A 63,735-nucleotide genomic window follows, 5' to 3' on the forward strand; every position below is an offset into this window, starting at 1 on the left:
AGCCTACACGCCGGAAAGTCCAGCGCCACGTGTGGATATAGTGATCAAGGAAGGTACATATAATGGCGAGGTTTATAACCCTTATATAAATATTATAAAAATAATATTCCCTTAATTCAATTTTCCCAAATATTTATTCATAGTATAAAAAATAAACTCTCAAGCATATATTCTATAAAGACCCAAAAATAATTCAAATAGTAATCAAAACTTGTTTACACTTAATTTTCATATTAATTTTCATAAAATACTATATTCCACAATTAAAATAATAGACTTTTGTAAATAACCAGATATCACCCAATCCATATACTTCAATAGTAATCATAATAATATAAAATAATAATAAATAATAACCCTTAGAGATCTCATACCTCATTAACCCATATTAAGTCAATTTTCAATCAAACTTCATTATGCAAGAAATTCCATATTAGAAGAACGAAGTATACTTAAAAACAAACATCCACTCCCTTCCTAATAATCATAGCCGAGACCCAAGGCTCACTTTCACAACTCATCAATCAAGTATCCCAAGCTCATCCATTCCATAACTTCAATTATCAAACTAATATCCAAGAATTCCATAAGATACTATAAAGCAATCTCATAACCCCAACATAATTAACATAACTCAAATAATAGTCAAGACTCGTTATTAAGATCATTCTAGTACTCCTCGAAGGGTGAAACTACATCGGAAGACCCACAGTTAGGGGTTGGCATCTTAAACCGAAATATCGAAACCGTACCCTAACCATACCGTACTATACCGATTTCATACCGTTTCATTTGGTATGGGGAGATATTCGGTACCGAACCGTACCGTACCAATAGAGTATGGTATGGTAGCGGTATCAAGATTTTGGTACCGGTCAATACCATATCTTACCGAATAGTACTAAAATATAATTTTTGATTCATTTGATAATTAAAAGCAATTTCATGTATATGGTTTCTTTCATTGAATGTATTAACATAAATTTCCATGTATGCATCATAAAAACTGACTGAGCTTTGTTATTAGGTATGGAGCTGCATAGGACTCGAAAATTCTCCTTCACCATTTGGATTTTAATTATTTTGGTTTGTAAGCCATAAGGCATAAGTTTTAACTATTTGGATTTGATGAATATGTTGATGGATAAATACCGATTTGGTTGATTTGGATATATTGAATATGTTGATGGATATTGAATATGTTGATTAGGATTTGGATATTGAATATGTTGAATCTTTGAATTTGTAACTTAGGCATCACTTATTTTGGTGAATGAATATGTTGAATATTGAATTGGTTCATTTTTTAGTTGTGTCATTTTGGTACCGAAATGGTACCAATACCTTACCGATACCGATTTGGCACGGTACCAAGTTTGGCAAACCATAATCCCATACAGTACCATACTGATTTAAATTTCTAGTATCGGTAGCGGTACGGACTTAATACCGTACCATACCGTGCCCACCCCTACCCACAGTCAACCGAGGGGTAAAACTGCCCAAACTTGGTCAACCGGGCCCGCGGGGTTTAAGACCCCTGATTTCCGATCCAAAAGTTTCTATGGGTTCAACCAAATTTATTATACATGTTCTGCAAGTTTGGTCCGAATAGAATGGTCGAATTGCTCGCGATCGCATGATTGGACGGTTACCGTTAACTTAATCTTTGAATCATTGAATCGAAGCATCTAGGACTTCGATTCACGATCCGCGAATTCCTACACAATCCTAGAGATGCCTAGATCAACATAATTGAAATTGGAGTTGATCCAATGGTATGAACATATTGAACCCGGATAACGCCTAATATGCATAATCCGATCTACAGTCAAACGATAACCAAATTCAAATCCGAGCATACCATCATGCTCGGGATGACATAACGAACATTTTAGGACCAAAAGGGTCACCCAAACAGTGCCCATGTGTTGCCACCGCGTGGGTGCCCAGAGAAATTCCGGTGACCAGAAAAATCTCCCAACCGCCGGTCAAGACATATACCTGTGTGACCAGGACAATGAGTGGAGCAACTTTTGTTCTTGGACCATAGCCAAAAAGTGATTGGAACTTGATCAATGCATAATTATGTATCATTTTGTTGCACTTTATCCTATTGTTTGGTTATGTTTTAAAGTAAAACATGTGCTTTTAATCTATTTTGTGTTTGTTATTCAGTTCATTGAGCTCTAAGTACCACTTGAGGCATTTGAAGCAAAATGGTGCAAAAACATGTAAAAACTGGAGACTAAGTTAGAAAACCATTTCAAACTTATCTTCTTCATCTGAACTTGGATTGGGCTAAATCACACGTGGTTGGAAAAGAGACATTCAGAACTTCAAGATGAACAGCTCAAAGTTATCAATTGATTAAGGCAAGCACAATTTGTGAGCCTATGAGTCATGCTGATCTATGGATGACCTAATTGATGCTTGGTCATGATGAGCTATGCATGAGCTATTATTTCTTGTGGGAAGTGCAGTAGCCAAGAAATTGATTTTCAATTGCAAGTGTTGTAGGCATTAGCTATATTCAATTCAGATTTCTCACTTCCCTCTTCCTATAAATACCACTTCCATTCCACATTCAAGGTGTGCACATCCTGGGATTCACAATCCGACAAATCACTCCATCCATCCTTAAAACACTCCCATCATTGCCCATACACTCTAGAAATCAAACCAACACTATAAACAACCTCAAATCACCAAAACAGTTCCAAAAAGCCTTCCTTCCATTTCCCTACGAATTTCCTCTTGCTATGCCATCATAACTCACCCATACTTATCCCAAATCACCTCCTTAGCTGTCATACATCCTTCTAGATGTGGAGAAGCTCTTGGAGAAGCATTAGACGTGGAAAGCCTGGGACACCACAAGAACTTCAGAAAATGGGTTTTTCTACTCTTATTGCATTCATTATGTTTTCTCATTTCTGTCTAAGGTTCTTTCCCATTATGAGCAGCTAAATCCATAGCTAGGGTTTCAATGTAACCTGACAAGACAGTTTCATGTTTTCAAGTTAAATGTTACCCTTTGTTGATTACTTCTAATTTTCTGGTCTCATTCACTTATTCTTAGTTGAATCTTTGTGCATGTTTAAATAACTGGCCACTATTAACACCTGCATGTTGGCTATCTAGTTCAAGTTTACATAAACACCATATGACTCTTGAACTGATTAGTGAATGAGTGGGTAATGCATTTACGACAAACACCATGTTTAAATGTTTACTTGGTTCCTTAGTGTTCTTCTTAAGCTTAATGGATTCAGATTCATAGTTTAGACTAAACACCATAGCTAAGTTATGTATTTTGAGTACTTGATTAAAACCAAACTCCATCTAGATAATCATACATAAGAAAGAATGAACTCCAGAAATTGAATTAATGAACTTAGGTGATTGTTAACTTGTACCTTGAAATTGGATTGTCATGATGAAGTTGACCCCTAATGCTTGTTTTCATTGTCTCAAAATTTTCTAAACATCTACTTGCTGGTCACTTGCTATTTTTGCAATCCCTTTTAGTAGTTTTCAGTCACTTGCTATTTTGCAATCCTTTTTAGTAGTTTTCACTCCAAACAAACTCAAACTCAACCTCATTTAAATTCTGTTTAGTCTTAGGTTACTTGTGAGTCTAAGTAGTAGTATTAAGTGTCTTTCATCCAAGTCTCTGTGGAATGACCTTGTTCTTGCATTTCTATACTATAATTGGTTCGTGCACTTACAAGAAATAGATAGAGTACAATCTGTCCAACAAGTAAATGGCGCTGCTGTCGGGGAATTGATTAAGAGTCTTGTTACTATTGCTTACTTTCTTTAGTTTTTCTTTGTTTTCAGGTATTGCATGTCGAGCAAACCATTTCTTGAACAAGTTGTATCAGTGGTTTAGAAACACGCTTAATCCCCATTTGCACCTTAGCTTCTGTCATTGTCGTGCCACCTGGACCCGTGGCCTCTCTTGCTCCTAACGACATTGCTCTCTCATCGATCGCCTTATCTTCTTCGTGGCCTCTTATTGACCCGGTGCTCTTACAGGTTGTTGGCTTTCAAAATTCATAGTTAATTTGGGATTGTCTTCATCACACTTCCTCACAACAATCCATTTCTCATGCTACCCAATTGAAATTCTGACTTCTCTTTGTTCAAAAAGGCGCATACGATTCCCTAGTACCTCTCCCTTGTCAAAAGTTTGTCTAATCAACTTGCTGCAGTCAAAGAAACCGACTCTCCTTTAGATCTTGTCACTTATACTCTTCGTGGGTTGGGACCTAACTACATGATGTTGGTCACCTCCATCCTTCAACCGCACCTTTTATCATTAGCCCATGTACTCCCCCATCATCCGGACTCTTGGGACCTCCTCTATCCTCTCCTCCTCCTCCTCGGTGTTGGAATTATCTACAATTTGGCCATATTGCCAGTATGCATTCTATGTACACCTCCGACCCTAATTAGTATTTGGATTTGGGAGCCACCCATCACATGACAAATGATGCACGCTCTCTAGCACCCACCGTTGGCTTTACTCCATCAGATGGTGTTGTTTTTGGTAATGGTGACTCACTTCCTATCGCTCACTCTGGTAATCTTTCCTTTTCTTCCGGTTCCTTTGTGTTTTGTCTTTTTCATGTTCATCGTGTTCCTTCTTTACACAAAAATCTATTATCTGTGGCTCAATTTACTCGTGATCATCTTGTGAGTATTACATTCTTTCCATGTGGTTCATGATTTGAAATCTAACGATATTCTTTTCAAGACCGATGTAATAACAGTCTTTATCCAATTCTTCCCGCAAGGAGGTGCAGTTGCACCTCCCCTCGCCGGAAAAACCATTGTTAGTGCTTCAAATTGCCCCTTTGCTCAACTGGTGTACAGATTACCTTATTACCTTATTTCCATTTACTTTGTCCCTTTACTTTTACTTTTATTTATTTTTATATTACTCCATTTACTTAAGTTTTTATATTACTCCATTTACAATGTAAATAAGGAAGTACCTCCCATTTGGATTCAAATAAAAATACTAGAAAATCAAATTCCCACCAAATCAAAACATGAAAATCCGATTTTAGTGCAAAATACGATTTAGGCTATAAATGATGGCTCATTAAGTCAATATATATTTCATAATAAAATCCCATAAAATCAAGTTTTCTTATTTGATGTGTAAGGAATAAAAGCCGCCAAAAATTATCTTGAGAAAATGATTTTTCCGAAAAACCATTTTTCATACTTAGTCAATATTGCACCTCCGCTAAAAAATTTATGCGTCCATTTGTGCAAACAACTCTTGCTTCAGTGTTCAAGTCATCCTCTCTTTGGCATCGTTACTCGGGCATCCATCCAATAAAGTGCTTAGCACCTTAGCTTCTCGTTCCTTATTAGGGTCCACTTTTGTTTATCAATTAATAATTATAAACATTATGCATCGACTAAATCTGTTCGTCTTTCTTCTTCTAATCATGAACCTTGTTCCCTTATACCTTTTAATTCAAGAAGATTCACTATTAGGAGCCCAGATTATAACAAATAAAATAAAATAAAAATAAAAATAAAAAAGGAGATTCAACCCAATATAGGAGCCCAAATTATTTATTTATTTATTTTTTATTTTAAAACCTATATGAAATGGACTTTAGAAATACATCCAAAACCCATTTACAATATAACACAAAGACCTTTAACTTCTTTTAAATTACAAAACTGACATTAATTTCTTTAAAAAACCCACCCCCACTTCATAAAAAAGCCCAAAACACTCAATAAGACATCAAAGTAATTTAATAATCAAAATTAAATTCAATAGGGCCAGCTATCATTTTTTGGGTTTGTTTATAGAAATTAAATGGTGTAGGGTTTATCCATATTATTAGTGCTAAGAATGGGTACATGACTAAATATCTCTTTAATTTAATACACTCTAATATTTGGATGTCACCTATTTAATACACTCCAAATATACAAAAATCAAATATGAAACTCATTTCAAAATACACTCTCCATACACATGCTCAAGAAACCTCAACCTGGAAATAAATCCAAACATATACCCATATACATATTGAAGGAAACATTTCGCATCTCATGGCTTGGAATGAATTTAGCCACAACATATAATACATAGGCACCTTCTATAGTGCACCAAGCACACCCATGTGCCACTTGTCCTTTATGATTCCCCAATATTTTAAAAAAAAAAATTGGTTACCGGTTATCTGGTTGTCAAGTTTCCACTTTTTGTTAATATTTAACGCAAATGCAATTGCGTAAGGGTCATGCAAATATGTCCTTCCTGTTTGGCAATTGACATACAATTTGACATGTTATTTTTCAATTGAGTTCTTTTTGACTCACAATGACATGCTTATAAATTTCGCTAGGGATATTCATTGAAATGTCAATGGACTTATACCTTAGTTTAAATTTGCCACTTGAAAAAAAAATTTAAGTGAAATGTCACTTGAATTTTTCAAAATCCATGATTTGTCACCTGAGTTTAACATCATCCAATTTTCCAACTATTTTCAAGGGTATTTTAGTCTTTTTATTTTCAAGAGTATTTTAAAAATGGAAAAATCATTATAAAAAAATTATGAAAAGACCCTTGAAAATTATAAAAATGATATATATTTTCACATTTAACCCCTAGCCATTTTTACATTTAAGCTTTATTTTTTTAATAATAATTTTTTCCAATTTTAAAATATCCTTGAAAATGAAAAGACCAAAATACCCTTGAAAATAGATGGAAAATTGGATGATGTTAAAGTCAGGTGACTAATCATGGATTTTGAAAAATTCAAGTGACATTTCACTTAAATTTTTTTTTCAGGTGACAAATTGAAACTAAGGTATAAGTTCAGGTGACATTTCTACAAATATCCCATTTCGCTATGGTATTTGTTTACTTTTATAAATCTAAAATTACCGTTTTAGATTCTTTTTTTATGAGACTTTTTTTTTTCTTATGATTTCAATATGTCACCTTATTGTAGCTTTACTCAAGTTCATTATGAGTTGCTAGTTTTATTTATATGAATTATGATGGCTAGTTGTGGCTAATTCCTCCGTATTTTATGCCTAGTTTTTAAAAATCAATTAAGGTTGATAGTTTTAATTTTTTTGTTTCTTTTGTTTCATAGAATTGGTGAACGCGCATCAACATTTATTTGAGAGTTTGAAAGGTCTTTATCCATCAAATTTTTTCACCTCGAGTTTTCTCTATGTAATGGGTTGAAATCAATTTCTAAAATAAGAACTATATTACTCGTTGAACTCTATGTTACATGGTTGTACTTTTGTAGACATCCACGAAATATTATAATTTTATATTCTTTTCCTACCATGAACATGGATTTTATAGTACATTGTTAAGATTAAAAGTCAAGAAAAACAAGTGTAAAAGTAGAAAGTTTACAAGTTTTTTTCGTAGATTACAAGATTTTCAATTGTGTTATAATGACATAATTTTACTCCTCAAAGTCCATTCTTACCTTGGTACTATGTGTCATTTTCTTTGTAAATTAGGGTATTACAGTGTTATGGATTAGGATGGACCATAATGTTGTTACAATTACTTCACAACATTTGTAGATTTTTCATGATTCATGAGTTAGGGGTCCCTTTATATAACTTGTGACCAGAATCAATAAAACTTGGGTAACTTTATATAAATCCAATTGGCCAAACAGAAATTGTTTTTTAACTTGTAACCAAAAACAATTTTTGAACATCTAAACTATTCTTTTTATTTTTTTATATTTTTTATTTCTTAAATGTAAATAAATTACTATAAGGAACTAAAATACGACTACATAGTATAACTCGTTACGTGTTTAATATCAATCAATTATAAAATGTTCAACTTTTAAGGCATAATGTCAATATGTAATAACCTGAACCTAAATTAATATTTAATTATTAATTTATTAAAGTAAAAGACAATTTTACCCCAGAATATTTTAATGGTTTAAAAGTTGACTTTTTATTCTAGAAGGAATTTAGGGATTTCAGTTGTTCCCTTGCATAGAATACGTCAAGATGAGTTCGTAGACACGTAGTGGACTCAACATGGGAGTTGTAACTAGGAAGCTACGATAAAAAAAATTAATCTAGTGGAAAAATCATAATTATTTCAAAAAGGGCTTTTAAAAACCCAGAAAACTCTTTCTTGCTCGTGAAAACAGCCCCCCTTCCTTCCTTTTGTCGCAAGCGACAACAAATTCTCCAGGCCACTGTAGCCACCACATGCCGCCATCGGGGCAGCATCGGTCCCAAAAGGACCACCACACTTCCATCTCCTAGCCCCAGCCCTCTGCCTCCTTGATATGCTGTCGTGGTTGCCGGAATCACCACGAAAGCAGACGATTTTGACAGCTTTTATAAAATTTTTGGAGTTCGTACCAGCGTACCAGCAGGTATCATCCTCGGCCTGTGGTATTTTGGAGAAATTTATGCGTTTTGGGGGTTAAATAAGAGATAGAGGTTTTGGCACTTTCGGCCTTTTCGTTGATCCAAGTATGCTTTCTCATCCTCTTGAGGTGTTCTAGCTGTTGGCTGTGGTATTTTGGAGAAATTTATGCGTTTTGGGGGTTAAATAAGAGATAGAGGTTTTGGCTACTTTCGGCCTCCGATTCTAGATTAACGGCCACTTCCATTGACTTTTTGGAGTTGCTCCAAGAACAAAAGTTGCTCCACTCAAGGTGCTGTAAAACACCCTATCATATAGGTGGCCGGAATATTCGGCTAAACTTGATCCAAGATCGAGTTATCTACGCTAGGAAATCCTTAGGGCTCGAGAAATAGGGTGGATTGGTGGCCGATCACAAAAACTGTGAACCGCCTGTTTCGCGGCTGTTTCCGGCGCTATGGCGGCAGATAGAGGCGGAGAAGGGCTGAAGTTGGAAGAGGGATGTTTGGTGGTTCGTCTGGCACGTCTTGCCTGAATCGGAGGTCGGAGCTGAGAGAAAACAGCTCCCAAAGTCGGCTGGTCCTCCCGAAAACCAGAAAATCTGGGTTTATAAAATCTGAACTTCGAAATATTTACGGTTATGCCACTCGAACTTCTTTTGTGATCTGCTAAAATGATCCTCATCGCGTTGTATAACTAAAATCCCCAAATTCCTTCCTGGTCAAAAAGTCAACTTTTAAACTAATAAAATATTCTAGGGGTATTTTTGGCTTTTTCTCAAATAAATTAATAATTAAATATTAATTTTGGGTTTGGGTTATTACATGCTCGGATTCCAATTTGGTTATTGTTTGATCGTCGATTGGATATCACATTTTAGGCGTTATCCTTATTCGATATGTTCGGACCGTTGGATAGACTTCATTTAAATTTATGTTGATCTGGGCATCCCTAGGATTGTGTAGAAATTCGCGGATTATGTATAGGAACCCCAGATATTCCGATTCAATAATTTTAAGTTTGAATTAAACGATAACCGTCCGATCGTACGATGTATCCTAAATCTGCAGTACGTGTATCCTAGACCAAACCTGCAGAATGTGTATCCTAAGTCTTGTGAAACCTATAGGAACTTACAGATCAGGAATTTGAGATCTTGGGCCTTGCATGCCTGGTTGACCAAGTTTGGACAGTTTGACCTTTCGGTTGACCGTGAGTCTTCCAAGGTAGTGTCACCTTTCAAGAAGTACTAGAATGACCTTGTAAATGAGTCTTAACCATTAGTTGAGTTATTCTTAATATGTTGGGATTTAGGAGATTGATTTATAGTATCTTATGGAAATTCTTGGATATTATATTGATAATTGAAGTTATTGGAATGGCGAGCTTGGAATATCGGATTGGTGGGTTGTGAAAGTGAGCCTTGAACTCGGCTATGATTGTTAGTAAATCAGTGACATTTGTTATTAAGAGTACGTAGTGCTCTTAGTATGGAATTTCTTGCCTAATGAGTTCATATTGGAAATTGATTCAATATGGGATTTTCTTTAAAGGTTATTACTTTTCATTGATCAAATTACCATGCAATCTACTATGGATTTATATGATTATGGAAGGAAAATATATATATATATATATAGATAATTAATTGTGAGTATTTCTATTATTTCGATAATTGAGTTTATATTATAGTATTTTATGGTATTGCTACATGTTATTTCTAATATTTGAATATTTATGCATTATTTGAAGTGATGAAATCTCTAGAGGTAGTGGTTAATTAATTAATTAATTATTTATTTATTTATTTATTTAGTTATCTGTTACTATTAAGATTATTATTATAGTATCAAAAATAAATAGTTGGTTAATTGGATTTCGACGTGATTAATAAATTAACTAAATATCTAACTATGCGTCTATATTTAATGTATATACGCAGTGGTTTGAAAATGATGAATTATGGACTCTTATTCTCAACAATATGTGGTGTCAATTCTTAAGTTGTTGAGAACCGATTTTAGAAAGTTGAGAAAGGATTTGAAATATGGATTTGTGGAATATAGGAAATTTTATGATAAGTTTCGGAATATGGTTTCAAACCCTCCACAAAAGTACCCCCTCATTTGCCTTGAAACAGTTTTGCCATTTATAATAATATCCCATGAATTTCGGGGACACCTGAACCATGCAGTGCGAGGATATGCATTCTCGGGCGAACTACATGTCCCCGAGTTCTGCAAGGAATGTAGCTTAGGCTAACTAATGGTCCCCTAAGGCCTGTGAGGAATGCAGCTCAGGTCGACTTTGTATTCTAGAGGCCAGCGAGGAATGTGACTCGGATTGATTTTGTGTTACCGAGGCCTGCAAGGATATGTCATATTATGTGACACAAGGAATTGACGGTATATTGTGGAATTAAATAAAAAATCATGGAATTGACGGAATCTTATAGGAATTGACGACATATTAAAGGAATTGACGGATATAAATGGGGGTACACCTAGGTGGAGAATAATTGGGTTTTAAGAGGTTCAAACTAAAATTGAGGATTTTATCTTGATATTTTTGGGCAAGAGTTTTAATACCTTTTTTTTTTCCGGATATTGATGGGTCAAGGAATGAATGATTTTGTTCTTCATTTGTGTACATGAGCTTTATGTGAGTTTGAAGGAAGAATTAAAAGTACTTTATGTGTTTGTTTGTTTGTTTGTTTTTACATATGATTTATGCAAGTAAAACATAAATTAGTTCATGGATTTGAGGAAATTCTTTGAGTAGCCTACTTACATGCAAATATAATAAACAAAAGAACTATGTGTTGCTTGATCCCTAATTAAGGGTACTTAGGCAACCTAGAGTTACTCGGTGTAGCCACGAGACCAAATGACTGAAAAGCTGTTCAGTTAAGTTATTTTAGAATCAGTTATTGTACTGATGTTGTTCTAAAAATTGAGGTCAAACTCAGTTGCAGAATGATTTATTTGATTTAAAGAGGCCTGAGGCCAAAATGATGTGATGTTTGGTTGCATGAACTCTATTATTGTGCATGTTGAACATTTGGGATTATAAAATCATGTTTTATACAAGTAAAATTTTTGGAAAACGAGCAAATTACAGGGGAGACTCTGCCGAATTTTCGGTAGAAGTCAAACTTGAAGAAAAGAATTTGAAACTTGGAAGGGCGTTTTGGTCAAGAGTGCTCGACAGCTGCCAGGTGTCGGATATGCATAGAGATCGGCTCAGATTCCAAAGTAGAATTTGGGTCGGGTCCTATCAAATAAATATCCACTTATATTATAATAAATATTATATGACCATACTCTGAAGCCACACTATAATTACTTCTCATGATGACATATTATTATATAATATATATATATATATATATATATTCGTGCTTATTTAAAAAATAACTTTAAACAAATGTCTTATAACAAAAGATGACTCATAGCATCTTCCAACAAAAATTTTCCATATGATCCTTCTCTGTTTTTTGGTTCATATCTTCGTAATATAATTGGTTCATGGTCCTATCAATAAAAAAAACAATGTTAAATAAGAATATATAATGATATAATACTTAAATAATATATATTCCACTTTATAATCAATGTATAATACATAAATATGATATTTACCTAAAATATATATATTCAATTAAAATACTCGAAATTTTATATAAGTATGTAACATAACAAAATACTTAATGAGGAAATGAAGGGGAACAAAGTCATTGAGTTACCATCTCATTCGCTTCTTATGTAAGAAATTTTAGAATTCAAGCTAATTCTAAAATAATTTGAGAGGAATGTCTTAAAAATAAAACTATATATTATTTCTTGAATATACTCGTAGCATATTCAAAATATGCTTTTACAAACTTATTTCTATGCCTAAATAAATAATTTAATACATTTTCATCATCATTTTCATCTTCCCACAAAAATCTCCCTTATGATTCTTCCCTGATTTTTGGTTTATATCCTTGTTGAAACGAACCCAAATTCTACTTTGAAATCCGGGCGAATTGGTTTTAAATTGACACTGTAATCATGGATCGTGAAAATACCAAAACAATAACATAAACCCTGAGCCCTAACTCGTGGCTGCGCCTAAACAATAGGCTGCCTACGCACTTTATCGAGGAATCAAGCCACACGTAGTTCTTTCCTCTGTTGACACTGTGGTTTGTTTTTTAAACCCCACTCTAGGGCTGACATTTCTGGAGTCTCGGGACTCCGTTTACGATCCGTCAAATACGATACGATCTGGGAAAGTCTAGATTAACATACTTGGAATTAACTACGATCCAACGGTTCAAACATAGTGAAAAATGAGGCAAGATCCGTTCCGGGGTGCAAAGCGATATCCGAATTAAGATCCGCGAAATCCTCGCTCGTGAGGACTAGGAGATCATTCTAGGACTGACTGTGGTCCCCATCTTAACAGCGCAGGCGTGATCCCTAAAGCGATAACGCATGGAAAAACTCAACATCTAGGCTCAAGACTCCTATCCTAGGTATAACACCCCATTTAGAGCCACTTTTGTTCTTGGACCTACCCCAAAAAGTGGCCGGAAATGGCCGGAATAGTAGCCCGAAAATCTGTCAAAACCTAGGTTTCCAAATCGTTCTCCTACACGTGAAATCAACCAATTCCTATCCAACAGGCAGCTAGAGCTCAAGAAATAGGTGAGAAACCATACCTCACTCATCGGAAATGGTGGCCGGATGACGGAGAACGAGCGCCAAGTTTCTCCCGAAACCGATCGGTTTGCAAAAAAGGCTTGGGAAGGAGGAGGAATTTTCTTTTCGATCCGGTCCCAAGGCCGGAGGTGGGGTGCGGCGGTGGCTTGGAGAAGAGAAGGGTAATCAGAGAGAGAGAGAGAAACTGAGGGTTTTAAAATCTAATTTTCCAAAATTACCTTTTTGCCCTTGAGTGTATTTTGACCGTACTTTCTTCGTTATAATTCCGATTCAGTCCACTACGTGTCTACGGACTCGTTTTCGCGCTCTATGCAACTATAATTGAAATCCCCAATTTCCTTCTTGGTCAAAAAGTCAACCTTTGACCTAATAAAAATTCTAAGGGCATTATAGTCTTTTCTTCTAATAAATTAATAATTAAATAATAATTTTTGGTTTGGGTTATTACACTTGTTATATAGGTTTCCCCTTTCCCATCCATAAAACAATTGTTTTACAAGAATATCCACTCATAAAGATTGTATTTACATATAGTATGTATAATTTCAACTAAAATACTAAATTTTTTATATATGTATTGTAACATAATAAAATACTAAATGGGCTAATGAAGGAAAAGAAAGTTTCCAATCCCCTAGCTTCCTATGTAAATCCCCATTTTATAAGGACATAGATCAACATTACAAGGAATTTGCAACTCCTGACTTTGAAGATGTAAATTGGGTTCTTATTCTAATAAAATGAGGGTTTAAAAGGTTAAGGGCCGATTTTACAATTTTGGGATATAAGGGTACTATAACGTTGTAAAGAGGATCCATAAACATGTAGGTTACATAGTTTGGGTAGTGATTTACAGATTTTGCACCACGATTACAACATTAGGGTTCTCATAATCCTTAATGTTGTAAATCCTTATTTTACAAGGATATGGATCCACATTACAAAGAAGTGGCAAGTCTAAACCATGACGATGTAAATTGGGGTCCTTATTCTAGTAAAATGAGGGTTTACAAGATTAAGAGCCGATTTTACAATTTGGGATACGATAGTACCAAAACGTTGTAAAATGGATCCATAAACATGTAAGTTACAACGATTTAGGTAGTGATTTATAGGTTTTTTTTCACCACGATTACAACATTAGGATTCTCATAGTCCTTAACGTTGTAAATCCTTATTTTAGAAGGATATGAATCCAAATTACAAGGAATTGGTAAGTCCGGACCATAAGGATGTAAATTATGGTCCTTATTCTAGTAAAATGAGGGTTTATAAGATTAAGGGCCGATTTTACAATTTTGGGATACGAGGGTACCATAACGTTGTAAGGAGGTTCCAAAAAATGGTAAGTTACACGTTTTTTGTAACAATTTACAGTTTTTGTACCACGATTACAACACTAAGGTTCTCATAATCCTTAATGTTGTAAATCATATGTTTACAAGGATATGGATCCATATTACAAGGAATTGGTAATGGTGGGTTTTAGCGATGTAAAATGGGTCATTATTCTAGTAAAAAATGTTTTACAAGATTAAGGACTGAGGGTACCATAATGTCGTAAAGAGAATCCCTAAACTCGTAACTTACAGGTTTTTGTAACAATGTACAAGGTTTTGCTCCTGGATTACAACGTTAGGATTCACCAAATCCATAATGTTGTAAATCATATATTTACAATGATATGGATCCATATTACAAAGGATTGGTAATAGTGGACATTAGGGATGTAAATTGGATTCTTATTCTAGTAAACAATGGTTTACAAGATTAAGGACCGAGGGTACCATGACGTCGTAAAGAGAATCCTTAAACTCATAACTTACAAGTTTTTGGTAACAATTTATAGGGTTTTGCACCTGGATTACAACATTAGGGTTCACTCAATTTATAATGTTGTAAATCAGCCTTTTACAAAGATATAGATCTACATTACAAGGAATTGGTAATGGTGGGCCTTTGGGATGTAAAATGGGTCCTTATTCTAATAAACAATGGTTTACAAGATTAAGGACTGAGGGTACCTTAACATCGTAAATTGGGTGACAACGTTAGGGTTCACCAAATTGGGTGACAGTAATTGCCAAATCGGGGGACTGTAATTTATTGTTTATGGATTCCAATTGCATTACAATGTGCAATTACAGCCTCCTGTTTAGCAATTATAAGATTAGGCCGAAATCTTACGAGGACATAAAGCTTAGTGCCCTTATTTTGCTACATCAAAGCCATGCCATGTTGACATTTGACAAATAGTACCTATGTATTTGTAATTCAAATGTGCGAAATCCTACTGCATGTTTGGTAATTGGTAAATGACAGTGTGCAATTACTGCCTCCTGTTCGATATTTCTCCCTTTCCATGATTGAAGTATCTAAAAGTAAAAACAATGGATTTTAGTGCACTTCACCATTCTAATCACACAAAACCTAAGGTAAATATTTTTGTTTACTTTATATTTAAATATTAACATAAAAATGACCAAATCGCATTATGTAAAACCCAAGTATTGTAATTTACAAATGTAAGGATATCGTTTACAAATTTATGGAATGCCTATGTCCATAATAGTGTAATGTTGGTGCTTATTGTTGTAAATATTTGTTTTTACAAGGACAAGGACCCAATTTACTCCTCCAAGATTCATTCTTACCTTAACATTGTATTGGTGGTCATTTTCGTTGTAAATTATGGTATTACGAGATTAATTATGGCTTTAACAATGTTATAGAATGAGTATGTCTATTTTAGTATAATACGAATCCTTACTGTTGTAACCACCACATTCCTTTTATAAATTTATGGAACCCTCTGTCCATAACAATATAACGGAAGTCCTAGATGTTATAAACATCCTGTGTTTACAAGCACAAGGAGCAAATTTATTCTTCCAATGTCCACGCTTACCCTATTCTTATTCAAGAGTTCTTTGTTGTTGTAAATTATGGTATTATGAGATTAAGGATTGCTTTTACAATGTAATGGAACGAGTATGTCCATTTTAGTATAATAAGAATTTTTAATGTTGTAACCACCACCTTATTTACAGAGATAATGACTCAATTTACCCCTCCAAGGTTCATTCTTACCTTAACATTGTAATGGGGGTCATTCCGTTGTGAATTATGCTATTACAGGTTTAGGGATCCCTTTTATACATTTATGGAACCCTTGTGTCCATAACAATATAAAGGAAGTCCTATATGTTGTAAACCCCCCCTGTTTACAAGCGCAAGGACCAAATTTATTCCACCAACGTTCACGCTTACTTATTATTATACAAGGGTTCCTTATTGTTGTAAATTACGGTATTACGAGATTAATGATGACTTTTACCATGTAATGGAACATGTATGCCCATCTTCATGTAATACCAATCCTTAATGTTGTAACCACCACCTTGTTTACAAGGATAAGGATTCAATTTACTCGTCCAAGGTTCATTCTTACCTTAACATTGTATTTTCTTTGTACTAGATGTCCTTATCTTTGTAAATTATGATATTACAAGATTAAGGATGGATTTTACAATCTTATGGAACATAAATGTTCAAAATAGAGTAATACCAGACTTTAATATTGTAAACGTTTGTGTTTACAAGTATAAGAACCTAATTTACTTTCCTAATATCCCTAATTACCTTAATATTGTACTAGATGTCCCTTGTAAATTACGATATTACAATATTAAGGATGGGTTTTACAATCTTATGGAACACAGTTGTCCAACATAGAGTAATACAAGACCTTAATATTGTAAACATTTGTATTTACAAGTATAAGGACCCAATTTACTTTCCTAATGCCCCAAGTTTCCTTAATATTGTACTAGATGTCTTTATCTTTGTAAATTATGATATTACAAGATTAAGGATGGGTTTTACAATCTAATGGAACATAGTTGTCCAACATAGAGTAATACGAGACAATAATATTGTAAACATCGGTGTTTACAAGTATAAGGACAAAATTTACTTTCCTAATGTCCCAAGTTACCTTAATATTGTACTAAATGTCTTTATCTTTATAAATTAATATATTACAAGATTAAGGATGAGTTTTACAATCTTATGGAATACAACTGTCCAATATAGAGTAATATGAGACCTTAATATTGTAAACATTTGTGTTTACAAGTATAAGGACCCAATTTACCTTCCGAATGTTCCACTTTCCCTTAATATTGTACTAGATGTCCTTATGTTTGTAAATTACGATATTACACGATTAAGGATTGATTTTACAATATAATGGAACACAACTGTCTAATATAGAGTAATAGGAGACCTTAATATTGTAAACATTCATGTTTATAAGTATAAGGACCCAATTTGCCTTTCGAATGTTCCACTTTACCATGAGAAGGGAACGTAAAGCGCAAGGAGGGAGGATGGCTTCACTTTTCCCCCTACTTTCCCATTTGCCAGGAAATGATTTCTCATGCCTGACTTACCAAACATGGGAAATCAATTGATTTCTCATCCCCAACCTTCCTTTTCCATAAACCAAACGGGGCTTAAGAATGTAATTACAAGATACTAAATTGTAATTAACCCATTAATTAAAACATCTAAAGAACTTTGGAGAATTGTCAGACTGGCTCAAACATATCCTCCTTTTTCCTTGATTTTCTTCCATCATTGGCTTGGCTTGACCCTGTGTTGCATTTCGTTCATGTGCTGCTGATGAATAAGAATTAATTCTTTTTTCTGCATTTCTTCTCTCTATCTTTTCCTAGAAGCTCTCACTAGGAGAAGAAGAAAATTAGAAAATTGAAAAGAGAGGAGAGAAGTAATTTGGTAAAAAAATTCGACAATGAATTCTCCTTTGGTGCAGCGGCTGCAAGGTGAATTTTCTTCTCTTTCTAACTCTTCTTCTCCTTCTACTCAATCAAAAACCTAGGAAAATGAAAATGCTAGCCCCTTTTTCCAACCTCACAAACCAGGAAGGAGAAGATAGAGAAGAGAATTACTAAAATACCCTGCCCAAAATCAACAAGTCATAAGGTCAACGAATACTGGCCCGATTTTGAATTATCCGGTGCTAATTAGTTTGCAACTATGATCTCGTGTTCAAGTTCATAAATTTTTGTGCTCTAGTAATTTGAACCATGATTGCTTGTAGTTGTATAGAATATATTTTGGAATTGCTTGAAATTTATGATGCTTTCTACAATTTTCTTTTCTTGAGCATTCCAGGATTGAATTGTGATGAGGGTGGGTAGGTTTTAGTTTACATTTACTAACTCATATGATGCTTTTTTGTATAAAATATTTGGTATTTTCTATACCCATTTTCAAGAATGTGCCATTGTTACATATCTCAAATTTGAAGTTCTGAATTTGTTGTAAGGAAAAGCTTTGGTTGGACTTTGTTCTGCCTGCCTGAAAGCTTCACCTGAAAAATTATTTATGATGTTCTATTGTTTTGTGAAATTTAGTCATGTATGAGTCCCTGCTTTTGACATTTTTGGCTTTCATTGACTTATTAAACTCTGCTCATTGTATAAAGCTTGCAAAACAAGTGCGACAAAGATTGCCTTCTGATCACGATAGATATTTGATAGATTTTGGATAATTCAAGCAAAAAGTCTTATCTATTGAAGAAGTGGGGGAAAGTTCCATTGTTTTCTTATCACTAATCTGTGTTTTTCTGTCATTGAAATAGTGGTTAGTTGTAAATTGCAATGTTTGAAAGGCGAGGCATTGATACGAGGCGTTTTAGTCGCCTTATGTAAGGCTTTTGACTAGGACGTTCGAATCTTGGTGTAGGGCTTTTGAACATTAATTTATTTTAATAAGAAAAAGTTATGAATAATATTATACCCTTTTGTGCTCTTTGATGCATACAAACATACTTTGTTGGCAATACAACTTAAACTTCCATATCTCGCTGTTTGTACAACCTCCTACCACTTTTGACATGAATGCATATCCAATGTCCATTCGGGCAGCTTTTGTCCATCACTTCATTATGAGTGATGAGCAAATTTCCATAACATCCTCCCACTTCATCACATAAAACAAATGGCAACATGGGATGCCTTCACTTTCATATTTCTAACAATTGCACTCTATTCAAACATCTTTCCCACCAAGGTACACATAACTCCAATTATTTTTCGATTCACCATATTTCGTTAAAATATACAATTGTCCTCCGAAATTATGAATTATTTTTTCATGAATTTTTCATGAATGAGTGCTTGTGAAGCATTGATCTTGTTGACGAGAAAATGGTTCGCACTTTCCCGCGCATATAACTTAGAGATGTTGGGCTCGTGCATGCTCAGGCCTCGGTAGGGCATTCGATCCGCAAGATAACAAATGCCCGGTAAGACCTAGGGCACCGGTGTAATCTTGGCGAAGGCCTCCGATGCTTAAGTAAATGCACGGAGTTAATAAGTTTGAACTATGTATCACCAGGCGATGCCGTAAGTTCCCACGATTGATTACCCCAAGCCGGGATAGTTGTCCTCTTTATAGGCCTTGGGAGGTGTGCAATTTGTTTAGAGTTCGATGTGGGATTGTGGACATCAATTGTGGGACTGCCACGTGTCCTGTGGGGTGAGTTGCTCTCGAGCGATCGGTAGCTATGATACTGAGCTAAGTTGGCGCCAAGGCTCCCATAGCTCTAGTTTGGTCCACGTGTCCGATGTTCATTGGCTGTTTCATTTTGGTATAAACAGAGTCCCCAAGTCCTCTTGCGAGAGTTCTCAAGGGATTTGAGGTTGTCTCAAAGGAAATGTTGCCCTACCGCTCGATAATCCACCGTGGAGGGGCTCAACTTTGGGACTTCCGTTTTATTCATCTGCAGGTGGCCGACGCCGAAGTGAAGGTCGTCTTACGAGTGGACGGGTGAAGGGACATCCGAGCACTTCGCCTTCCATGCCTCAGTGCAGCCGGCCACCCTCATAGGATGAGCGACACATGGTGAGAGTAATGATGGTGTGCGCGACACGCGCGTGTCGCTTGGTTTTTCTCGAGGTATACCGTAATCCTCTCCCTATAAATAGGAGATTACCCCGAGGCGAAATCACTTTGCATTTTTGGAGAAGCAGAGCTGCTGGGCTGATTTCGGCGAGCCCTTCCGGCATTCAAGGCGATTTCCGACAAGGGCTAATGGTAATCAAGCGATTTACGGCGCTAACGGCAAGAAAAGCGATTTTCGCCAAGACAACTGAGCGCAATTCGTGTTTCTTATCCAGAATTTGATTTAAGGTGCCGTTCGGTAACTCAACTTACTCTCTTATTTATCTTAAGAGTTACGTCCTTCCTTGGTTTGAACTAGACGGACCATAGGGTTCCATACGGTAGTCTAGTCGCCATAGGAAGGAATGTAGGACGGTAGGATAGCATCGGCATGAGCCTTAGTTTCCTTATTCCCTGTTTTTGTAGATGTCTAACAGTTGAGTCATTCTTCGAGCGTAGAGCCCAATGTGTTCGATGAGGAGTCATCAGGACGTGTCTCTTTGACTGGCGATGGTGAAGCGGCGTATCCGGCGCCGGACGGAAGTGATATCGATGTTGAGATACTGTGAAGAGCCCACTCCGTTCCTACACGATCGAGAAAGGGTTGATGACCGCCTGATCGCTGTTCATTGTTTCAGCCACAATCGCCACTTTAGTCAAGCCCGCTCTGGGAGACGAGCGCTAGTTGCCAATCGAGACCTTCACTTCAGCCGTGGAGAGTCAACGGGTCGAACCATCCTTCGGCCGAGGGTTCTGATAGTCTTTCCAAGAATCCTGTGGTGCGATGAAATCCAAAGGAGATCGCTTTGGCGTAGACTATTTGGAGCCCAATAGGATTACCAAGTATTTCATACCCGGTTATTCGTAGGATGAGGATCCTAAATCCTACCAATCTCCGAGCAGTTAAGAAGCGGCGAGAACGGTCGCCTTTTCACCGACGATTCGCAAGGAGTAAGGTTCTCCTCGCAGCCCGCCATTCGAGAGAATCCTTGGCAGATAGGCTATGCTCCGTGCCGCAGTTCAACCCAACTCTTACAGGTAGCGCTAATGGTGTGGGTTACAGCCTGACCTTCTGCATGGGTGGCAGGGAGAGAGCCTTCGCACGTCACGAATAGTTCTCCTATTTGTCTGCTAAGTCGGTTTGTCGACCACAGAGGTTGGGTTCGGGCCGTGCGGCCAAAACTACGGCGTGGCCATTTTGTCGGCGCCGTGCGACCTTTAAGACGAGGAAACGGCAGTGCTCTCTCCGTGATTGGAAGTCGCCCTTCGGACATCCGTCGTTCGCATTCCCACAACCTTCCAAATTACCGTAGGCCATCGTGCCGTTCGGTGAGCCTCTAGATTGTGTCGTCCTTCAAAAATGTTAATTCCGCTGCCCCTTTTGTGCAGTAAATTGAAGCAGCCGAACGTTACACAGCGGAGATCCAGATTGAGAGGGTGAGGTGAAGGTCCCTGAGGAGAGAATTTCACCCGGTTTCTCTTCACCACCAATCTCATCAAAGCTCAACTTGTCCACCCTACCGAGAGTAAGTGTATTTGATCATTTCGACACATTTAAAGCCATAATGGAAAACTGACCGATCTTTGCTTTGTAGTGACCAGAAGAGAGAAGAACGCCAAGGCGAGAGGATGAACCAGATCCTCCAAGCAAAGGCCTCATGCTCGGCATGTGCGGGAAGAAAGAGGGCGGCAGCACCGAACGGGCACCAATACGGAGAGGTTGACTCAGGGACCTAACCCTCAGCGGCGCCGTTGTCGTCGGATGAATGCGAATCGGCTCAATGCCCGGAATGATGCGGTCGTCTCCCACCGAGGGTACTTCCTCCAAACTGCCGCAAAGGCCACTCACGGTCGATCTAGAGGCCGATCCGGCCTCCAAAGTGCAAGGCGGCGGTCGAGACTTCTACCGCCATCTTTGCCTTTGAGACGACGGCGCCCCGGTTGTCACCCGCCTGCGGCATCCTTCAAAATGGTCCAATTTGTGAACCATATGATCCTCGGTTCACAAATGGAGCTGTCCGAGATTGAGGAACTGCGAATAAGCTCCTTCTGGGAGGAGGCTGGCCGCGCCTCCGCCTCCTCTTTCAAGCACGGTAAGTACTTAACCATTCGACTTTTCCTACAATCTGCTTCCATCCTTGTCCGACATTTCCTTTGCTCTTGTGCTTCAATGGACATGTGGCTGTGGCCAGCGTCAGCGAGCCATTAATGTCGCCAAAAGGCGAAGAAGGCTTCGAATCTGGCAGGTGGTTGCCGAGGATGGCAAGGCCATCCAAGCACAGTGCGAACCTGGCGAAGGACATGCATTGTGGAGCCGTCGAACGCAAGTTAAGGTTTATCAAACCAAGCTCGTGAGATGTCGGCAGCCTCGAGTCGACGCAATGAAGCGCAAAGAAGGCCTGGAGTTGAAGGAGGCGATCCAGTGGCCTTTAAGGAGTCGGAGCGATCAGGGCTTGGAGATCGAGGCCGCCATCCAGAGGAGATACGAGGTACCGCCGGTCCACAAAGTTTTCTACCTTGCTTGACAAGGAAGTGGAGCTTGAAATGGCGGATCTGCTCTACCGCTTCAAGCTGTACAATCCCAGGAAAGCTCAATCTCAACTTCATTGTCGATCCTCCCTCTTCAGGCATAACCAAGAAATGATCAAGGAGTCGAGGGAGGATGCCACAAAAGAGGCTCCTCGCGCCGATGCGAGGGGGAGATCGCCAAGGCGATGGGGTTCTTTTGCTGAGCCGAGGAGGCCAGCCACCTTTGACGAAGTCAGACGCTCGTAATGATAATCTTCTCCAAAAGCTTCTTTCTCATTTTCAACTAAAGCCGCTGAGCTCTTGGAGATGATAGAAGATTACGAAGCGGAGGATGTCCCGGAAGAGCCCGTTGCCCCTGATGCCGAGAAGGAGACTGCCGCTTGAGCTTTGTTTAAGTTTTTATTAAATGTAATCTGTCATGAGGCAATATGTTCTGAACACTTTGATGCCGAAGGCATCCTTTAATTCAAGCACTTTAATTTTCATGATTAATCAAGTAGCTTTACTTTCGGTATGATTAACTTAACTCTGTAGGCTAGTGCAAGCTAACTTCCGAGGTTCAAAACTAATCATAAATGCTTTGCCAAGGCGTATGATTGGCTTAAGCTGCAATAGGCTAGTATAAGTTCAAATTTCAAGTGAACCCTGAGTCGGTAAGCAACTTAGGGCTTAACACTTTACTTCCGAGGGTTAGTAATAGTGATTCTGAAATTAACCTTTCAAGTGCCGATAGCTAAATAAGGTGATCTTAAAGTCTTTTAACAAGCTCAGTAAAAAAACAAGTTAAACCTCTGTTGGTAGGAAAGGATACTGTGGTACCTCAATTGCCAAAGGCAATAAAAGGATTTTAAAATGTAGTATGTACACCGATGGTCTCTACCTCATCTTTTTTTGGAAAATGAACACACCGAAGGTTGCTGAATATAAAGCGCCAAAGCCTTTTCATTAATAGTTGCCAAGGCAAAGATACATTTGGAGTTCGTTTTACAATTGAAAACCTGCCGTAGGCTAGGGAACTCTACACGCCGTAGGTCTGTGAGCGCAGAAATAAGCCGAAGGCTTTAGCAATGTTTTCTTGCACCAACGTAAGCTAAGTGACTTCATTTGAAGTAGTATTTGGATGCTCTACGTTCCAAGGATGACCGGTCTTTCCGTTGGAGTCCCGAGTCGGTAAGTCCCCGATCCATTGGATGCCAATGATCGTAAGGTCCTTCCCGGAAGGTTCGAGGGTTCCTTCACCCGGGTCCTTAGTTGCCAGAGAGACTTTTCGCATGACCCAATCTCCGACTCGGAAGAGCGGATCGACCTCGAGTCATAGTACCGAGAGATGGGCTGCAGGCCGCTCAAGGTTGGCTTATGCTCGCGCCTTGATCAGTCGAGGCTCAAGCGGCGCCTCCTCATTCGCTTTGGTGCAAAGCTTCCGTTCTGTAGGAGGGCTCTCCGATTTCCACTAGGACTACCGCCTAAGCCAAAAGCCACGAGAACGGTGTTTCCTGCCGATTGCTGCTCAGTAGGATGTCCGGATGGCCCACGCCTCGAATCTTCTCCGCGGGCTGCCTTTAGCTTTGCCTGCCGTTTCAATAGCTTTGACAATTTTGTTCATCGCCTGACCGACCGCTCGATTGGGGGGTGTGAAGCGGTTAAGAATAGGTTGATCTTGAGGCAGTGCAGAATTTCCTAAAGGCTTCCAATCGAATTGCTCTGCCGTTATCGGTGATAATTGCGTGAGGATTCTATCGATAAAGACAAATGTTCGTCCGGATGAAATCTTCCATTTTGGATGCCGTTATTGTAGCCAAAGGTTCGGTCTCTACCCACTTGGTGAAGTAATCTACACGACAACAAAGATATTTGACTGGCCCTTTCCTTGTGGCATTGGGCCAATCAAGTCCAGCCCCACCGCGAAGGGCCATGGGCTTACGATCGGTGAGAGAGGCTCCGCAATGTTTGAAAGGCGAGGCATTGATACGAGGCGTTTTAGTCGCCTTATGTAAGGCTTTTGACTAGGACGTTCGAATGTTGGTGTAGGGTCGGCCAGAAATACCCTTGCCGGAAGACTTTGTGCACTAGCGATCGGGACCCTGAATGGTCACTGCAGACCCCACTATGGACTTCCGGAAGGACGTAGTCCGCCTGCTCCTTAGTGAGGCATTTCAGATACGGCGTGGTGTAGCCTCGCTTGTACAGGAACATCGTCAATGACGTATATCTTGCCGATCGATAACGGCTTCACGAGCTTGAGACTTATCGATCGGCGGGTTCGATCATCAAGAATGTAAATTGGAGACATCCACGTGTCCTTGTACCGTATGGTACCCCTCCCCGTTTCGTGCTTGGTGGGATAATATTTCCACCGGCACTTTTTTTCGATCTTATCGTTGATTCCGAAGCTAACGCGAGAGTCCATCGGTGTGGTTGCTCGACTGAGGATCGCCAAATCTCGTAAGCCGGAACTTTGTAGGAGTTCGTGGGCTGCCGATAGGTCGGCGGACATGGAGCATCCTTTGCTGCGAAGTCCACCATTATTTGATTCACTATGAGTGAGTCACCGTGAATGCTGATTTTTTGGCGCTCATGCTCTTAGCTAGCCGTAGGCGACCAAGAGGGCCTCATACTCGCCTCGTTGTTAGAGGTTACGAAGTTGAATCGAGGTCATATTCAACTTTGCACCTATCGTAGTTAACACCAAACCGCGACGCATCCTTGTTTGTTTGCCAAGCCGTCAACGTGCAGGACCCATAAAGGTATCGAAGGATCAAAGCGATCGGCATCCATGTTTCTGGTTCAGTAATGTGTAACAGCTGCTCGAGAGGGTGCTTCCGGGTGCGGGTGTGAGCTCGGAGATAAAATCGGCGATGGCTTGACCTTTCTCTGCAGGCCTTGGTTTGAATGTATGTCAAATTCTCCGAGCTCGATCGCCCATTTGACCAACTGCGAAGTTTCGCTTTTGAAGTACTTGCCGAGGGCTGATTGGTCGAACGTGATCTGTGCTCGAAGTATGGGCGAGCTTCTTGGCGAGACAACAAGGGCAAGGGCCAACTACTCCAAGGGCGGGTACCGAAGCTCCGAGCTTTGAAGAGCCTTGCTGACATAAAAAATTGGTAGTTTTGCCTTCTCCGGCCTCCGTACCAAATCCGAGTTAACGGCAATGCTTGATACCAAAAGGTAGAGGAGGAGAACTTCCCCGAGAAGCGGTTTTGACAACAATGGTGCCCTGCTCATGTAGTCCTTCAAGTCTTGAAATGCTTGGTGGCATTCGGGAGTCCATGCGATATGTTGTTTGCCCCCTTTCAAGGCTTTGAAGAACGGTACGCACTTATCGGTAGCCTTGGAGATGAAGCGTCAGGCGGTGACACGTCTGGTAAGGCTTTGAATGTCCTTCTGCGTCTTTGGCGTTTCCATGTCTATGGCTTTGATTTTCTCGGGATTGGCCTCGATTCCTCTTTGGCTTATCATGAATTCCATGTCGACTATGGCTTTGATTTTCTGGGATTGGCCTCGATTCCTCTTTGGCTGATCATGAATCCGAGAAATTTACCGGAAGATACACCAAAGGCGCACTTTGTTCGGTTCAGCCTCATTTGGTAGTCCTTTAGTATACCGAACATGAGGGCCAGTTTTCCAGATGCCCCCCTGCGTTCGGCTTTTCACCAACATGTCATCGACATATACTTTCATAATGCCGCCGATGTGCTTAGCAAAATTCGTTGACGAGCCATTGATACGCTGCCTCGCGTTCTTCATGCCGAAAGGCATGACATTGTAACAGTACAACCCGCAGTCGGTGATGAATGCCATATGCTCGTTATCGGCGGGTCCATGAAGATCTGGTTGTACCCCAAATAGGCATCATGAAGGTGAGAAGCTCGTGTCTAGCGGTTGCGTCCCACGAGCGGTCAATTCTTGGCAGGGGAAGCTGTCCTTCGACATGCCTTATTCAGTCGGTATAGTCGACACATTCGCCATCCTCCCTTGGCCTTAGAACCATGGCGAGTTGGCAAGCCAAGCGAGTACGTAAGCTTCCTGATAATGCCGATGGCTTTGAGCTTGTCAACCGATGCGCATAGCCTCGCACCGTTCGGCATCGCACGAATGGCGCTTTTGTCTAATGGTTCATGGGCGAGGAGATCGAGCTTGTGGCTAATGACGTCAGTGATATGTCGGGCATTTCATCGTAAGACCAGGCGAAGACCTCCGCCATTGCCGTAAGAAATTGATGAACCGCCTCCGTAGGTCGGGATCGAGGTTGGTGCCGATTTTTACCCACCGATCGGAAAATCCTCGCTCAGATCACCGTTTGAGCTCTTCGGTGCGCTACCGGCATTGGCGTTCCTCTCTTGGGTTGTCGATAGGCCCGCCTCGCTCGGTAGTCCCCTGCACGGACATGGCTTCCATTGGCGGCTTGCAAGCTATCGATTTAAGAAGCGATGGCATAGCACGCTGCGGTCGATTGGTCACCGGATGAGCCTTTGTACCGTTGCGGTAGGGAACTTCATCAGCAACATGTGGGGGGATAAGTAGGCTTTGACTCTTGTGAGTGCCGTTCGTCCTATGATGACGTTGTATGCCATCAGGCGGTCGACAATCGACTGACCTCGTCGTTGTCGGCGATCTCGGCCCGAATGATCATTGGGTCATCGTGGGGTAAATAATCCCTTCTTCTTCTTCTTCTTCACCGATCGTCTTCTATGTCGAAGACTTGGGGGTAGTGAGCGCACGCACATATTGTTTTATTGATCGATTAGAGGGTCTCGCCGAGTGGGGCCTCCACGATCGTCTTGATCATGTTGATCTGCAGATTGGTGTTTGGCGCGGCGCCTCTGCAGCCTGGCGATATATTGGTCCATTTCCCTCGAATCGATCGTTCAACGATCTTCCTCGACTAATGCGGCCTTGATGTTGTGGCTGTTCTTTGGTGGTATCGATGTAACTTGCCGGTATCCCGATTATCCTGCCGATTGGGCTTTTGGTGGTTTGGCTGGATTTGGTCATACTCGTTCATCAAGACGACCTCATATGTCATGTTTAGCGGGGTGAAGACTTCTTGAGCGCGGATCGTGATTCGCAGCGGCTCGGTGGTCGTTGCGACCATACTCCACGCCCCTTCTTGGAGTTACCGCATCGATGATCACGATCATCCTTCCGCTTGTGGCTGCCGATGAATCGTCATCCGCCCGGGATAGCACCTGTTACCGATTCCTCTTGCCGAGAAGGTCCGGGCTTGGAGTTGAAGTATTCGACCTTGGCGTGGATCGCCGCCGCTTCATCGACTCATCATAAGTCGTCGCTTGATCGTGTACTAGGTGCAAAGTGAGAGGACCAAGGCCACTCTTGAAGGTGCCGTAGGCTGCCCTATCGTCCGTCTCCGGGCACCTCAGTACTTATGAGCGCGGCATATTCCGTGGGGTTCTTCTTTCTCTGCCGACGTATGCGGTCGCCAGAGTACAAATGGTCCGCTGGATCATGAAATGATTCAGAAAAATCTGCTTTAGCTCGTCGAATGAGTCTATCGTTCTCGGTTCAAGGCAGTAGAACCGATTCAGGCGACTCCGTGGGAGGATGGGAATAGCGGGCGTTATCCTCATCGCGAGGCCTTTGCATCCTATCGATTGGAAGGAGTGAAAGGTGTGTTAAGGGTCTTCCACGCCGGTGTAAAATGGTATTCATAGCACTGTACTTCTGTCTGGTCTAGACTTTTGATGCGCTCGGTAAAGGGACACGCCGAAGTTTCCCCGTGCGGGCTCTGGGACCGGGTTGGTCGTCCTCCATCTTCGAATTCTCTAGAAGCGAGCACGGATTGCGGGTCTCGGCTTGGGATCTTCTCGAAATATAGTCTTGGAGCTTCTCCTCGGACTCGGTTCTCTTGCCTTCAAAACTCCATGGGAGTTTCCGAGCAAGTAGTGTGACTCGATGCCCTTGGAGGGCATATTCATCGTCGATTCGCCTCGAACCCAAACCCCGGACTTTTGGAGGCGATTTGTCTCTAAGGACCCTCATTCGTGAGTCCCGTAAGCGTCGTTGATCTGGCCCAGGGACCTCTGCTGTTCGGCATCCATGTTGTTGAGCCGATGACGGCAAATCGGCGTAGACTTTCTTTGGTATATGGGCTGGTCCCGAGGGTTGGGACTACCTGTTTGGAAAGCCAGTGTTGCCTTTGCCCCTTTTCCATCTCTTACGATCGGGATTGCGGACTTTGGGAAAGTTACAGATTGAATATTCTGCGTTTCTTCTTGATTAAGCGACCTCGAGTTCGTCTACTCTGGATGTGAGGAGGTTGTTATGTTCTTGGAGCTTGGCCATTTCCTTAGAAGAAATCATTTGAGCCAAGAGCCGCTTCCACCGTAGTCTAAATTACGGAGGGTTTATGAAGAGAGTGCGGTGCGGCTTGCTCCGCTTGGCATCCGTCGATAGTTCGTCTCGGGTAAGAACGATGGTCAGTGGTTCCCATATGTTATTTAGGAATTGTAGGTTGATTATTATCGTTTCCCTGACGGCGCCAAACTGTTGACGCATAAAAATGGTTCGACACTTTCCGGCGCAGCTTAGAGATGTTGGGCCTTCGGTATGCTCTAGGCGTCGGTAGGGCGTTCGATCTGCAAGATAACAAACGCTCGGTAAGACCTAGGGCACCGGTGTGGTACCGGTCGAATGCTCTCAATGCTTAAGTAAGTACGGAGTTAATAAGTTTGAACTATAGATCACTAGGCGGTATGCCGTAAGTTCTGATTGATTACCTCCAAGCTGGGATAGTTGTCCTCTTTTATAAGCCTTAGGAGGTGTGCAATTTGTTTAGAGTTTCGATGTGGGACTGCGGACATCAATTGTGGGACTGCCACGTGTCCCAAGGGGTGAGATTGCCCTAATCGAGCGATCGGTAGCTATGATACCGAAGCTAGGTGCCGAAGGCTCCCATAGCTCTAGTTTGGTCCACGTGTCCGATGGTCATTGGCTGTTCATTTTGGTATAAATAGATCTCATTACATACCAATAAAAAGCACCTATGATTGTAAATTTGGGAAGCATGTTGCTCAAGACTTTTCGGTGTTGATGTAAACACTTTCTTTGACTGTTTTGTCAAAATCATCCTTCCCCGAGGTATTCCTCATTTGTGCTATGGCCTTATCAATTGCTGGAATGCATTCAAACAACTTAACGCCTTTCCTCAAGTAATCTTTCAAAAACTTGTTTATACACTCCACGCATTAAGTAGTGCACATACCACCGAAAAACGTGGGTCTAAGGCGTGATTTTGCCTACACATCTCATTTTGCATACATCATTTGCAGCCATTCCTTTGGTTTATGTGTAGTAACTTTGTCCTCCAAAAACTCCCATTTCTTTTCAAACTAATTGAGTGTAATTGGTTCCCAAAGATATGCTTGAAATGATCTTACCATTTCTTCATTATTTAAGCTATTATGTGCATTCCGTTAGTATTGATGTTGGCTTCTTGCCTTTCATGGAGGATATGAATGTCTCCAATAACTACTTTTATGTTCCAAAGGTCTCGTCAAGCAATAGGGCATAGCCAACACTCTCCTGGTGGTTGTTTGAACCAACAAATAATACTATAGGCTTGTCATACATATTGGTTTTGTATGTGCTGTCAAATATGAGAACGTCTCCAGAGGCAACATAATCAAAAAGTGAAGTAGAGTCTCTCCAAAACAAGTTAGCAAGCCTATTCTCCTCATCTACACTGAACTTACAAAAAAATTCAAGATCCACTGACACTTTCGCTTTCATGTAGGCGAGTGTAGCTTTAGTGTCACTGTCTAACAATATTTCCCTACGTGATGCATCCAACTTCTTCCTTAAGGATCCAAGTCCTCAGTTCATGCATTAATGGAGGCTTAAATCCTACACCATATGAGGCAATCCCTTCCACCATAGTTAGCCAAAATGGATCATTTACAATATTAAATGGGAGTGCTCTAGAGAAGAAAAAATGACCAATCTTTTGACAAACTTCCTTTCTTTCTTCTTGTTTGTATGCTGAATTTAATGTACTTTGTCGAGCTTCTAAAGTGACAAATCAATCCATTGGTCATTTTGATATAGGTTGTGCTTTAAGAGCCTCATCAACTGCAACACTCCTAGTTCCGGGGATTCCATATTCTTCATCCAATGAAGTTTCCATACTCTGAGCCCCTCCTCATGGATCATCCCCAATCTCTCTAAGCATTTCATTATTCTTTCTTTTTTCAAACTGAAAATTTTTCAAAGTTGCGGCACACTATTTTTTCACATGCTCAGGAACTTTCTTACATGGTTGCAAACCATGATGAGTTTGACCCAAATGATGCTTAAGTCTAAAAATTCATCCACTGCATCTTTGATCACAAAATGTGATTCTCAAGTATTTTTCCCCCCTATTTCTTTTGCGTACTTCGATGCAGGATCTTTTCGATTCATAGCTATAAAACAACACCATTAATATTTCTAAGATGCAAGTATGATGCGTGTACGTCAAATTTCTACTATATCACATAAAACGAATAAGATAAATAATATATTGAAGAAAAAAAAAATTTATATGGAACTTCAAATTACAGTTGCGAAGAATTACAGAGAAAAATAAAATGGCTTACTTGCAATTAAAAGATGAAGAGAATTCTTGAAATTGATGGAGATTCCTAGTAAGGGTAGAAATTAGGCTTGTACTATACCATATATATATATATATATATATATATATATAAGGCCATGTGTTAATATATTAATTTAGAAAAGAAAAGAAAAGAAAAGGTAAGTAGAATAAAGCTACAGCCAGCCAGTTGGAGTTTATCTATATATATAAAGCAAAAGGCAGAGAATATTGAAACATTCAAAATACCAGAAAATGTCTTTGGTCAATTCAAAATTAAGAATTGAAATTATCAATTAAATGAGGATAATATGGTAAATTCACATTTTTTTTTCATATTTTTTAAAAAATAAAAATAAAAACAAAATCAAATAATAAGTCATATTTTTATGAAACATAACTACCCATATTATCTTTTCTTAATTCCAAAAATAAAAGAAAAAAGAAAAAAGAAAACCAATTGGTACATGCGTGAACATGTGCCAAAGGGCTAGTTACAATAAAAAAAGGCATAAACTTGGGTTTATTTTTTGTTTTTGCAAAACACTCCGAGTGAAATGACGTCGTTTCATTTAAATTTTTCTAAAATACTGCAATCGAAACGACGCTGTTTCATTACAATAAACTTCTATAAAAAACACGCGAGTCGTCTTCCTCAGAGTCGCATCCAATTTGCGGACTCGCAAAATTTCTTGGGTTGAGCGTCGGTTGGCGCTCTAGCTCCGCCTCCTCCGCCTTCCTCGCAGGCGTGCAACTCGCGAGCCATGACCTCGGGTGATTTCCTGCCGCCTCGCTCGCATGCCTTTGAAAACACAGGTAAACTGTAGATTAGTCTACCATTTAGTAGATTATGAGGTGAAACTTTATGGAAAACATAAGCTGGTCTGCAAAAAGGTTGTTGGCTCTGTTTTTCTGTATTATGCTAAATTACAAACTTGGATGGTATTCTTAACTATGTGCTAGTTATAGGTCTCGAATTTATATGGAAAGAGTTTATATTTCTTTCTTGTTTTAGAGTTATCTCATGCATGTATGTTGATAGAGTTATCTCATGTTTTCAAAAAGGCTTCTTGTTTCATGGTTGATTCCACTTTATGCTAAAAGCTCTCCCCTTGAAATAATACACAAGAGCCAACTGGCCTTTATTGTGATTTGTAATTGAGACTTTTATCTTTGGTTCATTGGGTCATATGGTACTGACATTCTAATTTTTCTTTGATAGATTTGTCAAGTCTGTCATTAACAATATGGCTGATATGTCATCATTTATCTGAAGTTGGACAACAGGACCTTATTCTCGACAGAGGATAATTCTGAGATAAAAGTTGCATAGTCCTTCATAACACAGACATCTGATGTATTCCCAATTGAAGATGGCTTCTGAGGACAAAGATCTTGTGGAAATCTTAGAGGAGCATAACCAAATTGACATTGCCAAATATATCAATTATGTGAGTGCCCCACAGGCAGGTGCTTTTGCAACATTTTCTCGTACCACGCGCGACACGTTTAAAGGCAAAACAGTCTTGGAGCTTAGATATGAAGCGTATGTGCCCATGGCACTATGGTGCATGAAGTCCATTTGTTCATCTGCTAGATCATCCTGGAATCTCCTCTCCATTGCAGTGGCCCACTGCCTCGGCCCAGTTCTAGTTGGTGAGACAAGTGTTTTCATTGCAGTCTCAGCCGTTCATTGGGCTGATGCATTGGATGCTTGTAAATTTGTGATTGATGAGATAAAGGCATCAGTTCCAATATGGAAGAAGGAGGTTTACAGTAATGGAGAGGTTTGGAAGGAGAATTCAGAGTTCCTGGAGCGAAGGCTGGATCTTGGGAAAAAAGATGAGATGTGGAATGAAAAAGAAATTGAAGTTGAAGTTGAGAGGCATACTAGGAAGAGCTGTTGTGGGGCTAAGGTAAAGGTCATTGAGGAAGGAGATAAAAAATGAAGCTGAGCAAAGCTTCTATTGATTTATGTCTAGGAAAGATTTTCTCTGTCATAATGAAATGTAACTCTTTAAAACCTAATAATCTTCGTTTTATATAATAAGAATAGGAACCTGGAGATAACTTTGGCACTTCATGTCTCTTTTTGTGGGTTGTACACTCTATGATCTGCTTGCTTGGTTAAGTCACAAATTGTTGAACTACTCTGCTTCCGAGTTTTGGTTATTTCTTCGGACATCTCATGCATTTTATTTGAAAACAAAACAAGACACTAGTTAATTTCAGGACATGTCTAATCAATTTCACCCTATATGTTTTCTCTGATAGAATTAGCTCTGAGGGTTCAGAACGTCAGTTCCAAGAAATATTATCTGCTTTGTTGGAAATTTCTCACAAATGTATAGGTAAGTACTTAGGAATTCTTTCTAGGTAGCTTTCTCTATGGACTAGATACATTTTAGCTTGGAATTCTTGTTGTAAACAAAAATGAAATAGGGCATGGTGGTTTAGGAGTTAAAAAACTACAAAATTTTAACTAGCAAAATTGGATAATGGGACAGTTACTTGAAAATACTTGAGACATAATTCTTTCTTTCAAGTATTTTCAAGCTGCAAAACTTATGCTAAAAGGAATTAGATGAGAAATGTATTAAATTATGGACGTTTAATTGCATATTTATGCTTTCCTTTGAAGTATGGAGACACATGAAGCTGAAGCAATTGGTTAAGGTGAAGATAAACATCAACTTCATACAAATCCATTGACATACACATGGTGAGAAAGGACCAGACCAAGAACTTGGTGGCATTAGCATTTAAAGGAATATCGTGTTTGAAATGTGCCCTAAGAGCCAATACATTTGATGTAATCTCCTTAGAATACATTTCATAAATAAAGGGCAAACTTATTTTGTTATCTTTTACATCGTGTAAAGAAACAAATGTCCAGGGTGTGCTAAATAAGAGATAAAGTAATCTAAAGAAGATTAGATTCATGAGACCTCTAATATCTAACTGTAGTACCCCAAAATGTTCCTAATCATAGGTTATCAAATGGGCATTGATAAACTGTCAAGATTAGCATATATTATGTATGCTCAATTGGGAGAATGGTTAGTCTCAAACCATTTGTGTAGTTGACACTAATACAAGTATGTGGGTGTTCATTAGTGAATGAGTACATTGAACGCAATCAATTGTAGTTCTCGTATGGAGTATTTATCTATATGTCAAACGAGAACTCATAGTTGCAATAATGCAAATTAGTCTTTAGACCTGAGGCATCATGGTTGTCCTGTGATGCGTTATTGATCTTTGATAGCTCTTAAAGGCAAGCCGTAAAAGATTTGTCTAAAGTGTTGTTGGGATCTCTTAATTCATCATAGGGGCATGTGAATGTACAATAAGTAATCTCTACTTTTGATATAGAAAGAGAATGTTTCAAGATGTGATTCAGCAAATCTTTGGCCGAAGTATTTGAACATGATTTAGAAAGTGTTTTTAATCATGTTCTATTGAATCACATGAGGTTAATCATATTAGGGGTTTGACATTATCAATCCGTACCCTAAAAATATGATTGGAAACATTGTATAAGAGAAGGACCGTATTGCATTGCAATTCCAACTGAATAGGTTCTTTGTCTATTATAATTAGCTTGGGTAGCCATGATATGTTGCTAGATGTCACTCTTAGCTTGTGGAAGTCCTAAGATTGATTGTGATCATTAATGAGAAGCCCAAATGGTTGGGTATCAAGGCCAAGGGCTTTATACACCTAAATATTATGGTTTAAGTGTCATAAGGCCCAATTTTGGAAGCCCAATGGGGTTTGTCCGAAAATGCTTAAGTAGATGTGTATGGGAATTGTTTCCATAAGCTAAACTACACACAAACACAATCCAACATTAACCGAATAGGTTTGGGAGATTAAAGAGAGATAAAAAGAGAGTTTTCATGAGTGAAATACTTTCATCTTTCAAAGTGGTTTAGATTGAAACCAATCTTGAGATTCTTGCACTAGCATTCTTGTATTCTCAAGATACTCCTTCTCATCTCAAGGTTCCATTGGTGTCGAGACTTAGAGGCCATATCCTTTTGTGGCTCACAAGTTGGAGAAAGATCAAAGAGGAGATCAACAGAGGGAAATCATCAAGAGAAGACCAAAACACAACTTGGTTCATATTATAGCATCAAGGGTAATTAATACTTATCCTTTTCTCTTGTACTTTACTTTATGAAATCATATCAATGTTCATGGCTTAAGATACCTGAAAGAAGTTTGTCTTTGAATTTAAACAACCACCATATTCTTCCGCTGCGATTAATTTGATTAAATGCAAGTTTAATATTCAAATGAACTTCTTAAAAATGTTTTAAAACCAACAATTGGTATCAGAACTATAGGTCATGAACTTGATATGTTTCTAGGGTTTAGAGATGCATATATATGAGTTGCAAATTCATTTAAAAGTATAGTAGTTATACTTGATTTATTTTGATATGATTGGATAAAAATCAAATGGAGTGGAAAAGGGTTTTTTGGGATTTTGAATTTCCGGTTTTATGTTTTGATGATTGATGCTCTCTTTGTATGCATATATGTATGTATGAACACTAGAGCATGGTTGCATTAAAACCCCACGATTTTAACTTCATGAAATATTTGATATTAAGAGCATGAGATGGTTAAAATGGAATATGGATTTTTCCGGAAATTGCATGAACATTCATATTAGTTCATATGTGTGTTCTTGGTGTTCTTGATGTTCTTGTTATAGGATCTTTTTGATCCATAAGTTAGGTGACTATTTGTGGTGGTTGTGTTAGTGGATTTTTCCACCAAAATAGGTCAAAAGATGATGATGATGTTTTATTATAAAATTGAGAGTTTTCAAAAATGTTTCCACTTGATAAACATCTACCCACCACACTAAAATTAATAAGATTACTTTAGTGAGTGTGTAGGGTCTATTTAGATGTAAATGTTAGTGATTTGATATAAAATGCAAAAGTTGATCAAATTATTCTTATCACTAATTATTTACTAACCACACTAAAATTAATTTTGATCACTTTGGTGAGTGTGGTTGGCCTACCTAGTCACATTCATGATTATCCACCTAATTGGAATAATTATAATCACCACTTTGTGTTATACAAATGCATGCTTTAACCCCACACCCTAGTGGATCATCATTGGATCCATTATTAATTGTTGAATAGTTTTGGACCTAGTTGCAATATATGATATGTGTAACTATGCTTAAAAGGTTTCCACAATTACATTTACTATTGTAGTAAAATGTTTTCACTCCATTGTAAATTTATTTTGTTTGAATATGGTTACCACTTGAATTAAACCCATATGTATGTATGCAACCCAAGAGCACGTTTTACATTGCTAGTTTAATTGTTTTAAGCGTTTAAATAATTAAAGGATGGTTATGGACTTAGACCAAACAATTGAGCTATGTGATTGGCTGCTTATTGGATATGTATTCGATTTTGATTGGCTATGTAAAAATGAAATGGCTTTCATGCCTAATTTATTTTATGCAAGCGTAATTAAAATGAATCACCTTCCAAGACCATGATCCAACATGGTGCACTACACCAAAACTTGTATTCAACAACGGCTAATCAACGTTGTGAATGTCTTTTGACAACATGTTTGCGAATGTCGTGTACCTTGATGTTGTTAAAAGTCTTACACTTTTAACAACATCTCTTTGATGTTGTCGTACATATCAATGCACGCTCTTTAAACTTATTTCACAACATTCAAAAACTTATATGATAACGTTCTGAAGATGTGGTAAAAACTACCACCATCTTATTATTTTAACATCTTACGAGCGTTGCAGATCAAGTTTTAACAACACTCTTTCAACGTTGTCAAATTGTTCACAACGTGAATATGAGCGTTGTCAAATCCTAATTTTTTTATAATTAAAAAAATCTATAATTCCTTTTCATCCAAAACATGTTCAAGGTTTGTGTCATTTCTGCAAAACACATAATATCATCATTTCTGCACACACATAATATCATCCATACAACTTCCATCAATATAATTCATAAAGTTAAATAACTTTCACATATGTATATATAAAAAATAAAAGCATTAACACTCCTACAATTAACTATCTGTACAAGTCAACAATTTTAACTAAATTAGCACAACGATTCAAGGTCAAAGTCTTTCCAAATTCAGCGCTCAAATCCAAGGTAAGATCCTACTATACTATCAAATCCTTTGAGTATTTGCTGGTGATTTGAGAGCTGCACTAAAAATTCCTCAAGCCATATGCTGCAGGCCTCTTATATTACCCCTTCTACAAATGCAATAGCTGATGAGATACCATTTTCAGCATTCTCTGTCTCCACCATATATGTAACCTTTTGACACACAAAAGCCAATTTCAATATTGACCAAAAGAGTAGGGAGGTCATGAAAGCAACATAATTAAACCCAAAACACAGTAAGCAACCATTCTTAAAGTGTTGGTCATAAGATGATGTACTTTTTCTACCATGAATTTGTACAATTACAAAGCAAATATTAAAACTAAATTCGTACACAATTGAGCTTGTACACATTGATCAACTGGCTCAATGTACAAAGGACTTTAATTTTTATTGTTTAGTATCTATTACCTGCCATAAATGCATATATACACATATAGTGTCTACAAACAACAGAGAGAATTGAACGAAGTCTGGAAATTCAAAAGAACAGCTTACCTCCAGTGCTATATGATTCTTTGTATACAAATAGCTTTAGCAATATCATTTAGTCTGGCATTGAAAACAAGATCAAAAAAGCAATCTACACAAGAATATATAAGTAGTCTATTATATAGTAGAGTAAGATAATAAAAAACCAAGTAGAGATCATATTCACCAAAACCAGAGAGCATGGTATCTGTCAGAGAATAAATTTATAAGAAACCTTACCCTTTTTTTTAGCACAATTACTAACTAAAAAACATGCACGACTCTGTACTAATGGGCCATAAGCTTCAAGATAGAATTTGTGTAAACAGTAAGAGGAATTTTATAAACAAACCTCACAGATTTTTTTCAAAACAAATAAGATTACCATGAGAATATTTGGGAAGGATGCACCATCAATTTTTCATATTGAATTTTTAGGCTAGAATCTTGAAGAAAAAAAAAAATGAGTGTGAGAGAGACAGGGAGATTTAGATGTCGATTGGGTTTTTGTGGGTAGATTTGGGGTTGGGGTTGGTTTAGGAGATTTGGATTGGTTGTAGAGGGGGCTGTGTTCACTAGTTTTTAGAAGAGAAAGGTTGGATTGCAGGTGGTGGGGGTTGTTGGAGAGAGAAGGTTGGGAACAAAGATGGTTACAAGAGATGAGAGAGAATGTTAGAGGGTTTGGGAGGTTTGAAAGGCCATGGAGATTGGATATGAAAGAGAACAACAGAAAAAGAGAGAGCATGAATTTTGGCATGGCACCCATTTTTCTGTTTAACATTTCGTTCAGCACCAAAATATTTGCATTTGGAGCTGAAATATTTTAATATTAAAAGTATTTCTTTCAACAACGTTCACTGAATGTTGTAAAATAATAATTCACAACGCACACCAGAATGTTGTATATGTTTTACAAGAAACACAATGCTCATAGGAATGTTGTATATGTGAAACGGCATTTCACAACGAGCACATGAATGTTGCGCTATCCATTTAACCACATCATATTTGCACATTGTAATTTTGATATTCGATATTTGGCTTTCAGTTTGATATTTTGTTTAGATTGGCATTTGGGGTTGAAATATTTTAATATAAAAAGGATTTCACAACGTTCAAACAAATGTTGTATATGTCTACGAGGAACCACAACGAGCACATGAACGTTGTACATGTTTAACATGAACTACAACGTGCGGATGAACGTTGTATATGTTTAACAGGAACCATAACGAGCACATGAACGTTGTATATATAAAGTAGTATTTCACAACGTACACATCAATGTTGTGCTATCAATTTTTAACAACATCATATTTACACGTTGCGAAAGGATATTTAGCAATACAATATGACAACATGCACTATATGAACGTTGTTGATTACTAGTTTTAACAACGTTCAAACTAGACGTTGTAATTTTTTGCGTTGTCGTATCTAGTTTTTATTGTAGTTGCAATGTTCGGTAATGACAATAAATTAACCAATTAGTAGTACCAAGTATTCTCACTATCTCAAGCAAATGGTTTCTAAAATATTTAGTGGGAATATTATGTGCTAATATGTTGCATAGGGAACCATTTAATGAGATTAGATAGGCAATTTTAACAGGATTAAAATTGGATTAAAATGAGACCAATTTAACTACCCTCAAAGCAATATTAAGTTGATAAGCGAAATGACACTTTGAATGCTATTTTGTGGCCTTCCACTGTGGTAGTCTCTTATTGGGTGGCACATTTACACCTTATTGGACCTCAGTGAGGCAACATCCAGTACTTGTAACCATACAAGGGAAGCCTATTACACATACTTGATGTAGTGCGGATAGATAACGAGTGTGTCCAACAAACTGTTAGGTTGAGGACATACTTGAAACCCTATACCCACAAGCATGGTGGGAATAACTTAACTAAGACAAACGAAACTAACAAACTATTAGGTTGAGGTCTAGTTCTCTAGAGGCCATAGTGATGGGTATTCACATTAATGATGTGATTAGATAAGAGTATCCTCTCATTAGTATCATGGCAATCTAACAAACTGTTAGGTTGAGGAAAACTATGTGAAAGTGAGACTCCTATCCCCACTAAGAGTTTCAACGGAAACTCTCGGATTTTAGGAGGGATATGAAATTTGCCAAAAATAGTAGGAGCTAACATCATGACTTAAAGACCCTAAATCCTTGGTAGAAGATTAATCTAAACTAAAATTTGTTTACGTTGTTGCGGAATTTTCAAATGGCCGTTAAAAACCCAATCTCATCGATACTTAACAATTACATCTGTGGGAGCAAATTTCGTCCCACTAGAATATTCGCCAAAGATTCCTTCGTCTTCTCCACTTCTCTTTCTCCCTGCAAAACAGATCGGGGTAAAAGGACCACACCCGAGGGGTGTTGGCCAAAGGCCCTCCGATGCCTAAGTTAGGTAGGGTATTTCAAGGAAAATCGGGTGGCCGGAGCCGTGTGTGGTGGCCGGAGCCTTGTGTTAGAGAGAGAAAGAAAATGGTGGCTAGGGTTTGTGAGAAATAATTTCTGCAGAGTTTCGGTAGGAATTTAGACGTACCTTGACCTTTGTGCGTAAGTATTTATAATGGTCTCAGAGATTAGGGTTTGGAGGAATAATTCCATAGATGGAAGGGAATTATTCCTCCCCTATTTGGAATTGATTTGATTAATTAGGGATTTGATTTATTATGGTAAATCAAATCCCTAATAAATATGGTAGGTATCAGATCAAATCCTAATTTAATTAGGTAACTCCTCATTTAATTGGGAATTGGGGTAGGAATCAAATCAATTCCCAACTTAATTAGGTAATTCTCAATTTAATTGGGTAACTCCCAATTAAATTGAGTAACTCCCAATTAGGTTGAGTAATTCCCAATTAGGTCAAATAATCCCCAAATGGAAGGAATTATTTGACCTAGGGTATGATTTAATTCGGTTCACAAATGCCCCCCAGCTTCTGCATGGCACGTGGTGTCATGTAGGAGATGTGAATTGTTGTTGGGCTGTCTAGTCAGAATAGCCAGGCTTCCTCCTTGGATTTGGGCTCTGAATAGAGGAGGCTTTGACTTGCCAACTGGTCTTTGACTTGGTGTCCACCTATAACTAAGTGGAGGCAAGGCGGCTTTCTTCTTTGGCAGTGGCAGTTTGGGTCGGCTTATTTGTGGTTGATCCAAACTACTTCAATTCCTTCTTCTTTTTGTGTCACGAACTAGGAACAATATGAGTCAAGGCGATCATGTGTGGAGCACGGACATGTTAGAAGTCAGCGGCAGATGGGTAGGGGAGGTTGGCGACGGTCCGCTCATTCCTCTCACCTACTGTGATGGTAAGTTGCATCCCTTTGATCTGCTACAGATTGCCATGGAATTCTTTGTTATGTGTTTGACTGACTTCTGTCTCATGCTTGTAGAAAATGACATCCACAAGAAGCTCGATCTCGGCCCAGACACGACCAATGTTCATCAAGCTTTGAACGTCCTTGCCAGGTTACGTGGATTGCGCTGGTTCTTTGAGTGAACATCGAAGGAGGCTGATGGTCTGCCCCAGCCGAAGATATTGAAAGATGGGAGCTGCATGGCTCGGACCTAGATGATCTGCCAGTTGAGCGGGAGAAGTCCTCGACCAAGCTTCCTCATTCTTCCACGAGCAAGTCTTCCGTAAGAGGGTCTCGTTTGCTGGGAATGTCCATATGGGAGTTGCTTCTTCATCTGCCGGGATCAAGCGCCTCGTCGGCACGAGCAGTAAGAAGATCAATGGCATGCGGAGGTGCAGGACATTCAGCTTAGGTATCCGCTCGAGCGCCTAAAACCCATGATCTACTCGGAAGCTATTGAAAGCGAGGTTTAAGCCGCTTGTGCGATCTTGGGATCAAGCGAAAGGAATTTGTACATCTGTCTAGCAATCACGACTCGTCTGCAAAGCCACGAGCAGTCAAGCACGGGTGACTCAATGTTGCGAGTTTCGGCCAAGAGAGATAAAGAGTCGCTTTCGAGCAAAGAGTCGTCTGCTCGAGCAAAGAGTCCTTAAGTTCTTGTGAACTGCCGATCCAGGAGTTGGTGATAGCTCCACTGGTCAAGTTCGACACTCATGTTGAAGCCACGGAGGCATCCAAGCATGAGATCGTTGCTAATGCGTACAAGCTGGGATACTTGGATTGCAGGAATAGTGCTTCTCCTTGTTACCCTCTCGAATATGAAGACGGTAAGTAGCTTTATCTTGACCTGCCCCTACTCAAAGTGAGCAGAGTAATGTTGTGGATGAAGAAGCGGTTGAAGAGCAGATAGCAGATGAAGCTGCAACGGAGGAAGACAACTCTCAAGGTGGCGTAGCTGATAAGGCTAGACCATATGCGAATGAGTAGGCAGGTGAGGCCGTTGAGTAGATGGTGCTGGTTGGCTGCTTTGTTATGGAATTTTCAGTTGCCTTTCAAACTTCAATTCTCATTGTATCTTGTAAGTGTACGTCCGGAGACATAGCACTTGAAAGAGATTCCATTGAGTTTGTACTCGTGAAGTAGCTTGCCCACAATGGAGGTAAGGCTCGTCGCCTGTGTGAGTATGTCAGGGACATGACGCTTGAAAAGACTCCATGAAGTTTGTACTCGAAGAGTAGCTTGTCTTCAGTGGAGGTGAGGCTTGTCGCCTGCGAGCATATGTTGGGGACATAATACTTGAAAAAGACTCCATTGAGTTAGGTGCCGTGGAGCGACTTTGCTGCAATGGAGATGAGGCTCGTAGCTGCGGCGTATGTCGAGGACACAATGCTCGAAAAAGACTCCATTGAGTTAGTGCCGTGGGCGCTTACGCAATGGAGATGAGGCTTATCGCTGCGAGCATATGTCGAGGACACAATGCTCGAAAAGACTCCATCGAGTTTGTGCCGTGAAGCGACACATGCAATGGAGGTGAGGCTTGTCGCTGTGGCGTATGTCGGGGACATAATACTCGAAAAAGACTCCATTGAGTTTGTGCTTGTGAAGCGGCACATGTCTGCAATGGAGATGAGGCTTGTCACTGCGGCGTATGTCGAGGACACAATGCTCGAAAAAGACTCCATTGAGTTCGTGCTTCGTGAAGCGGCTTATCTGCAATGGAGATGAGGCTTGTCGCTTTGTGGCGTATGTCGGACACAATGCTCGAAAAAGACTCCATTGAGTTAGGTAGCCGTGGGCGGCTTATGCGCAATGGAGATGAGGCTTGTCGCTGCGGCGTATATCGGACACAATACTCGAAAAAGACTTCATTGAGTTTGTGCTTTGTGAAGCAGCTTATCGCAATGGAGATGAGGCTTATGCGCTGCGAGCGTATGTCAGGGACACAATGCTCAAAAAGACTCCATTGAGTTCGGTAGCCGTGGAGCAGACTTTGTCCGCAATGGAGATGAGGCTCGGAGTATGATCTACGGATAAGCATGTCGCTTTTCATGTAGTATCTTGCAGCCTTTTGCTTGATTTTTATGGCCTCGGACTTGTCCTCGGGCAGGTTTTCATTCACTAGATAGTCAATAATTGGGTCTTGCCAGCTAGGATCTTCATCGATCTGCATCAGGTCCGGCTGCTCTGCCTCTTCTATGCTAGGCTGGTGAAGGTGCTCGGACCGGGATGGGCGTCAGGCCGGGTATCGGTAGCCGAGCCTAAAGCTTGCTAGTGCATCTGCGTGCGCGTTCTCTGCTCTGGGAACTTGCTGGATGGTGAAGGTGGGAAACGCCTTCAACAACTCTTGGACTTTGTCAAGGTACAAGATCATCCTTGGGTGCTTCGCCATGTATTCTCCTGAGGCTTGACTTGTGATTAGCTGGGAATCTGAGTAGATGGCTAGCTTTTTATTGATAGCTCCTTTGCCAAGCGCAAGCTAGCGGGCAATGCCTCGTACTCTGCCTCGTTGTTTGAAGCCGGGAAGCCAAGCGTGATAGCTTGCTCTAGCGAGGGTTCCATCTGGGGTGATGATGACGACGCCTGCTCAGCTCCTTTCAGTGCGGCGCTCGTCTCTGCGCAAGCGCCACATGTCTACAGGTTTGATGAGGTCTTATCTGCTCTCGAACTTTCCTTCTTTTTTGACCGACTTCTCTTCTTGGTGATGGTGTAGATGCGCAACAAAGTCTGCTAAGGCTTGAGCTTTATTGCAGTCTTGGCCGGTAGAGGAGGTCGTATTAACAGCTCTATAGCCCACTTCATGAGTCGCATTGAGAAGCATCGAGTGTGGAGGATTGATCTCAAAGGAAAGTCGGTCATGACGATGACTCGGTGAGCTTGGTAATAAGGTCGCGACTTCTCGCGAAACCATAAGGGCCAAAATGAGCTTCTCAATTTGGTGCGAGTCTGCATCGAGAGAGCTTTGGCGTGTAGAATATCGGATGTTGGGCCCCAAGTTCTTCTCGGATGAGAGTGAGCTGGCCGAGTTGGACCTTGCAGTACGAACAAGTCTTCATCGAGGCGGCTTTGAGGCGGGGAGGTGAAGTAAGGTAAGTCTTTAGATTCTGGAAAGCTACTTCGCACTCTTCGTCCCATTTGTCTTTTTGTCCTTTCTTCAAAGTTTTGAAGAATGGTGCACTGTCGATGAACTTTGAGAGGAATCTGTTAGGGGCATTGCTCTGCCGTCAGGCTTTGTATCTCCTTCACTGTGGAAGGCGGCTTCATCTCGAGAATGTCTTTGATTTGGTGCGGGTGTGCCTCGATACCTCGTTGCGTCACCAAGTACCCTAGGAACCAGCCAGACGATACACCGAACGTGCATTTACTTGGATTCAGCTTCATGCGATATTGGCGGAGTAGGTGAACGCCTCGGTGAGGTTTTGAGATGGTCGCCGGCAGGGCTTTAACAAAGACATATCGTCCACGTACACCTCCATGGTTCTGCGTCGCTCCTTGAAAATTTTATTCACGAGCCTTTGGTAGGTTGCTCCGTTCTTGCCCAAAGGGCATGACCTTATGCGAGGTCCTTCTTTCGATGATGAAAGAGGTCTTCGCCTTGTCATCATCGTACATCATAATTTGATTATAGTCGGATAAGCATCCATGAAGTGAGCGGTGGTTGCGGAAGTTGAATCCACGGTGATCGATTCTCGCGGTGGGAAGTTGTCTTTAGGGCACGCTTTGTTGAGGTCGGTGTAATCAACGCATACTCTCCATTTTCCCTTTTCTTGTTTTGCCACCAGAACAACGTTAGCCAGCCATTCAGAGTAGGAGACCTCTTCAATGAAACCGGCAGCTAGGAGCTTGTCGATCTCGGCTTCAATGATCGCGACCCGCTCGGGAGCAAAGTTGCGTCTCTTCTGCACCACGGGCTTGCTAGCAGGGTTGACATGGAGCCGATGGCAGATGATATTTGGGTCAATGCCAGGCATGTCAGATGGTGACCACGCGAACATGTCTTTGTTGTTCTGGAGGAAAATGGTCAGCTCTATCTTCTAAATGCAGGCTTAGGCGCGAGCCGATCCGCGCTTTCTTGTGCAGGCTGGTGAGGATCGAGGGGTACTAACTCAGCGTCTTCCTCAGGCTTCCAACCTTCTTCAAGGGAGCCTTCCGGGCGGATTCCCTCATCTCGATCCTTCTTGGTTGAATTAAGCGCGAGCCGATCGCCTCCTTCTGGTGATCGGGATCGGGGTACTAACTCAACGTCTTCCTCGGGCTTCCAACCTTCTTCAAGGAGCCTTAAGGCGGATTCCTCGTCTCGATCCTTCTTGTTTGGATTACGGCATGAGCCAATCTGCGCCTCTTTGTCCGGCTGGTCGATCGGGTGGTACTAACTCAGCGTCTTCCTCGGCTTCCAACCTTCTTCAAGGGAGCCTTCCGGAGGATTCCTCGTCTCGATCCTGGTTCCTTAATTGCTATTGTGAGGCAACTTCCTTCCTTTCGGGTTTGTATGCGCTAAGAGCGCTTCTGCCTCGTTGGCGGCTTGCATTATCTTGGTGTGAGCTGCGCTGCTTGCTCTTCTTGAGCCCTTGGGCGGTGCATCTCCTGCCATGGCTTGGTCGCTGTTGATTCGCGATCCGCCCGGGGATGGGATAGCGGATCTTCGATGTAGGCGGATGTGGCGACCTCGATCTTCTTGATCCACGGTCGGCCCAGATTCCGTTGTAGGAAACCTCGTCGATGACCATGAAGGTCTGTGAGCAGACCACTGGGGGTGAGTGGACATCCAAGTCGATCGTTCCAATAGTGATTGATGTGGCCCCATTGAAGCCGGTGAGCGATCTGGCAAGTTTGCTAATCTTGGGCTCGAACCCCATCTGTTGGATAACAGATAGTTGCAGGATGTTGGCTGCGCTGCCCTCATCTACATGAACTCGCTCGATCACAGCTTGTTCAATTTGGATGCAGATGACTAGGGCGTCATTATGTGGCAGGTCAAGCCCGATCAAGTCCTTCTTCTGGAAGCCGATGATAGGTGTATCCCCAACAGCTGGTACTCCCGTTGTGACTTGGGAGACATAAGTTGCCTGCGCGATCTTTCTCTTGCGCTCCTTGGTGGTCAGCCCGGACTCTTGGGAGTCGGCTAGAATGGTGTTGATTCGAATGACCTTTTGGGGAGGTTCCTTGGCAGCTACATCACGATCCTCGATCTGCTGGATAGCCTTCTTTGCAACGAACTCTGTGCAATGGCCCTCTCTGACCAGCTCCTCAAGGTGCCTTTTCCAAGCGTTGCAGTTGTTGGTGTAATGGCCGTGCTCCCGTGGAATCGCAGTGATTTGCTGGTGTCTCTTTTAGAGGGGTCTCCTTTCATGGGTGGTGGTCACCTCACCCACGGCTTGTCCTTCACCTGAGCTAGGATCTGGTTGATTGGGATAGCGAATTCGGTGAAGGTCCTTGTTTCTAAGCTTTCCTCTTGGGGCCGCGATCTGCGCTTATCTCGGGCTTTTTGCTCGAACTTGTTGCTCTTTTGGCTTGCCTGCTTCGTCGGGTGGTCAACTTGCTTGCTAGCTTTCTTTGCGGCGATCGATCATCGTCCCAAAGTGCGTAGCGCTCTGCCGTCGTGAACATACGCCAAGGTTTGACTTGGAGTTATGGCCACTCGGTATAGCTCGTGCTCGGTTGGCAAGCCCTTCTTGGCGAGGATGCAACAGTCGTTGCATCCTATGATGTTAGCCTTCTCGACCTTAAAGCGAGTCTCGGGTAGTCTCGTAGAGACTCGTGCAGCTTCTTGCGCAGTTAAACAGGTGGTCTGCATGCTTTCGACCGTCTTGTAGGAGGTGTACTCCTTTGTGAAAATGATGGCGAACTCCTTGAAGTTGCCTATTGACGCGGACGGTAGAGTGTGGAACCAATCTGGTTGCTCCTCGCGAGTCGCCATCGCGAACACTTTGCACATCGGGCCGTCGCCTTGTACAGGATCATGGTGCTCTTGAAGTGCCTCAAATGGCTCTCGGGTCGAGTCCCCTTGAATAGAGTGATGGATGGCGTTGTAAACCGCTTCGGCGGCGGAGCTCGTTCCACCTCGTCGGTAAAGGACGAGTAGTCAACTCGATCAATTTCCTTGCATAGGGCCTCCTCCGCGCTTCCTTTGAGTTGGAGACCTCGGAGTTGGTCATTTACTAGCTTTGCGACATCCTCTGCTCGCAGGTTGGAGTCTCGGGCGGCGTCTTGGTGCCTCGGCGCGACCAGCTAACTTCTTCCTTGGTTCCCAAAGGTCGATCCTTGGGTGCTCTGCCGTGAGGCGATTAGGAGATTGAGTTTGTGAGGATTCCTCTGCGGCCGCAGCGTGTTGGTCCTTGAGCCCGGAATGGTGGGCGTCGATCGTCACCCTGCCGCAAGGAAGGTCGTTGGTCGGCGCCTCTTGGTGCCTCGGCGTGGTGGCTAACCTCTTCTCCAACTCCCAAGGGTCGATCCCCTTGGTTGCCCTGCCGGTGGGGCAGGAGAGAAGGTTGAGTTTGGGAGGACCCCTCCACAGCTTGTCGCGACATGTCGGACCTCGGCGGTGGTGGCGTTGATCGTCATCCTCTGCTTGCAAGGAAGGTCGTTGGTCGGCGTCTTCGGTGCCTCGAGCGTGATTGGCTAACTTCTTCTCCGGCTCCCAAGGTCGATCCCTTGGTTGCCCTGCCGATGGGGCAGGAGAGAAGGTTGAGTTTGGGAGGATCCCTCCACAGCTTGTCGCCGCGACCGCTCACGAACTCGAGCTCCTTGTGGACCTAAGCGAGCACGAACATTGGATTGTGGGCCTAGCCTCTCGAGCACATTGGTCCTGGGTTCTAGCCTCGAGCGACTCGAGTATCGCTCGCGCGGTATCTGCGTCTCGCCTGCACGATCTCGCTCTCTTCCTGCGGTTTGCCCTTGTCTCGACTAGCCTGGGACCTCTCGAACTCGCTCGCCAGCATGCTCGTGTGCCCTCCTCTCCTCGTCATGGGGTCCAAGGTTGGGGCCTTGATTCAAGTTGATCTGCCTGAGTAGCTGGCCTGCCAATGAGGTTGTTTTGATCATCGACCTTCTGTGTGAGTTGATCAACCCGCGAGTTAAGGTCCACCTGACTGCTCGGGTCAAGTAGAGTGGTGTGCATTGGGCCCAACGGCATGTGGGCTAGGGCTCCATTAGACGCGTACACAGGTGCATATGTCAAGTGTGATCGCAGAGGAGGGAGAGAATGGATCTGCTCCAAGGCTGGGACGATGTCGAGTAGCCGTGGGGTGTGCACCTGGTCATTAGTTAAGTGGTGTGGCTGTTGTGCTCCAGCGGCGGGACAGAGCGAGCAACTCCGATGTCGGGCGTTGCAAGGCTGTGGAGGTCGAGGGTCATGTGGCGGCTGATGCAATTCCAGCAGTTGAAGGTGGCTGCAAGGCGTTGGCAGCCATGATTCCGTGCGGTTGCATTGAGGTTTCCACCACAAAACCATGAGATGGGCCCATCGTGGTGGCATTACTCTTCGAACGTCTTGTATCAACCATGGTTGTTTGAAAAAATGTGTGAAAGATGGATTTTGAGCACGCTTTGAATATATCTCGCGCTCTCAATGAAAGCACCAATTTGTGGGAGCAAATTTCGTCCCACTAGAATATTCGCCAAAGATTCCTTCGTCTTCTCCACTTCTCTTTCTCCCTGCAAAACATGATCGGGGTAAAAGGACCACACCCGGGTGTTGGCCAAAAGGCCCTCCGATGCCTAAGTTAGGTAGGGTATTTCAAGGAAAGCAGGGTGGCAGGAGCCGTGTGTGGTGGCGGGCCTTGTGTCAGAGAGAGAAAGAAAATGGTGGTTAGGGTTTGTGAGAAATAATTTCTGCAGAGTTTGGTAGGAATTTAGGACGTACCTTGACCTTTGTGCGTGTGCCAAGTATTTATAATGGTCTCAGAGATTAGGGTTTCGGAGGAATAATTCCATAGATGGAAAGGAATTATTCCTCCCCTATTTGGAATTGATTTGATTAATTAGGGATTTGATTTATTATGGTAAATCAAATCCCTAATCGTGGTAGGTATCAGATCAAATCCTAATTTAATTAGGTAACTCCTCATTTAATTGGGAATTGGGGTAGGAATCAAATCAATTCCCAACTTAATTAGGTAATTCTCAATTTAATTGGGTAACTCCCAATTAAATTGAGTAACTCCCAATTAGGTTGAGTAATTCCCAATTAGGTCAAATAATCCCCAAATGGAAGGAATTATTTGACCTAGGGTATGATTTAATTCGGTTCCTACAATTACATCCTTGATGGCACGAACTATCCAAGTTGGCTTCGCAAAGTGAAACTTGTCCTTAAAATGGATGAGATTGATTATGTGTTGACACAAGCCCCATCACATATTCTTCTTGACGAAACAACTACTCAGGAAGAAAGAACTGCTTATGAGAAGCATGTCAAAGATGATAGTAGAGGTAAATGTTACTTACTAGCATCCATGAACGATGAGCTACTAAAACAACATGAAGATATGGATGATTGTGCTTCCATATTGCTTCACCTTAAAGAGCTTATGGTGAAGCTACTCGTAGCTTGCGTTACAATACAATATGTGAACTTGTCAACACAAAGATGACAAGAGGGACTCCGGTTAATCAGCATGGTCTCAAGATAATATCATTACTTGAGAAATTGGAAAAATTGGATGCTCCATTTAATGCTGAAGTTCAACAAGACTTTTTTCTTTCGTCCCTCTCATTAGATTTTTCCCAATTTGTTATGAACTATAATATGGGAAAGATGGAAAGTTCCTTATCTGAGCTACTCAATATGGCTATGGTAGCTGAAAAGAATATCTTGAAGGATAAAGGAATGACAGGGACAGTTGCGATATTTGAAAAGGGTTCTTCCTCCTCTTCCAAATCCAAACTGAAAGGGAAGGATAAGGGAAAGAAGAAGAAAGGTTTTCTAAAACCCAAAGAAGGAAAAATAACAAAGAAAGGCAAGGAACCGAAAGGAACTTGCTTTCACCTGTGGAAAGGATGGACATTGGAAGAGGAATTGCAAGGATTACCTTGCAAGCTTAAAGAACAAGCCTTCATAAGGTAACACTCTTGTTCTTGAATCAATTTTCACAGTTAATACTTCTACCTGGATAGTTGAATCAGGAGCTAGTCAACATATTTGCAATTGTGTGCAAGGACTAGTGGGAAGTAGAAGACTCAGAAAAGGAGAAATGGTGCTAATTGTGGGTAATGGCACTAAGGTAGCTGCCAAAGCTGTAGGCACATATCATCTCAATCTACCTTCCGAAGAGACCCTGAAATTAAATAATTGTTATTTCATTTCTGGTTGTGTAAAGAACTTAATATCAGTCTTCTATGCTTTTAAGAGATGGATTTGTTGTTTTGTTTGACAAACTACTTTGTTCTATTTCACATAATAATCAAATTATTGCTTATGCAAATTTGATTGATGGTCTTTTTCATTTGGAAATGAATGGAAGTATTAACTGTATGGAAAAATATGCATCTAGACCTAAAAGGCCTAGAGAAGTGGATAACTCAACTAAATTGTGGCACCTCAAACTTGGACATATTAGCCAAGATAGGATTCACCGGATGGCAAAAGATGGATGCCTTGGATCTTTAGACCATGCTCCTATGCCTACTTGTGAATCTTGTTTACAAGGCAAAATGACCAAGTCTCCTTTTATTGGTAAAGGAGAAAGAGTTACAGAATTGTTGGGGTTGATCCACACAGATGTTTGTGGACCTTTGTCTACAAACGCAAGGGGAGGTTATTCATACTTCATTATCTTTACCGATGATCATTCACGGTTCGAGTATTTATATTTAATGAAGCATAAGTCTGAATCTTTTGAAAAGTTATCTAGAATTCAGAAATGAAGTTGAAAACCAAACTAGAAAGAAAGAGTACTAAAATCCTTAGATCCGATCGAGGCGGTGAATACTTAAGCACAGAAAGTTTTTTGATTACCTGCAAGGAACATGGCATCTTATCACAAGTGGACTCCACCAGGAACTCCACAACATAATAGGGTTTCTTAAAGGAGAAATCGAACCTTAATGGATATGGTTCGTTCCATGATGAGCTATACTGATTTACCTATATCCTTTTGGGGATATGCACTTGAAACAGCAATTCATTTGTTAAATAGAGTGCCATTCCAAATATGTTTCCAAAAACTCCATACGAAATGTGGTTTGGGAAGGAAACCAAGTCTTGGATATATCAAGATTTGGGGTTGTCCAGAGGAATTTTCTGAAGTTTTTGTCAGATTGTGGTTGTGATGATTCTTTTTGAAGTTGCAGAACCGACTTTACTTCCAACGGTCTAATTCTCATCAAATTATAGCCGTTGGATTGGTGCGAGATCTAACGGGTATGATCCCCTTATGGATTTGTTAGTTCCTGCTGTTTTGAGTTTGGAATTTTCTAGTCATTGGCGGTGGAGCGGACTTCCTCCAGCGGCTGGGTGGGTTTTCCTTTACACAAAGAAAGAGCAAAGCCCATGACATGAAGAGAGCCCAAATATAGCCCAAAAGAAACTCAAGATGGGTTTTCTTTTATAAGTGTACAAAGAAAGAGCAAAGCTCACACCATGAAGAAGCCCAAAGATCACGTAAAAGAAACTCAGGCCCATTTGGTTCACGGATTGAACTTCTTGGGAATAAACTTCCTATGTATAATCCCACGAGATGGGAATGGAGAGTGTCCATTCCTATGTTTGGGAACGCTGCGAAATGAGGATTAGGAAATGTTGTTTTCTCCCATTTTCATGTTTTTTTAATATGGTAAATTCATATTTTTCCATATTAAAAAAATTAAAATTAAAAACAAAATCAGATAATAGGTCATACTTTTATGAAACATAACTACTCATATTATACTTAAATCTAAAAATAAAAGAAAAAGTAAAAAGTAAAACCTAATTGGCACATGCGTTGAAACGACGTGACCCAAATTCCACTTTGGAATCTGTTTAAAACTAACAGGTGGTCGTGGGTTGTGAAATGACCAAAATGCCCTGAAAACAATAATACAAACTGAAAAACTCCAACTTGTGGCTGCACCGATAAGCTGTAGGCTGCCTACGTACCATTTTCGAAGGATCAAGCCACACGTAGTTCTTTCCTTTGTTCCTGACCTGCAATTGGTTTGTTTATTGTAAACCTAGTTCTAGGGCTGGCGTGTTTCTGGAGTAATCGGGGCTTCGTTTTACGATCCATCAACTATTATATGATCATGGAATTACCTAGACCAATATACTTGAATATGACTACGATCCAACGGTCCGAACCTATCGAACCCGGAAATCGCACAATAGGCGAGATCCGTTCGGGGTTTAAACGGTATCCGAATCAAGATCCTGAAATCCTACGCGCTCGTGAGGACTAAGGAATTATTCTAGGACTCACTGTGGTCCCCACCCTGCTGCCCACGCCGCCACACGCGCCGGCATCGCATGGTGCCTAAAGCGATAACGCTTTGCCGGAAAAACTCCAAGTCACGGCTCAAGGTTCCTACCCTACCCTAGGTGTAACACCTTATTTGGAGCCACTTTTGTTCTTGGACCTACCCCAAAAACTGGCTGGAAGTGGCCGGAATCGCACCCTCAAAACCGGCTGAAACCTAGCTTGATAATCGAACTGTTTACGCTTGGAAATTCTGAAATCCTACCCAACCATCAGCTAGAACATGGAAAATAGCTAGAAAATCATACCTCATTCGTCAATTTGGCAGCCGGAGAAGAGAGAACGAACGGTGGGAAATTTTGACAAAAACCGGGCTGTTTTGGCCATTTTCCGGCGACTGGTGTTGCTGTTAATGACGGAGGAGGCATTGGGTAGGAAGAGGGCGTCGAGCCGGTTCGTTTGGGACCGATGCCACCCCAAACGGTGGCCGGATGCGACGGTGGTGGCCCAAAAACCAAGCTGATGAATAGTAACAGGGGGAAGGGGAAGGGCTGCTCGAACCAGAGGGGAGGAAAAATAAATAGAACCCAAGTACTGTAGCTACAGTAACAAAGTTTAGAATTCCCATTACGTCCTTTTCGTTTTTAGACCTTTCCTCCTTCGTTACAACTCGAAATCCAGCGTGCCGCATGTCTACAAACTTGTTTCGTCACACTCTACGCAATGGTGTAATCGAAATTCCAAATTCCTTTCCTGGATAAAAAAGTCAACTTTTAAACCATATAAATTATTCTATGGGTATTCTAGTCCTTTACTAGAATAAAGATAATAGTTAAAAAGTTAATTAATGACCGAGTTGTTACATGTATGAGCATGTACCAAGGGCTAGTAAACATAATTCATGTTACTAAACTGAAATTAATTCACAAAACAATAATTGTTAACACACTAAAACAGAACAGAGGGGTTAAAAGTGAAAATTTATTTATTTATTATTATTATTATTTTCTCACTGAATTACTATTTTGCATTGGGTGGAATAGCTAGTAGTAGAGTACCAACCCAACAAACGGCGGAAAGTTCAAGGTGGAACAAGGTTACGAGTAGGGTGCTCTCCTTCTCTTCTGTGTCGTCTCGTCGCTCGCTCCTCTCACTCTCAGTCTCTCAGCGGCCTCCGCCTCCGCGCCTCTCTCCTCTCAATATCACGCAGGTCAGCTTCTCTCATCTCTCTGTATTTTATCCCTTCGATACTCTTGCTCCGATAACTCTCTCTCATCCAAAACTTCTCAGCCTCTCCGCTCCATCTCAGCTAACTCTCTTTCTCATCTCATCTCAATATCAGGTACGTATGTGTCCTCTAGCTCCAATTGCTCTGTATTTCAACTTTCTTTTACAGACTTAGGTTTGTGGAAATTAATTTGGGGATTTTGTTTTAATTGGTCTGTTGTATGTTTGTTTAGACCTGTTAATGAATAATGAATCAAATAGATTGTCATAGAAATAATTACCGAAAAAAGTAATGCTAGGACATCAAATATTTGAACAAAATTTGAGTGACACCATGAATGTAATTATCAAAAACTAATAAGCCTCTTAAAGAGTAATTAACCCAAGTTTAACCCAAGTTTAACCCAAGTTGCTCTGGAAGATCTCTGAAGGCATAAGAAGTAAGAGCAGAAGCATCATGTGATTCAATTTGGGTTGGGGCACTGGGTTGGGGATGGGTGGTTGTGGCGAAGTGAGGAATGGAAGTATGGTTTTCTGGGAGATAGAGGGTTAGGAGGGGCTGGGGATGTTGAATGCTTTGTTTTTTTTTTTGGTACATAATGCTTCTTCTTTCACTTTCACTTTCGACAATGATGCTTTCTTTACCTTTGTTTTTTTGGTGAAAGATGCTTTCTTTACTAATTTCTAAATACATTATTAAATTAATAAATGATCGGTTAATTCATATAGAATTAAAACTATGCTGGGTATTTGTTTACGTGTTATAAATAAATACCACTTTATGGAGTTTTTTAAAGACAAAATAAACTCAAGTGAACGAAACATGAATACCTCTTTATTATTTTTCATTCCGTTAGTTTATAAATTGATAATATTTTTTAATTAAAAATTTGAAATATACACTAAAAATTTATCCTGTGTATAATTAAAAGTAATTCTTTATCCCAAACCATGTTCGCTAATGGGCCAATAAAATGGCAATAATGCTTCAGTAATAATGCACTCAATGTTTTGTATGGATTGCTATGTATTTATTATGAATATTGGAAGTTATAGCATAGAAAATTAATAATAAATTGAAGAGAGCAACATGTAGCTTCGGGGATTGGTACATCGTTAAGGTTTCTGTATGGTGTTCTTCCCGCATAGCTCCAAGTTTTTTTCTTATGATTTTTATTTTTTGAATGTTTTAAGGTAAACAAAAAAGTAATAGAAACTAAAGTTAATTTATATGGAAAGAGTTTATATTTCTTTCTTGTTTTAGAGTTATCGCATGCATGTATGTTGATAGAGTTATCTCTTGTTTTAAAAAGGCTTCTTGTTTCATGGTTGATTCCACTTTATGCTAAAAGCTCTCCCCTTGAAATAATACACAAGAGCCAACTGGCCTTTATTGTGATTTGTAATTGAGACTTTTCTCTTTGGTTCATTGGGTCATATGGTACTGACATTCTAATTTTTCTTTGATAGATTTGTCAAGTCTGTCATTAACAATATGGCTGATATGTCATCATTTATCTGAAGTTGGACAACAGGACCTTATTCTCAACAGAGGATAATTCGGAGATAAAAGTTGCATAGTCCTTCATAACAAAGACATCTACTGTATTACCAATCGAAGATGGCTTTTGAGGACAAAGATCTTGTGGAAATCTTAGAGGAGCATAAACAAATTGACATTGCCAAATATATCAATTATGTGAGTGCCCCACAGGCAGGTGCTATTGCAACATTTTCTGGTACCACGCGCGACACCTTTGAAGGCAAAACAGTCTTGGAGCTTAGATATGAAGCGTATGTGCCCATGGCATTACGGTGCATGAAGTCCATTTGTTCATCTGCTAGATCATCCTGGAATCTCCTCTCCATTGCAGTTGCCCACTGCCTCGGCGCAGTTCCAGTTGGTGAAACAAGTGTTTTCATTGCAGTCTCAGCCGTTCATCGGGCTGATGCATTGGATGCTTGTAAATTTGTGATTGATGAGATAAAGGCATCAGTTCCAATATGGAAGAAGGAGGTTTATAGTAATGGAGAGGTTTGGAAGGAGAATTCAGAGTTCCTGGAGCGAAGGCTGGATCTTGGGAAAAAAGATGAGATGTGGAATGAAAAAGAAATTGAAGTTGAAGTTGAGAGGCATACTAGGAAGAGCTGTTGTGGGGCTAAGGTAAAGGTCATTGAGGAAGGAGATAAAAAATGAAGCTGAGCAAAGCTTCTATTTATTTATGTTTAGGAAAGATTTTCTCTGTCATAATGAAATGTAACTCTTTAAAACCTAATAATCTTCTTTTTATATAATAAGAATAGGAACTTGGAAATAACTTTGGCACTTCATGTCTCCTTTTGTGGTTTGTACACTTTATGATCTGCTTGCTTGCGTAAGTCACAAATTGTTGAACTACTCTGCTTCCGAGTTTTGGTTATTTCTTCAGACATCTCATGCATTTTATTTGAAAACAAAACAAGACACTCGTTAATTTCAGGACATGTCTAATTAATTTCACCCTATATGTTTTTTCTGATAGAATTAGCTCTGAAGGTTCAGAACGTCAGTTCCAAGAAATATTATCTGCTTTGTTGGAAATTTCTCACAAATGTATAGGTATAGGAATTCTTTCTAGGTACGTAGCTTTCTCTGTGGACCAGATACATTTTAGCTTGGAATTCTTGTTGAAAACAAAAATGAAATAGGGCATGGTGGTTTAGGAGTTAAAAAACTACAAAATTTTAACTAGCAAAATTGGATAATGGGACAGTTACTTGAAAATACTTGAGACATAATTCTTTCTTTCAAGTATTTTCAAGGTGCAAAACTTATGCTAAAAGGAATGAGATGAGAAATGTATTAAATTATGGACGTTTAATTGCATATTTATGCTTTCCTTTGAAGTATGGAGACACATGAAGCTGAAGCAATTGGTTAAGGTGAAGATAAACATCAACTTCATACAAATCCATTGACATACACAGGGTGAGAAAGGACCAGACCAAGAACTTGGTGGCATTAGCATTTAAAGGAATATATAAAATATTACAAAGAAAGAATGCTGGGCTGTAAGCCTGTAACAACAATAGCAGCCAACAGCTGCGGATCATAACAGCAAAATGATCTTCCATTCCCATACTTCTAACTAGAGGAGCAGTTAATCATGGCCTATCAGAATACAATAGTATCATGGTTGTTTATTTGGCGGAAAGGTTACCACCGGGCGGTGAAAGAAGAGCCACGGCACCATGCTGCGGGCTGCAGAACTTGTTATAGACTGCCTTGAGCTTACTCTCTGCAGCCGCAGAATGAAAAGTGTGCAACAGCTTTGCGCAGTCCCTGTTCCAGTAGAATCCAAAGTACAAAGGAAAATAAAAAAGATCAACTAAATGTCACAATAATTAGTAAGTACAAAAATTTATGAGCTGTAAATTGTGAAAGGCTCACATCAGCTCATCTTCAGAATAGCCAGTATGATGCTTGAGAGTCTCAGTCCAGAAAGGGGTCCTGTCAAGGGTGCATCGAGCAACATAAACAGCCGAAGCAGCCATCATTGAAGGGCAGTAGAGAATCGTAGCAGAATAGTCCATCAGACCCAGTTCAGCCAGAAAATACACCATATTCTCCATCTACATTTTATTATCACCAACAAACAAAAAATTAAAAAAAATTCAAACAAATCAAATTGTTAAATACAGGTTTTCACCATGGACTTGAATATCCATGAACCTCAAAATCACATACCAACTCGTCATCAGATGAAGCAGATGATGCTTTGATATAGCGCACCAGGAAGACATAAGTTGTGGGAACTGTTAGGCACCATCCCAGCTTTCCCAAGATTGCTTTCTCCATCACTAACACCTTTTCTTTACCATAAGCATTGTCTGAAATGCAGACAAAGTCGTTGACCTGCCCATTTTAACAACCAAAACCCAAGATTAATATTCAAAAAACCAAAAGAGAAAACCCACATGCAAGATACACAAACAAACAACAGTTGCTACCTCTGGTGCCCAAATTTCTTCATATTTGCTTGCAAGAAGCATTGAGCTGATGCCAACTAACTGAAGCTCCCTCCTTGGTACAACTTTAACCGAAAGGAATCGATCGACAAGGTTTATGGTAAGATAGAGGGTTTCTGGCATGAGTTCAAATTTGTGATGAACTTCTATCAACCAATCTACAAGGATTGATCTCATCTTGGCATTTATTTCTGGCTGTAAAGCCATGTACTCGTGCACACAATTCTCATCCTGCATCCATCAGAAGGAAGCATAACAATCCAATATGAGAAAGTGACAGAGAGACAGAAAGAGAGAGAATGAGTGTAGAGTTACAAGTCAATACTTCTGTGAGCTTGTAAAACTGGTAGATTTCATCCAAATATTCAACTACTGCCAACTCATTATCGGCATCAGCTGCATCAATGTCCACTTTTGGATCCTTTGGCTTACTAGTGAGTCCACAAGCAGCCTGTGAGAAAAGCAAACTCAGTGGACAATACAACAATGCAGAGCAAAAAGTAACAAAAATTGAGCCACCAAAAAAGAAATTTACTTTGCTTCGGGCACTGAGAATTGATGTAAAGGCCCTGGCATTCTTCTTTGAGGCTCCTCCTCTAGATCTCCTTCCACTAACAGCACTCTTCTCATTTGCAGCCGCCACAGCCTTCTTTGCAGCACCGGATTTTCCAGCCGTCAGCCCCCCATTAATTACTTCTATGACCGGTTTCTGCAAATTACAATAGCCAAACATTGTGATAAAGTGAGATAGTAAATTCTAAGACTTCATTGAGAAGAAGAAGAAAAATAAAAGTAAAATAAATTGAAAAAAATTTGGATTGGATTGGTACCTTATTCTTCTCTGATGGGGCAGGAAGCTTAGCAAGGATCTTCCCTTGGGCAGCAGGGGCAGTTACTACTAGGTTACTAATGTCTTGAAGAACTTGCCTATTTTTCCCCTCTGCTGCTACCTTCTTCTGCTTGCCTTCCTCTAAAATACCATTAAACTCTCAGTTTTCACATTGAAATGGGCAAACAGACCGCATCAAACAAAAGTTCAAACGAATGGATCAGCCATTTGTTAGGACACAATAGAAAAGATAACACAAATTCAATGCTAGCTCCCATGAGATGGACCAAAAATTACCAACGCTTACTTACGAGGTCAGAACATAAAATGGAAAAGACAACTCACAAAATTGTTGTTTATGAAAAAAATATAAAAGAAAAATAATCATGAGGTGGATGGAAATAGCCAACAGAAAGTTTTCGAAAACCGCACAAGGAATTGAATAAAAGATTTTAGTATAGCGACATATGAACAAAAATCTCAAAAAAGGAAAAAAACATTTCAAAAATTGGAACTTGATCAGTAAGACCCACAGAAAACAATAATGAACGGATCTCTGTTTCTCTATCAAAGCAAACAAAGATGCCCAAAAGAACCAATCAAAGAAGAACTTAAACCAAGCACATTGGTACCTCTTTGTAGTTGGTGAGGCACAACAACAACGGCTCTGGAAGCCATTTCAAGATCTTGATTTTCTTGACCGTTACTGCCAAAAACTCCTCCTAGACTCGAAAAGAACGACGACAAGAACACCTGGAGACGGCTGTTGCGCGTCTCTCTTTCTTCCTCGACGTTAATGGTCGCCACTTTCTTCAGTTCAGCCCCTCTTTCTCTCTCTCTCTAAAATTCCTTTCGATTGTCGCTTTCTCTTTCTCAGGAATTTGGGATTTTCTGAAGTTTTTGTCAGATTGTGGTTGTGATGATTCTTTTTGAAGCTGCGGAACCGACTTTACTTCCAACGGTCTAATTCTCATCAAATTATAGCCGTTGGATTGGTGCGAGATCTAACGGGTATGATCCCCTTATGGATTTGTGAGTTCCTGCTGTTTTGAGTTTGGAATTTTCTAGCCGTTGGTGGTGGAGCGGACTTCCTCCAGCGGCTGGGTGGGTTTTCCTTTACACAAAGAAGGAGCAAAGCCCATGACATGAAGAGAGCCCAAATATAGCCCAAAAGAAACTGAAGATGGGTATTCTTTTATGAGTGTATAAAGAAAGAGCACGAAAAAGCCCAAAGATTGCACAAAAAAACTCAGGCCCATTTGGTTCGTGGATTGAACTTTTTGGGAATAAACTTCCCATGTATAATCCCACGAGATGGTAATGAAGAATGTCCATTCCCACGTTTGGGAACGCTAGGGAATGAGGATTAGGAATGTCCTTTTCTCCCGTTTCCATGTTTTATTTATGCAATATTAGGAATGAAAAGTTGATCAGTTTTCCAACCCCTGGATTTATTATTATTAAAAGTTATTAATATGAAGAGTTTTTTAAATGGTCAAAAGTAGTATTTTAAAATAATAACATTGGTCTATCTTTGACTCAAAATAAAATAAAATAGCATGGGTAAATTAGTCCAAAAAATTTGCCTTAAATGCTTTCCCAAGTGAGGGAAAAAGTTTCCCAAGGTGAGCCAAGGTTATAAACTTTCCCCCTACATGGGAAGTCCATACCCATGAGTTCATAATTGTATTTCTAAGAGTGCACTACCAAATATGGGAATGCAATTTGAAACTTATTCCCAATCTCCTAAACCTTGAACCAAATGGGCCCTCAAGATAAAGCAAGAAGACTATGGGAATAAGAAATTAATCCACTAGCACCCTAAACAAAACTTGGGGAAGTGGAACTATAATCAAGAAACATGTTTTCCCAATTTCTATCCATGATCACATATGAATAAAATCATGAGATTGGTAGGACTTGACGACAAAGGCCTACTAAGGCAAACATGCTTATGCCCATAAATAAATGCAGGGGTAAGTTATAAGGGGTGTCTATGCGGGGTATCTAAGAGCCATCATATTAAATTAGACGGTTAGTTTTCAAAATAGGGTGCATTGTTAGAACTGTGTTGAAATTACTCGTTGGATGCGTTAGAACCCAACTTCAGTTCAAGATGTTTCCCTCTCACTGAAAAACTCAAAACCTCACTCCTCTCTCTTCCAATCTAACACAAACCCACTATTACAAAGATCCAAAAACCCTAGACTGGCTCTATTCTTATCAGCCTTTCAATCCAGAGTCTTCAATTTCAAAACAAAGTGTATTGTTAGAACCTGTTTGAAATTACTCATTCGATGCGTTAGAACCGGACTTCAATTCAATATGTTTCCCTTTCTCTGAAAAACTCAGAACCTCACTCCTCTCTCTTCCAACATAACGCAAACGCACAATTACAAAGATCCAAAAAGTAGACTTGCTCCATTCCATCTCCACCACCAAAGAGTCTTCTCTAATGTCCACCACAATCTCTCAAGCTGACTAACTTTTGGAGGTAATTTTGTTGTTGCTGGATTGATTTTCTTGGGTTTGGTCTATTTTTGGTGGGGTTGGGAAATTCGTCATTTCTTTACAAATATTGCGTCATTTCTTTACAAATATTTAATATATTTAGTTGATTGATTTTGGTAGGAGTGGGAAATTCTGAAATTTAACGGCTTCAGTAAAAGATTCTAAAGTTAGGCTTAATGCGCATTAAGAGTAAGCATTTGGAAAGGATATTGGGTGAAATTTTATAGTTGCTGGTTTGAATTGCATTTGTGTTCTTAATTGAATATGTTGGTTCTAACTTCTTCTTTTTCCAGATTATTTCATAAGAGATGATGTAACTGTTATTAAATTTTTCTTGTGTTTTGTGTTTTGTGTAATCGGAATCCAACAAGTTGGGCTTTGCGCCTTTTCTATCAATTTAGCCAATGTTTTGTGTAATTGGAATGCACTGCTATGCACTCATGTTTGCAACGCAATAATATTTGATTAATGAATTAATGTTTGCTATGTAGTAATATAGAAGCAATTTAATAATATGTGAGTAAAATTTGTGGGGGCTCAGAGGAGAGTGATGATTGTGTAATAGCTAATGAGACGGTTTACATACCTAAAGTAAGAAATGAGGAAAACACCAACAGTTTGGGATGGAGTTCAACTCACTTGACCTCGTTTATGATTTCTACAATAGATATGCATTCTTGGTTGGCTTCGACATCATTCCAACTTTAAGGAAAAAGGCAATACAGAGATGATGAGGAAAGAATTGGTATGTTGCAAACAAGGTGCATATAAGAAAGATAAAACTTAGCTGAGAAAAAGACAACGGGGATAAGTAGAGGTGATTGCAAGGCTAAGGTTGTGGTTGTGAAAATAAATGGGCACAAGAAGTGTACCATCTCTCTTGTTGTAGTGGGAACAATCATACGATGATACCCTCAGAAAGAGTGCATTTTTTTGAGATCACACTGTCGTATTTCACATTCTATAAAAGTACTCACAAAACGGTTCAGTTAATATCCTCACTCATAAGAATGTAAGTATTTTCGAGGTGCAATCTGGAGGAATGGATAAAATTGGTTTTATCAGAAATGATATTTACAATCTTGAATATAGTGTGAGTGTGAAGCTGAGGAACCATGATGTTGAACTATGAGTATTTTATGGCTAAACAAAAAAACAGCCTTTTTATTTCAAGATTGAGGGAGATGCCAATGACAGGTTTAGTCGATGTTTTTGGGCAAATGCAACCTCTAGACGGGCGTACGGGTTTTAAGGAGATGTTGTTGCATTTGATACCACATTCAACACGAATCAATATGACTTGACATTTGCGCCAATGTTGGGGGTTAATAACCATGGTTAGACAATTGTCTTAGCATGCGCATTTTTGAGTAAGGAAACAACCGAGTCGTTAATCTGGATGTTTGAGGAGTTTAAGAAAGTCATGCCAATGTGGTGAACCTAAAATGATCATTACAGATCAAGATGCGGCGATGGCTGGAGCGATTTCAATAACCTTCCCCACTACATTTCATTTTACCCAAGTTGTAACAACCCGAACCTAAATTGATTTAATTATTAATTTATTCAATTAAAAGAAAATTTTACCCTGAAATATTTTAATGGTTTAAAATATTGACTTTTTATTCGGGATGGAATTTGGGGATTTGGTTGTACTGTTGCATAGAGCACATCAAGATGAGTCCGTAGACACGTAGTGGGCTCAAATCCGAGTTGTAACGAGAGAGATACGATCAAAATTCAAGTAGGGGAAAAATTGTAATTCTTTGAAACTGGTTTTTAAAACCAGAATTTCTCTCCCTCTCTTTCTCTCTCTCTCACTCTCTGGTTTGCACAGTAGCCCCTCCCCTTTGAAACAGCGACAGTTCTTACATTGCCATCACCGCCACACTCCACCGTTTTGGGTGGCACCGGTCCCAAAAGAACCGAGCCACTTCCCTCTTCCCATCCCGACCAACCTCAGCCATTGGAATCACTAGTGCTGGCCGAAAATTGAAGAAATCCGGCTGTTTTTGGACAGTTTTTGATTTTTGAAAGCTTGTTCAGGTGTTTTCGACGGCCAAATTTTGCAATCCAGGTATGCTTTCTCATCTTCTCAAGGTGTTCTAGCCGCTGGTTGTGATATTTAAGAGAAATTTCTGTGTTTTGGTAGTTAAATAAGCGATTGAAAATCTGCGGTTTTGACCTCCAATTCCAGCCACTTTTGGGTAGGTCCAAGAACAAAAGTTGCTCCACTCAAGGTGCTGAGTCTTGGCCTGCGGTTTGGAGTTTTTCTTATAGCCAGAATTTGATTTGGACACCCATGTGCTGTCGGCGCTTGGGGCGACTCGTGGGCCACATGGTGGCTTGTCTTAGAGTCATAAAATAACCATCACGCCGTCCCGAGCACGATGGTATGCTCATATATGAATTTGGTTATTGTTTGATCGTCAAACGGATATCACATATTAGGCGTTATCTGGGTTCGATATATTCAAGCTGTTGGATCGACTCCAATTTAATATAT

At 40.2% G+C, this 63,735-nt stretch overlaps 2 protein-coding genes and 2 pseudogenes across 3 annotated transcripts; 3 read left to right on the top strand and 1 right to left on the bottom strand.

Moving 5' to 3' along the window:
* The first annotated feature begins 32,339 nt into the window (after positions 1–32,339).
* LOC103326908 (molybdopterin synthase catalytic subunit pseudogene) lies at positions 32,340–33,363 on the top strand (annotated as a pseudogene).
* Positions 33,364–49,455: 16,092 nt separating this feature from the next.
* LOC148919317 (uncharacterized) lies at positions 49,456–50,456 on the top strand (annotated as a pseudogene).
* Positions 50,457–53,721: 3,265 nt separating this feature from the next.
* LOC103326907 (molybdopterin synthase catalytic subunit-like) lies at positions 53,722–56,207 on the top strand. 2 transcript variants are annotated; one of them, XM_008229155.3, is made up of 3 exons: positions 53,722–53,864; positions 53,945–53,996; positions 55,352–56,207. In XM_008229155.3, the coding sequence occupies exon 3, from the start codon at positions 55,503–55,505 to the stop codon at positions 56,076–56,078; it is 576 nt and encodes a 191-aa protein (XP_008227377.2). In that variant the 5' UTR covers positions 53,722–53,864; positions 53,945–53,996; positions 55,352–55,502; the 3' UTR covers positions 56,079–56,207. The 2 variants fall into 2 exon arrangements, with proteins under 2 accessions (XP_008227377.2, XP_008227378.2); XM_008229156.3 differs by having other exon boundaries at positions 55,406–56,207.
* Positions 56,208–56,785: 578 nt separating this feature from the next.
* LOC103326905 (G2/mitotic-specific cyclin S13-7) lies at positions 56,786–59,624 on the bottom strand. The gene is made up of 8 exons (XM_008229154.2): positions 59,351–59,624; positions 58,720–58,859; positions 58,425–58,598; positions 58,215–58,340; positions 57,872–58,120; positions 57,609–57,776; positions 57,312–57,493; positions 56,786–57,203 (listed from the first exon to the last, which is right to left on the bottom strand). Exons 1-8 carry the CDS (start codon positions 59,394–59,396, stop codon positions 57,062–57,064), a joined length of 1,227 nt encoding a protein of 408 aa, XP_008227376.2. The 5' UTR covers positions 59,397–59,624; the 3' UTR covers positions 56,786–57,061.
* Between the last annotated feature and the right edge of the window lie 4,111 nt (positions 59,625–63,735).

Source organism: Prunus mume, linkage group LG3 (genome assembly GCF_029339155.1).
Source record: "Prunus mume cultivar Tortuosa linkage group LG3, ASM2933915v1, whole genome shotgun sequence".
NCBI lineage: Eukaryota > Viridiplantae > Streptophyta > Magnoliopsida > Rosales > Rosaceae > Prunus > Prunus mume.

Excerpts from the sequence above, each read along its gene's own strand:
- LOC103326907 (XM_008229155.3), top strand. The coding sequence starts at position 55,503 with ATGGCTTTTGAGGACAAAGATCTTGTGGAAATCTTAGAGGAGCATAAA.
- LOC103326905 (XM_008229154.2), bottom strand. The coding sequence starts at position 59,396 with ATGGCTTCCAGAGCCGTTGTTGTTGTGCCTCACCAACTACAAAGAG. Across the intron at positions 58,860-59,350 it reads GCCTCACCAACTACAAAGAG|AGGAAGGCAAGCAGAAGAAG; the intron begins GTACCAATGTGC and ends ATGGTATTTTAG. Across the intron at positions 57,494-57,608 it reads CTTCATCTGATGACGAGTTG|ATGGAGAATATGGTGTATTT; the intron begins GTATGTGATTTT and ends AATAAAATGTAG.